The 66824-nt window shown below is 46.5% G+C and overlaps 4 protein-coding genes across 10 annotated transcripts in view; 2 read left to right on the top strand and 2 right to left on the bottom strand.

Moving 5' to 3' along the window:
* Positions 1-4118, top strand: part of ucmaa (upper zone of growth plate and cartilage matrix associated a) — a 6411-nt gene extending 2293 nt beyond the window's left edge. The window contains exons 4-6 of one of the 2 annotated variants that reach the window (XM_079494280.1): positions 1696-1794; positions 3763-3876; positions 3993-4118. In XM_079494280.1, the coding sequence (XP_079350406.1) occupies positions 1696-1794; positions 3763-3851 (188 nt within the window). In that variant the 3' untranslated portion in view covers positions 3852-3876; positions 3993-4118. Of the gene's footprint in view, positions 1-1695; positions 1795-3762; positions 3901-3992 lie in introns of those variants that run through there. The other variant, XM_079494279.1, reaches the window with a different exon arrangement.
* A 2214-nt stretch (positions 4119-6332) lies between these two features.
* mcm10 (minichromosome maintenance 10 replication initiation factor) lies at positions 6333-35405 on the bottom strand. 2 transcript variants are annotated; one of them, XM_079494348.1, is made up of 18 exons: positions 35209-35405; positions 33357-33428; positions 31805-32086; positions 30976-31443; positions 30669-30803; positions 29398-29563; positions 26821-26986; positions 26155-26322; positions 25903-26019; positions 22995-23191; positions 21386-21465; positions 20293-20406; positions 12076-12516; positions 10859-10989; positions 10206-10319; positions 9784-9929; positions 8515-8557; positions 6333-7199 (listed from the first exon to the last, which is right to left on the bottom strand). In XM_079494348.1, the coding sequence occupies exons 2-18, from the start codon at positions 33361-33363 to the stop codon at positions 7125-7127; spliced, it is 2850 nt and encodes a 949-aa protein (XP_079350474.1). In that variant the 5' UTR covers positions 33364-33428; positions 35209-35405; the 3' UTR covers positions 6333-7124. The 2 variants fall into 2 exon arrangements, with proteins under 2 accessions (XP_079350474.1, XP_079350475.1); XM_079494349.1 differs by having other exon boundaries at positions 12076-12520; positions 20300-20406.
* Positions 35406-35945: 540 nt separating this feature from the next.
* optn (optineurin) lies at positions 35946-62755 on the bottom strand. 5 transcript variants are annotated; one of them, XR_013788979.1, is made up of 14 exons: positions 62620-62755; positions 61011-61173; positions 57018-57223; positions 50088-50243; positions 48899-49086; positions 46717-46834; positions 45626-45741; positions 44732-44881; positions 43344-43428; positions 42597-42755; positions 40494-40636; positions 38394-38476; positions 36800-38184; positions 35946-36761 (listed from the first exon to the last, which is right to left on the bottom strand). XR_013788979.1 is itself a non-coding variant. In XM_079494351.1 (14 exons), the coding sequence occupies exons 2-13, from the start codon at positions 61141-61143 to the stop codon at positions 38063-38065; spliced, it is 1659 nt and encodes a 552-aa protein (XP_079350477.1). In that variant the 5' UTR covers positions 61144-61173; positions 62620-62755; the 3' UTR covers positions 35946-37983; positions 38020-38062. The 5 variants fall into 5 exon arrangements, 4 of the variants coding, with proteins under 4 accessions (XP_079350477.1, XP_079350476.1, XP_079350479.1 ...); XM_079494351.1 differs by having other exon boundaries at positions 35946-37983; positions 38020-38184; XM_079494350.1 differs by having other exon boundaries at positions 35946-38184.
* A 2101-nt stretch (positions 62756-64856) lies between these two features.
* The window catches only part of ccdc3a (coiled-coil domain containing 3a), a gene marked incomplete at its 3' end in the record, with an annotated part of 20082 nt that continues 18114 nt past the window's right edge, over positions 64857-66824 (top strand). Inside the window, exon 1 of the mRNA XM_079494794.1 lies at positions 64857-65381. Within this exon, the coding sequence (XP_079350920.1) occupies positions 64942-65381 (440 nt within the window). The 5' untranslated portion in view covers positions 64857-64941. The remainder of the gene's footprint in view (positions 65382-66824) is intronic.

The following is a 66824-nucleotide window of genomic DNA, read 5'->3' as shown; positions in this document are numbered from 1 at the left end:
GAGAGAGAGAGAGGGGGGGGGGACGACAAGGAATGAGAGAGAGAGGTCAATGGGAAAAAGGTGCAGAGAAATAGATTGGAAACAGAAAGTCCTCCATAATTTATTTATGTGAGCAGTGACTGTTCAGTAACAGTTACTAATTATTTTGGGGTACTTTTACTTTACTCAAGCGTTTCCATTTTTCGGTGCTTTATATACTTCTATTCCACTATTTTACCAGAGGCAGATATTTTACTTTTTAACTACACTACAATTATTTAAAAAGATAAACTTGTAGTTACCCTCAGAAGCAAAAACGTTTGCTCTGAAAGAATATTTATATTCAAACTTTTGCGACACATTTTTACGATCTTTCAAAAATAGCAGATCTACAGGCTTGTCGATCTGCTATTTTTCAATAGCTAAAGTATGACATAATGTTTAAAACACCAAAAGGGCTTCCCGGCCTGAACGAGTTAAGTAAGTACTTGTTCCACCACTGCTAAATGGGAGAGGAGAGTTTCCTAACCTGCAGCTAAACCCCAAAACATTACAGTACTTGGTAGGAAAACAAGTGTGCGTACATGCGTGCGTGCATGTGTGTGCGCGCGTGTGTGTGTCTCTATGTTGACTGAAAATATTGTGATGAACACTTTGGATTTTTGGGGATAATGTCTGCTGTACACAGTAACTGCTCTGTAATGCCCTCCCTGTACACAGTAACTGCTCTGTAATGCCCTCCCTGTACACAGTAACTGCTCTGTAATGCTCTTCCTGTGCACGTGTCTATGTTTGCATGCGTGCGAGAGCTCATACATCCATCCATCTTCAACCGCTTATCCGTAGTCGGGTCGCGGGGGCAACAGCTCCACCAGAGAGCTCCCAGACTTCCCTCTCCAGAGCAACATTAGTGACTTTCTCCTGGGGGGATCCCGAGGCATTCCAAGGCCAGTGAGTCGATGCGTTTCCTCCAACTGCGCCTTGGTCTGCCCCGGGGTCTCCTCCCAGTGGGACGTGCCTTGAGGACCTCCCTAGGGAGACGCCCGAGAGGCATCCTAACCAGATGCCTCGAGGACATCCCCTAGGGAGACTCCCGAGAGGCATCCTAACCAGATGCCTCGAGGACCTCCCTAGGGAGACTCCCGAGAGGCATCCTAACCAGATGCCCCGAACCACCTAAGCAAGAGCTCATACATACAAGTGTAATTTACTAGTAGTAGCACTACCACTAGCATTACATCACAGGTTTACAAAATGGGGGCTGCCAGGGGGTGCATTTGGAAAGGAGAAGAAATAGGGAATAAAATAATAATAAATAAAACAAATCATATACAGTAAAGTAGAAATATTTCTTTCAATTCATACGATTATTGTGCCAGTTTAGTTTAACTACTTTCAAGCTGACATCCATGCCTACAGTACTTCGGGCACGTCATTGTCTAAATAAAAAAAACAAAAGTTATTAAAAATAGCACATCTACAAGCTCACAACACAACACAAGCTTGTAGATCTGCCATTTTTATGGGGTGAAGCCATTTCACGGTGGGTGGCCCGCGACCAGAGGCTAGCTGGCTATTTCGGCGTTCAGAAGTCCAGAATTACATTGCTTAAAAATGTAAAACGCCTCCATCCTCCTCCTTCCCACAACACCGCTAATGTGTCTTCATTGTGCACTCCCCATCCCCCCGCCTCCCCCCACCTCTCCCCCTCCACAGCTGAGCAGAGGGTGACGATGTCGACGAACGAGAGGAGACGCGAATACAACGAGGAGCAACGGAACGAGTTTGAAAACTACGTGGAAGAGGAGCGTGACGGTAAGAAGACACAATCCCCACGAGCCGCGCAGCCGCAGATTGACAGCCTGAGGTCTCGGATGAGAGCCTGAGGTCTCGGATGAGAGCCTGAGGTCTCAGAATGACAGCCTGAGGTCTCAGACCAAACACCAGGGTGTCCATTTGCGTCGCTCCGCAAGATGACTCTGAATGTTCTGTGGTCAGACCGGCCAGTTGTTAAAAACAGCAGCTTCTAAATTGAGGCCCTTGAGAGGATAAAGATGCAATCGGCATGCTAAATATACATCCAGAAAGTGTCCAAATGCCAGAAAACCGCCAGACACGTTGGAAGAGAGAGAGAGAGAGGAGTTACAACGCTCTTTGATCTCGCCGTGGCGCGCTCATGTGGTGCATGTATGATGTATCACATCATGTGCTTCAGCAACACCCACTGTCTGTGACCAATCAATGTTTGGAACTATTGAGTAGTCGTAGTGTTTGGAACTATACAGTAATGATTGGAACTATTCCGCCGTAGTCTGAAAACCCACCTCTTCAGACTCCATCTTAGCCCATAGCACTTGCCCTAGACCATACAGGCTGTATGCAAAGGCCCAACTTAGGTAACTTAGAGAGCATTTTATGTAGACATAGCACTATTAAGTATACATGCATAGTTTCATTATAGATATTCCACTGTTACGTTCTTACCTTACGCATGTTTCATGATAACTACTTTTTATGTATGTGATGTATTGTATTGCCATGCTTTTTGTTCTTGCTGAATCTAAGTCGCTCTGTATTACGAGTGTCTGCTAAATGCCTAAATTGATACAGTAGTGTTTGGAGTTATATACTGTATATTATTAGTATATAACTAATAAGTATTATTAGTATTACTTACACGTTCTTATTTTTCTTGGTATAACTGAGCAAACCTAAACAAATTCCAAATGAACTTCTAGTTGGTTTCGACTATAAATCATTACATTTTTAATATGATTATTGCCGAACAAATAATTACAACAACAAACAACAAAAAATGTGTTTTTCTAATTATTTGTTGAGCCCCCAAAAAAATATATGTATTTGTTGTCATGATTTGTCACGATCCGAGTTGGCTTTGTTCGAGGCTTACAGGTCTTTAAATAAATACTTTTTTAAATGTTATTATGGGGGGAAAAAATTAAGTCATGAAAGGGGGCGGGACTGCGACGCTCTATAGTCTATGAGATAAGTCGTAAATAACGTCTCTCGGTAACTCTGCCAGTAACAACCCAACTCTCCACCTCCACAGAGCATACTATACATAATGTCTCTCGGTAAGGCCTCGATCACACCTAAAAAACATGTGTCTTGTCTGTGTTTAATGGCCGCCCCAATGCATTTCCAATGGAAGTCACATATGGTTTGACCAAACATTTGTTTGATGCGGGGGAGGGGGGGCACAACACAGCCATCAAACACAAATGTTTGGTCAGACCATGTGACTTCCATTGGAAATGCATTGGGGCGGCCATTAAACACGGACAAGACACAAGACGGGTGTTTTTTTATGTGTGATTGAGGCCTTCCTCTGCCAGTAACAACCCACATCTCCACAGACATACATTATGTCTCTCTGTAACTCTGCCAGTAACAACCCACATTCTCCACCTCCTCCACAGAGCATACATACATTATGTCTCTCTGTAACTCTGCCAGTAACAACCCACATTCTCCACCTCCTCCACAGAGCATACATACATTATGTCTCTCTGTAACTCTGCCAGTATCAACCCACATTCTCCACCTCCTCCACAGAGCATACATGACATTATGTCTCTCTGTAACTCTGCCAGTATCAACCCACATTCTCCACCTCCTCCACAGAGCATACATGACATTATGTCTCTCGGTAACCCTGCCAGTAACAACCCACATTCTCCACCTCCTCCACAGAGCATACATGACATTATGTCTCTCTGTAACCCTGCCAGTAACAACCCACATTCTCCACCTCCTCCACAGAGCAACACGAGAGAACGCGGGAGAAGCACGAGCAGGTGCGCGAGTATCACTACGACGGACAATACCCGCGCTACCACTGGAGCCACTGAGCATGCTCAGTAACCACCAGGACGTGAGGAGCCACTGAGCATGCTCAGTAACCACCAGGACGTGAGGAGCCACACTGAGCATGCTCAGTAACCACCAGGACGTGAGGAGCCACTGAGCATGCTCAGTAACCACCAGGACGTTAAGTCCTTGGAAACAGACCAGCAGTTGTAGTCAATCTGCAGACCTCTCACGATTCATCTTCCTCGAAAGACCCCCCCCTCCCCTGGCCCCCACCAACAACAGTCCACTATTCACCTCATAAAGCTTTGTCTATGAAATCCTAAATGGTGCAATATGTTATACCAAATAAAATTGCATTTTTTTTAAAGAATGCAATCTAGAATTTCTGAAGCTTAAGCAACTTAAAATCTGTCTGCTAAACTTAAAGCATGCATGCATTCTATACTTTCCTGTACATTAACACCATAATATCGTTTTCCATTTGAAAACTACACCATATATTAAGAATATACTTCTCAGGCTGGATCTCCAGAGACAGTGTTGCTTTTTTGTCAGCAAACTGAGCAAAGATCACTACTGTAATACAACTACAAATAAAGGCGTGGTTTCAATACCAAATACTGTTAGCTCTGGTTGTGTCATAATTCATACGAGCATTAGGTATAGAGCGTCGCAGTCCCGCCCCCTACCATGGACCAGGAAATGAATCCCAATGCATTTTTCCCATAGACATTTCAAAAAGTATTTATTTAAAGACGGTTACGCCGCGGACAAAGCCAACTCGAGTCGTGACAACTCATGACAACACAAACAATATTTTGGACCAAACAAATAATTACAAAGAAGAAAAACAACAAAAAAAGTGTTGTAACCTGCCGTTTTTTTCTTCTTTCTAATTATTTGTTCGGCCCAAAAAATTGTGTTTGTTGTCATGATTTGTCACGACTCGAGTTGGCTTTGTCCGCGGCGTAAACGTCTTTAAATAAATACTTTCTGAAATGTCTGAGGAAAATGAACGGAGAATCATTTCCTGGTCCATGGTAGGGGGCGGGACTGGGCCCTGGTAGGGGGCGGGACTGCGACGCTCTATTTGTATTCAATTTAAGGGCCTTTCTCAGCCCCACCTCTCTCCCTTTGTTTATATTGTGTTTAGGATCCAAGATGGCCGCAGCACCAGGAGGGGGTGGGGCAGAGGTGAGTGGGCGGGGTCAACATATGACCTTACTGGGCTGCATTCAAGACACTTGCCTTGTGTCTGACACCTGACTTGTGTCTGAACACAGCTTTGATGGATGTGCCCTTATTGGTTTATATTCAACCACCCTAGGGGAATTTTTGACAGCTGCTGAAAGTTGGGGAACCATCAACAGCCACTATAGCAAAATGTTCCAAATTTCATTATGCTTTAAATAGCATGTGACGTGTCAAACTAGGGGGTTTTCATCATTCTGAATCCATTCCAAGCATTCATTTTGCACGAAAAACACTCCTTGGGCCAAAAACGGCCATAGACACTTTCCCAAATGTGCCCAAATGTGCTGACCAGCCTGACCTCATCACATTTGTGATGACGGCTATGGCCTTTTTAAGCCCAAGGAGTGTTTTTTTGTGCAAAACTAATGCTGGTGTGTGTCATAAATAATTCCTACCAGCATTATTACCAGGTATTTGCTGTATGTGGAGATGAAATAAAAAGAGCAGAAGATGTAGTGCCCTGGAGAACTCATCAGCAACGGGACGAGGGAGGATGTCTGGACTCCACGTGAGGCGTTCCACATTCCAGTGGAAATATTACACAAGGGCTTCTGGCAGGAGAGAAGAGGAGATGGAGGAGAAATGCAGAAAACAGAATACGAGCAGAAAGAATCCCTCTCGAGTCATTTTGACTTGACGTTCATTCCTCGCTGATCAACTGATATTCTCACAACTAGAACGATGTGTTTCACGCAGTGTTGATTTCGTCGACTAAAACTAAGACGAAAAATGTTCCGTCGACTACCTTTTTTCACTGACGAAAACTAAATGGAAACTAAATGAAAACTAAGCTATGATGACTAAGACTAAGTAAACTGACAATATCGTCAACAAATAAAAACTAGACTAAAATGTTAGGAAGGGACTAGTGGACAAGAGATCCAGTATGTCATTTTACATTTGTTTACACTTGCTGAAAATAGCAGACCTACAAGCTCACAACACGTCGCACTGCGACACGTTGTGGGCTTGTAGATCGGCTATTTTCAGCAAGTGTAAAATCAACCATTTTGACGGCATCAAGGCCCGACAAAATACATTTTAGTCGACTAAATCACCTGTAGATTTAGTCGACTAAAATCTCATGACATTTAGTCGACTAAAACTAAACTAACTAACTAAGTGAAAACTATTCAAGAGACTAATGACTAAAACAGAAATTTGCTGCCAAAACAAACACTGGTTTCACGAACCAAAGACTTGTAGCCAAACACAACCAAAGAAACACAAATAAACCGCAACAAAATCCAAATTTCCAATTTCTTTTAAAATTACTCTGCACGATTTAATAAGTTCATGTCCAGCAAATACAGCAGGAGATCAGAACAAATTGTTTAATTTAGAAGGGGAAAAAAAAGCACACATAAAAAGATCCAACATATAAAACGATAACAAGTAGTACATTATTCAAGGAAATGTAACATTAACAATATCAACAAACGTAATCACGTGAAACCCTAGTGTCCGTATTCATACCAGGTGGACATTTAGGCCAACACGGTCTTCATTATTATATTTTTGCAAAAAGATATATGTTAATGATGTTTAGAAGATTTAGAACACTTTCCTAGGGGTCTTTATGTGTGTAATATGTGGTTTTAGATATTGTAGATGTTAGCAGTGAGCCCATGAGTGTCTCTGATGTCATGGACACTGGGCTCACTTACTTCCTGGACTACATGTTGTCTCAGTAAGACAGCCCTCCCCCCTATCCACAAGGAGGAGCAGTGCACCAAAGCATTATGGGAATTGTAGTCCAGGAAGTAAGTGAGCCCAGTGTCCATGACATCAGAGGACACTGGGCTCACTGCTACAATCTAAAATATCTAAAACCACATATTACACACATAAAGACCCCCAGGAAAGTGTTCTAAAGCTTCTAAACGTCATTAACATATATTCTTTTGCAAAAAGGGTGAAGTGTCCCATTAAGTGGTTTAAAAATACCCCACGTTCCTCAACACACACACAGCTGTGAGTGCCTTCTGAGTAAAGTAGCGAGGAAGTTGAGGAGATGATGGTAGTCATTATTTGGGGAGGAGGCGTGGGGGTTGTCGTCAGTTCAGGAATCTGCCGTGTTCCTCTCCCCGAGTCAGCAGCAGCTCGCCACCTAGCTTAGGTCCTTTCTTCTCCTGGGAGTCAGAAACGTGTTACGTTAGGATTAGGGGTGTGCACCATTATGAAATTATTACCCATATCCGATTATTCTCAGGGTCATATCTGCCGATACCGATTCTGACCGATTATACAGAGGACCACAATGGAAACAAGCAGGCTTGGCCCAAAGCCTGTTGATAAAGTATTCAATCAATCAATAAATAGCATATACTCTTTTCCAAGTGTCTGTTTTCACAACTGAATGACTAAAGAATGAGATGAGTACACAAATTAAATATAGATTTATTTTTATTTTTTCATTGTTTTTGCTGGTGAAAACCGATTCAATAATCTGTATTATTTGAGACCGTTCCGATACCGATATGGCATTTTTTTTATGGCCGATATGACCGATTTCTGATTATGCTACCGATTAATGGTGCATCACTATTTAGGACTCATTGAGGGTGTTTTACACCAGTGGTTCTCAACGTTGTGTCCGGGCGGGGAGTGGACCACCATGGCTCCAGAAGATGGACCCTTATGGGGCAGGGGTGTACTGGAGGTGGGGGCCAGTCCCCACACCTGATGTTGCGTTGACCCTTATGGGGCAGGGGTGTACTGGAGGTGGGGGCCAGTCCCCACACCTGATGTTGCGTTGACCCTTATGGGGCAGGGGTGTACTGGAGGTGGGGGCCAGTCCCCACACCTGATGTTGCGTTGACCCTTATGGGGCAGGGGTGTACTGGAGGTGGGGGCCAGTCCCCACACCTGATGTTGCGTTGACTCTTATGGGGCAGGGGTGTACTGGAGGTGGGGGCCAGTCCCCACACCTGATGTTGAGAACCAGTGTTTTACATGGAAGAACTGTACTCGCACGCCTGGCTTGTGACATAAATTATGTATGTACTTAATGATCTTGAAGAGGTTGTTAAAGTCACTTATTATGTGGCTTTTTAAAAAATCAACTATTCTTCAGTGCGTTCTTTCGACCACTGTTCCGCTGAAGTTCTGCAGAAATGTGTTAGCTATAAATACAATACAATAACCCCATACAGCAGGCTATCAATTCCTTTTCACAAGTCAGATTAAAAGTGTTTGAACTAAAGCTGCAAAACAGAAATAAAGATGCAGAATCAGAGGTTTTCCAGCATACTGTAGCTTCCGTAGGGCACCGTCCAATTTAAAGAAAACACCACCCTTTACATCATACGTTTTCTGTTCCGTTCATGACCTCACGCCACAACTATTATAATTACATAGAAAAATGCAGTACTTTGTTCAAAATATAAGTGTAACTAAGGGTGAGCGCCATAACTTCTGACAAATGATTGTGTAAATGTCATTTACCTTCAGCATGCCATCTCTTTCCCACTTGAACAGCCCACAGTTACTGAAACAGACACAGAGATTACAGTTACTGAAACACACACAGACAGAGAGATTACAGTTACTGAAACACACACAGACACAGAGAGATTACAGTTACTGAAACACACACAGACACAGAGAGATTACAGTTACTGAAACACACACAGACACAGAGAGATTACAGTTACTGAAACACACACAGACACAGAGATTACAGTTACTGAAACACACACAGACACAGAGAGATTACAGTTACTGAAACACACACAGACACAGAGAGATTACAGTTACTGAAACACACAGACAGACACAGAGAGATTACAGTTACTGAAACACACACAGACACAGAGAGATTACAGTTACTGAAACACACACAGACACAGAGATTACAGTTACTGAAACACACACAGACACAGAGATTACAGTTACTGAAACACACACAGACACAGAGAGATTACAGTTACTGAAACACACACAGACACAGAGAGATTACAGTTACTGAAAAACACACAGACACAGAGAGATTACAGTTACTGAAACACACACAGACACAGAGAGATTACAGTTACTGAAACACACACAGACAGAGATTACAGTTACTGAAACACACACAGACACAGAGAGATTACAGTTACTGAAACACACACAGACACAGAGAGATTACAGTTACTGAAACACACACAGACACAGAGAGATTACAGTTACTGAAACACACACAGACAGAGAGATTACAGTTACTGAAACACACACAGACACAGAGAGATTACAGTTACTGAAACACACACAGACACAGAGAGATTACAGTTACTGAAACACACACAGACACAGAGAGATTACAGTTACTGAAACACACACAGACAGAGATTACAGTTACTGAAACACAAACAGACAGAGATTACAGTTACTGAAACACACACAGACACAGAGAGATTATGCATCCCAAAACGCAGTTTATAGTTAAGGGACGCAATAAAATAATGCACTTTAGTTTATTTTGCTAGCTTTAGTTATACTAATCATTTCTTTTTCTGTTTTCCACATGAATATAACCACATTATAACCATATAAAAGGGAATGGGAGTTAAATGCTGCAACTTGTAAAAAAAAGAAAAGAAAAATATGACTCCTAACGACTCATTTCTAAAAGACCATCCCTGCATCCTGGGACTCATTTCATTGAAAACCTGTTTACATCACTGTGTAAGGAAGGACCCCTGGGGGTCCCCGCCTGGACCTCTGGTGTCTCACCTGCAGTGTTTATGAGGCAGTCTGTCCAGAGCGATGGCCCGCTGCCCACAGGGACACTTGAAGAAGCGCTTGGTGGAATCGTGCCAGTGTAAGGCATGGTTCTGCTCCACGCAGCGGTCCGCGGGCTTGAAATACGTGTAGTTACACTGGAGAGAGACGGAGGAACACCAGACATCGTCACGTTGAAATGCATATTCATTTATCCAGCATATTATTAACGCACGTAGACCTGAGGCCGATTCTACAAAATGAAGATTTTGCGCAAGAGCCGTAATGCGCAAAAAAACGGCTTAATGGAAACACACCTAATGTCTGTTTCCTGTTCTATCACAGTGAAATCAGAAATGCGTGGAGTTTCTATCGCTGTCCATCTCGTTCTTATATACTTCTCTTTAAGTCAATAGAAATAACTCATCTAGTACCTTCTTACAGGAGACAGCTCGACACTTCATCTCTGTGGTTCCTCTCATCTTCTCCTCCATCTGCTCCTTCTGGACCAGCACGTCAAAGTAGCGTTCCTGCAGCTGGTACTCAGCCTGGGAGAGAAGAGAAGGACCTTTAAGCTTTATTCATACTTCCATCGCATCATGTTCACGTCAGTTGATAAGATGACAGCGATTGTATTAACCCATTCTGACCTGAGATCAGATTCTAAAAATGTCTTCTACATCCTGACAGTTTTCTGAAAAAGCTATGTTTCTATGTCAGTCGTTCTTTGATTTTTCAAAAATAGCAGACCTACAAGCTCATAGCGCGCCACCGAGTGGCGCGCTATGAGCTTGTAGGTCTGCTATCTTTGAGTGGTGGAAACCACTCCAACAACTGGCTTTGTACCCGTGTTTGTTCGTACCAAAAAAACGAGCATGGTTGCTATGGTTAGCAACCAAAAAAACGAGCATGGTTGCTATGGTTAGTATGTGACGTCAGACCACAGCTGATCAGGCTATATAAGACCTTGCACCACTCAGTTCACACAGGTGTGATTTTTCAATAGCTAAAGCACAACATAATGCTAACACCAAAAGGGGTTCCCGCCCAAAATGGGTTAAGCGATTGTATATGAAATACATCTTACCGCCTTCAGTACGAGTCCGTGGCGAGATTTGGCATTGAGGATCTTCTGAAACTCCTCGGACTCGACATATTCTAGCTGTTCCCGTCTCCTCTTCTGCGCTGGCATGTCCCCCTCGGCCCCAGACGACTCCCCTGCATGGGCGAGTGAAAAGGAATAGGTGAGGAGAGGACTTCACATTGACCAGGACCTAAACTCCTTGACCAGGACCTGGACTTCACATTGACCAGGACCTAAACTCCTTGACCAGGACCTAAACTCCAGAGGACTTCACATTGACCAGGAGGACCTAAACTCCTTGACCAGGACCTGGACTTCACATTGACCTGGACCTAAACTCCTTGACCAGGACCTAAACTCCTTGACCAGGACCTAAACTCCTTGACCAGGACCTAAACTCCAGAGGACTTCACATTGACCAGGACCTAAACTCCTTGACCAGGAACTAAACTCCAGAGGACTTCACATTGACCAGGACCTAAACTCCAGAGGACTTCACATTGACCAGGACCTAAACTCCAGAGGACTTCACATTGACCAGGACCTAAACTCCAGAGGACTTCACATTGACCAGGACCTAAACTCCAGAGGACTTCACATTGACCAGGACCTAAACTCCAGATGACTTCACATTGACCAGGACCTAAACTCCAGAGGACTTCACATTGACCAGGACCTAAACTCCAGTGGACTTCACATTGACCAGGACCTAAACTCCAGATGACTTCACATTGACCAGGAGGACCTAAACTCCAGATGACTTCACATTGACCAGGACCTAAACTCCAGATGACTTCACATTGACCAGGACCTAAACTCCAGATGACTTCACATTGACCAGGACCTAAACTCCAGATGACTTCACATTGACCAGGACCTAAACTCCAGAGGACTTCACATTGACCAGGACCTAAACTCCAGAGGACTTCACATTGACCAGGACCTAAACTCCAGATGACTTCACATTGACCAGGACCACATTGACCAGGACCACATTGACCAGGACCACATTGACCAGGACCACATTGACCAGGACCACATTGACCAGGATGTGTCCTTGGTTTGATTCCGGCAGACCTGTGTTGTACATGATCCCCCCCCCACCCACCCACCCCCCCTACCTACCTCAATAAAGACAAAATATCTATGCATATTTAGAAAAGATATCTATAATGTATATAGACTGGGACTGGAATGTGTGTGTGAGTTCTGTTGCGTACCGTCGGGTGATTCCAGGTTCTTCTCCACGCGGGCAGAGATGATGTCACCGTCGTCACTTCTCTTCCTCTTCACGGCGTTGGGGTCTTCCCTCGCCAGCGGTGCCCCGCCCCCTTTAGCTCGCAGCTTCCTGAGGGCCGCCCGCTTAGCGGTCGACAGACTCGGCGACGAGCTCGCCGCGGCTGGTGGAGGAGGAGGAGGGCTACCGTGGTCAAAGAATAGGATGTCCTCTCCCTCCGAGAAACCTTGTCCGAGGGTGGGGGTGGCGCGGGGGGCTCTCGTAGCCCCCCCGGTGGTTCCGTGCTGTGAAACCCGGTTCTGGATCTCCTCCGCCCGGCGTCGCCGGGTCTCCAGCAGCTCCTGCTGCTTCTGTTTCTGCTGCTTGATCAACTCGGAGGCCGTGATGGACTGGACCTCCCCTGGTCCGCCCGCGTCCTTGGAGCCTGGAGGAGAAGATTGGTGTCTGTGAGACAGGGTTGTTTTCGTCGACTAAAACTAAGATGAACAAATGTTCGTCGACCACCTTTTTTCACTGACGAAAACTAAATGGAAACTAAATGAAAACTAAGCTATGATGACTAAAAGATTAAATATATTGTCAATGTCGTCAACAAATAAAAACTAGACTAAAATGTTAGGAAGGGACTAGTGGACAAGAGATCCAGTATAAGTCATTTTACAATTAGTTGCATGCTGAAAATAGCAGATCTACAAGCGCACAACGCGTCGCAACGCATTGTGAGCTTGTAGATCTGCCATTTTCAGCAAGTGTAAAATCAGCCATTACGACGGCATCAAGGCCCGCCAGAATACATTTTAGTCGACTAAATCAACTGTAGATTTAGTCGACTAAAATCTTATAATATTTAGTCGACTAAAACGTAAGTTACGTATGTAACTATGGTTCTATGAGTCCCGAATGACCGCCAGAGGCGGTGCTTAAGCACTGAATACGTCCCTTCGCGCATGCGCCGTCGAGTATTTTATACCAACAATGTCAATTTTGACCCCATGATGACCCGGAGTCGTCTATATCTTCCGGCAGTCTACAGGGGTTCAGTCCCTACAGAATCTTCTCGCGAGACCACGAGGATTCTGAGTGACAAGAGTGCTCTGGCGGTCATTCGGGACTCATAGAACCATAGTTACATACGTAACTTACGTTCTATTTCGTCCCTGCTGACCGCCAGAGGCGGTGCTTAAGCACTGAATGACTTATACCAGCAAAGTCACGAGGAATCCTGATCCCAAGCCATAAGGAGTAGAATCGGAGGACTCTCGTAAGAGGACCACGTCCAGCGGGTGGGGAGTGGCAACACTCACAGTGGAACATAGAAAACTCGCTGACAACTCGCTGTCATCAACTCGCTGCCCATGAGGCAGCGGCACAGATATATTCCAGGGGTACTTCCCTCGGGGCAGCCCATGATGTGGGGACGCTCCCGTTAGAGTGGCACCTCACGCCAAATGGTAGGGTACGATTACTCGCCCCATAAGCGTGGTTAATGGCATCCACAATAGTGTGGGGCGGGCGCTGTCTGGAGAGAGCACCGCCTTTGAAAGGGCCATCGTCACAATGGAACAGCCATTCTGACCGCCGAATGCATGCGGCAGGTCTAACAAGCGGCTCTCAGGGCCCACGTTGGGCGCAATAGTTCCCGCTTGTCAATCCACTCTCCTGGTGGAGGGCAAGACTGTGCTAGCCGTATAGGCTGGTTGAGGTGTGTATGTGACAGCACCCTCAGGAGGAACACTGTGTTCGGCCACAGAGACACTCAGGCCGTCTGAGCTTTGCTTCAGACGCAAGTCACTGACAAACAGGGCGTGCCGCTCACTGACACGCTACGTTGAGGTAATGGCCAGGAAGAATTCCGTCTTCCATGACACTCTAAACTCCGCCCGTGCCAAGGGCTCAAAGGGAGGCCTGCATAGACCATGCCGCACTAGGGAAGAGCCTGTGCCGGAGTTCTCAGGGCTCGTAGAGGATGCAACCTCAGAGCCCCCATCAGGAAGAGGGACACCAGACTGTGGCTCCCCACTGTGGCTGTGCGATATTGATTCTACCATATCGACATGATATTTCCCCTACTTATGCTTTTAGAGTAGGAGATCGGCCCTCGTCTAGGAGGGACTGCGGAACTCCAGAAAGGTAGGCAGAGCAGCGCACTAGGTCTTTGCTCTGACCCTCACGTCAGTTGGAAATAGATTCCATCGGTTATCGTACCGTAGTCTGATGGATGTCATGGCACCCTTGAATTCAGGGTGGCATGCCTGGCTGGTTCCACACAGCTGCTCGGCAGCGGTTCAGGGCTGCCAGCGGCCAAACGCACAGTTGGGGCGTCGAGCATTTGAATGCCATATCCGACCGCCTCCCAGTTGAGGAGACCTCTGTCGGGGAGACGCCATGGCGTCCTCCGACTGGGTCTGTTCAGCAGAGGAAACCAAGTACTTCTTGGCTGGAGGGGGGCAACCAGAAGTATGGTGTGACCCTCCTAAAGAACTCTCTGAAGCGCTGGTCGTATCAGAGAGGCAGTGGCAAGGCATATGCAGTGCCTCTGGCCAGTGCGCATTTAAAAGGATAGTGCCCTGTGGGCGGTGGCCTACTTAGGGCCATGTGTGTCAGGAACGATGCAGGTTGTTCTGTTCATACTGGCATGTGGCCTGAAGGCCTGCGGGCTGACAGCCATTTGTGGCGTTCAGGTTCTATGAAACCATCGGACCATTGCGTCCTGGGCCGGAGGGCTGGATGTCTCCGTTAGGGAGAACCAGAGAGGTTAGTGAGTCAGCGACTCTAGGGTGAGGAGATCCACCTCCGCTCTGCCGAGGTAGCCTCTGATTAGTGTTCACCACCATTGGATGGGGTACCGCTCCCCTCATGGAAGCGTTTGATGGGAGAGAGCCTACCATGTAGTCCCGCTCTCCACTTAGATAACTTGCCCGTAGGCTGCACAAGTCAGGGGGTCCATAGACACCTACGGCAGCCAAGCAAACGTGGCCCCGCCCTATGACTTACATGATACACGGTCGAGGTGTTGCCCGAACGTATGAGAATGTGCTTGCCTCTCGGGTACGGCAGGGAGTGCTGTAGAGCAGAGCATGAACTTCATAACCCTTCATAGGAAGTATGTAGATCGGACTTCCCTTGGTGTGACTGAGGATCTACGGCCTCTGTTGCGCCCTTGGGCAGGAGGACACATCACTCCTGGTCTGATACTAGGGCTCTCGTCATGTTGCTGATAACGGCCATTTTGACCCCGCCGGATATGGGGGGCTGGCGTCAGAAGGCACTGCACAGCCCGGAGAGTCACAGGCAGGTCCCTGCGTGGGACGCCAAGGAACACACTGGCCTAGTGTGGGCCGGCGGTGATACGCGAGCTCAGAGGACAGTGATTTCGTCTCTGTTGGAGCTCGTTGGGAGGCGTGATGTGTCATAGGCCTGCATGCTGCAGCCTGGCTTCCCCACCTGGATGGTTCGCTCCAGCGATTCTTGCACAGCTGAACCACCTAGTGCTCCTGGCTCCTCAGGGAGACTACGGAGAGTTGGCCTAGGCTCCTCAGTCAGGCTTGACTGTGAAAGCCCGACTTGGCGGGTGGCACCGGTTCCTCTGGACGGGCCAGTGCCAGTCACTGGCCCGTCATACCAGCTAGCCCAGGGCGCGGACGCTACTGGTTGCTAGGTGTTGGCCATATGCTGAAGGAAGGGAGCGTGTACGCTGCCTGTACCAGCAGAGGCTTTAATCTAGATCGGCATAGTGCACACCGGTGCACACCAGTCCCAACTAGCCCAGGGCGCGGACGCTACTGGTTGCTAGGTGTTGGCCATATGCTGAAGGAAGAGAGGCTCCTCAGTCAGGCTTGACTGTGAAAGCCCGACTTGGCGATGGGCTAGAGCTAGGATGGACATCAGCCGTCCTCTCTCTGAGGACATGACACCAAATGCCTCCAGTGACGGTGAGGGCTGACCCGCGTCTGAAGAAGGCGCTTGGAGGATCCAACTGCCTACTGTGGTATGACTAACAATTAGCATTCCGCGGCTATGCGCATGAAGGTGCGCATGGAGCCCTCTCGGCCAGTGGGTCCTGAGCTGAGAAGTGGGAGGCTGGCTCTGATGCCTGGGAGGCACCGTCTTCTGCATCTTCCTCATAGTCATGGAAGTGCATAGCTTAAGCTGTCGGGGAGAGTACATCGTCCTCGAGTCAGCTGTGGCATCGGAGGGGGAGGCACTCGAACCCTCCGAGGTGCCTAGGTGTTATGTTAGGTGAGCATGGACCTCATGTGGGCCAGCTCCGCAGATAGCTGAGTCCTCTCAGATCTGCTGTGGCCGGCGGTCAGACCTTTTCCTCCTGGCACACGGGGCAGGACCAAGGTCGGCTCACGGCTGAAGGGGAGCTTCACACGAGGTACAAAAGTGGGAGCTCTCCATTGTGGTGGCACCGGTTCCTCTGGACGGGCCAGTGCACACCAGTCACACCAGCTAGCCCAGGGCGCGGACGCTACTGGTTGCTAGGTGTTGGCCATATGCTGAAGGAAGGGAGCGTGTACGCTGCCTGTACCAGCAGAGGCTTTAATCTAGATCGGCATCGTGCACACCGGTGCACACCAGTCCCAACTAGCCCAGGGCGCGGACGCTACTGGTTGCTAGGTGTTGGCCATATGCTGAAGGAAGAGAGCGTGTACGCTGCCTGTACCAGCAGAGGCTTTAATTTAGATCGGCATAGTGCACACCAGTCCCAACTAGCCCAGGGCGCGGACGCTACTGGTTGCTAGGTGTTGGCCATATGCTGGAGGGAGTGCGTACGCCGTCTGTACCAGCAGAGGCTTTCGAGGTACAAAAGTGGGAGCTCTCTGTTGTGGTGGCACCGGTTCCTCTGGACCGGCCGGTGCACACCAGTCCCAACTAGCCCAGGGCGCGGACGCTACTGGTTGCTAGGTGTTGGCCATATGCTGGGGGGAGGAGGAGCGTACGCCGCCTGTACCAGCAGAGGCTTTAACTTAGATCGGCATATAATGACTTAATCAAACAGCTGAATGCTGCTATACCTGCCGCAGCATGTGAATATGCATTTACGTTTTATGCAAATGCTCATTGTAGCACTTTGAGATTTAACCAGATGTAAAGTGCGTCATAGGAACAGCGCACAAACGCTGCTGTTAGCTAGACTGTGCGACCTGCATGGTCGCGGTGGGGGAGGAGAGCTTGCACGCTACCTGTACCCCCAGCTGAGGCTTACTTATAATAAAGTAGCCTTCAGTCGAGGCTTGGACGCTGCTATGTAGCAGCTGTAGTGTTTCCTATGCGAACGTTTATCACAGCACTATGACGTTTATCCAAACTCCAAGTGCATTATTATTTATGTTTGCTAGTCCAGAGCGAAACAAAAGACACTTCCAATGCGTAGTCAAGGCACTACTACGCATTCATGCTGGGAGGAGGGAGCACTAACGCTGCCTACACCAGCCCAAAGTTTGGTTAAATAAACCAACAAACAAGTTTTGGAGAAAAGGCTACAACCGATAGCTCCACCGATAGGGGCCGCCTGCTGAAGGAAGGGAGCGCGTACGCTGCCTGTATCAGCTGCAGCTAATAAACAGAACAAGCTATACACCAATAGCTGTTAATAAATGCTTGAGCTAACAAACGATAGTAGCAAGTAACATCAAACTAGAGGCCGTATGCTGGAGGAGCGGAGCGCATACGCTGCCTGCCCTGTACCAGCTGGGCCAATAAACAGTAAGGCAAGCTATACACAGATAGCTGTTATAATAAATAGTATAATAAGCGCTTGGGCTACAACTACGGGTAGCAGCGCCAGTCAGAGACCCAATGCTGGAGACCAGCTGGGCTACTAACAACAAGACAAGCTATAGCCTACACGAATAGCTGTTAACGCCTTTAGCTTTAAGCTACTGGTAGCAGCTGTGAGCTACGCTGGCAGCAGCGCCAGATGCCCTGTGCTGGGGACCAGCTGGGCTAATAGGACCTAGAGGTACCAAGAGGTACCCAGGGGCACCTGTGGGGAAAAAACAAAGTTGTACCCACTGTATACACAAAAAACTGTTAATAGAGCTTTGAGCTGAGTCCAGACATACTGGTAGCAGCATCAGTATCGAGGCCCACTGCTGGGGGCCAGCTGGGTTAATAACCAGACAAGCTATGTACACCAATAGCTGTTGATACTATTGAGCTACAAACTACTGGTAGCAACATCAATACCCTGGGAGGACGCAGGTAGCTGCTCCTGTACCGGGCTAATAACAACAACAAGAAGACAAGCTATCCGCGAAAGCAGTTAAGCTTGAACGCTGCCAATATTATCGGCATTATGGCTTTGGCCAGCAAGGCTTGCCAAACAGAAAATGACACTTAGCCTTAACTAACTTAACTTATCATAAGTTATATGCTGACTGCTGAGAGAATGGAGCGCCAACGCTTGCCATCAACAGCAGGGGCTAACCAAAGCTTGCAAGTAGCGTGTTTATCAAACGAAGGCAATATGACAGTGTTCTTATCCTTCGGCAAATCTTATAGTCGCTTATAATAAGCGCTAGCGTTCACAGTCGAGCAAACCTCGTATGCGGAGCAGGGAGGCGGCGCGAACGCAGACTCTACTCACAAGAGGTTATGCCATGATACAATACATCATATAATTTGAACGTCTGTTAGCGTTCACCGTCAAACAAACCTCGTATGCGGAGCAGGGAGGTGGCGCAAACGCAGCCTTTACTCACAAGAGGTTATGCCATGATGCAATATATCATAATTTGAACGTCTGTTTAGCGGGGATAGCACCGCTTTAGACGATAACGTACCTTTTGTCCAGGGAGGTTTTGTTCGCCTTCATTACCGGCGAGAGAGATTGGACGCTGCCGCGTCCACGCGAATCCAAATAAACTCCACTCATAGAGGAGTAAAACAAAATCCATAGTCGCAGTTCCTGGAGGGCGAACAGCCGCTACTCCGACCGATGCGGTCACGGAACTACCAGCGACTCGGCAGGCACCATAGGCTACATCTTGCATTGCATAGCAACACATCGCAGCTCGGTGCAAACTTGGTTCTCACAGGCGAGCGAGAAGAAATTAGGGACTGAACCCCTGTAGACTGCCGGAAGATATAGACGACTCCGGGTCATCATGGGGTCAAAATTGACATTGTTGGTATAAAATACTCGACGGCGCATGCGCGAAGGGACGTATTCAGTGCTTAAGCACCGCCTCTGGCGGTCAGCAGGGACGAAATAGAACTAGACTAACACTAAGACATTCCAGGTAACAAAAATGTGATGTCAGTGGATATTGCATTGGTTTAAACCCTGTCTCTCTGTCAGCAGTACCTGAAGGTTTGGCCTGTTTCAGGGGCTTCTTTACCTGAAGGTTTGGCCTGTATCAGGTGCTTCTTTACCTGAAGGTTTGGCCTGTATCAGGGGCTTCTTTACCTGAAGGTTTGGCCTGTATCAGGTGTTCTTTACCTGAAGGTTTGGCCTGTATCAGGTGCTTCTTTACCTGAAGGTTTGGCCTGGATCAGGGGCTTCTTTACCTGAAGGTTTGGCCTGGATCAGGTGTTCTATACCTGAAGGTTTGGCCTGTATCAGGGGCTTCTTTACCTGAAGGTTTGGCCTGTATCAGGTGCTTCTTTACCTGAAGGTTTGGCCTGTATCAGGTGCTTCTTTACCTGAAGGTTTGGCCTGTATCTTTACCTGAAGGTTTGGCCTGTATCAGGGGCTTCTTTACCTGAAGGTTTGGCCTGTATCAGGGGCTTCTTTACCTGAAGGTTTGGCCTGTATCAGGGGCTTCTTTACCTGAAGGTTTGGCCTGTATCAGGTGTTCTTTACCTGAATGTTTGGCCTGTATCAGGTGCTGCTTTACCTGAAGGTTTGGCCTGTATCAGGTGCTGCTTTACCTGAAGGTTTGGCCTGTATCAGGGGCTTCTTTACCTGAAGGTTTGGCCTGTATCAGGTGTTCTTTACCTGGAGGTTTGGCCTGTATCAGGGGCTTCTTTACCTGAAGGTTTGGCCTGTATCAGGGGCTTCTTTACCTGGAGGTTTGGCCTGTATCAGGTGTTCTTTACCTGGAGGTTTGGCCTGTATCAGGGGCTTCTTTACCTGAAGGTTTGGCCTGTATCAGGTGCTGCTTTACCTGAAGGTTTGGCCTGTATCAGGTGTTCTTTACCTGAAGGTTTGGCCTGTATCTTTACCTGAAGGTTTGGCCTGTATCTTTACCTGAAGGTTTGGCCTGTATCAGGTGCTTCTTCAGCTGGAGAGCACCAGGAGTCTGCACGGCCATCAGCGTCTTGAAGTCATCCGTGCAGCCAGAGACCTCGCCAGACTTTAGGGCTGAACACAGTAACACACAAGTCAGTTCATACAAGCAAATCAATTCAAACGCTTGTTTCCACCTGCCATCCGTATTTTGGGCATGACATTATATAGGTGACATTATATAGGTGACATTATATAGGTGACATTATATAGGTGACACTATATAGGTGACATTATATAGGTGACATTTGCAAAGAAATGTCAAAATATTTTAAAAATTACAAGTTCAGAATGCACCACAGTGATGCGTTGTCAGTTTGTAGGCCGGCTATAGAGCTTCGCAGTCCCGCCCCCTTTCATGACAACGCCATGTGGCAGCGGTGGCCGAACGGATTGCGGAGCGGTCTTGATACCGGAAGGTCGCCAGTTCGAATCAGCGGTCCGACACGTTAAAATTACCACCGCTGAAGTGCCCTTGAGCAAGGCCTTGAACCACTACCATGAAATGTTCTATGAGCAGGGCCTGGCTGGAAACAAGTTCTTGAGCTTAGCCCAGATACCCTGGGTAAATATATTTGCTTTGCTTTTGCCAGGCCCAGTAAATAATTCCCAATGCATTTTTCCTCATAGACATTTCAAAATGTTTATTTATTTAAAGACCAAACAAATAATTACAAAGAAGAAAAACAACAACAAAAAAGTGTTGTAACCTGCCGTTTTTTTATTTTTATTTGTTCAGCCCAAAACATTGTGTTTGTCACAACAAGAGTTGTCTTTGTCCGCGCCGTAAACGTCTTTAAATAAATACTTTTTGAAAAGTCTATGAGGAAAATGAACGGGGAATTATTTTCCGGGTCTCTCAAGGGGGCGGGACTGTGACGCTCTATAGTCGTTGTATGGCAAACTATATACAGGTAGTGGTTAAGTACAGAAGTAAATTCATACAAATAAGCTAATTCAAGTACACAAAAAATACACGTCAATTCAAGTACACAGTAAGAGCATGCAGTTTTTCTTTACATTCATATTCCACTCCTCTCTTCCACGTCCTTACCCAGAGTCTTAGCTTTGTTAGCCGAGCCCTTCACAAACAGCTTGTCCAGAGTGCCCTGGGTGGACTTGTTTGGCTTGGATCTTTAAAATACAACCATATTGGGTCAGTGCATTTACACAGAACCTGTTCACAGAAGATGTAGCCATTTGACTTATACTTCACACAGTGTTGTTTTTGGCAGCACATTTCTATTTTAGTTTTAGTCATAGTCTCTTGAATAGTTTTCATTTAGTTATAGTCACCCACAATGTGTTGGTGTTAGTCTAGTTTTAGTTGACTAAAAATCATAAGATTTTAGTCGACTAAATCTACAGTTGATTTAGTCGACTAAAATGTATTTAGGCGAGGCTTGACGCCGTCGTAATTTTACACTTGCTGAAAATAGCCGATCTACAAGCTCACAACGCGTCGCAGCGCATGCAACCAAGTGTAAAATGAGTTATAGTGGATCTCTTGTCCACTAGTCCCTTCCTAACATTTTAGTCTAGTTTTTATCTGTTGACGAAATTGTCAGTATATTTAGTCTTAGTTTTAGTCGTCATAGCTTAGTTTTCATTTAGTTTCCATTTAGTTTTTGTCAGTGGAAAAAGGTAGTCGACGAACATTTTTCGTCTTAGTTGACGAAAACAACACTGTCTGCTCATTCAAGTTTCAACTGGCGCTACTTGGTGGAAATAAGCAATTTTCTTGGAGCATCGAAGCATTAACTGTATACGGTAAATAAACACTCACAGAGCCGTGGCGCAGGCGGACGAGCATCGAGGCATACTGTATACGGTAAATAAACACTCACAGAGCCGTGGCACAGGTGGACGAGGACACCCCGCTGTAGTAGAAGCCCTCGTTACAGAGTAAATAAACACTCACAGGGCCGTGGCGCAGGCGGACGAGGACACGCCGCCGTAGTAGAAGCCCTCGTTACAGAGTAAATAAACACTCACAGAGCTGTGGCGCAGGCGGACGAGGACACCCCACCGTAGTAGAAGCATTAACTGTATACGGTAAATAAACACTCACAGGGCCGTGGCGGACGAGGACACCCCGCCGTAGTAGAAGCCCTCGTTACAGAGTAAATAAACACTCACAGAGCCGTGGCGCAGGCGGACGAGGACACCCCGCCGTAGTAGAAGCCCTCGTTACAGAGTCTCTAAATAAACACACAGGGCCGTGGCGCAGGCGGACGAGGACACCCCGCCGTAGTAGAAGCCCTCGTTACAAAGTCTCTAAATAAACACTCACAGAGCCGTGGCGCAGGCAGACGAGGACACCCCGCCGTAGTAGAAGCCCTCGTTACAGAGTAAATAAACACTCACAGAGCCGTGGCGCAGGCGGACGAGGACACCCCGCCGTAGTAGAAGCCCTCGTTACAGAGTAAATAAACACTCACAGGGCCGTGGCGCAGGCAGACGAGGACACCCCGCCGTAGTAGAAGCCCTCGTTACAGAGTAAATAAACACTCACAGAGCCGTGGCGCAGGTGGACGAGGACACCCCGCCGTAGTGGAAGCCCTCGTTACAGAGTAAATAAACACTCACAGGGCCGTGGCGCAGGCGGACGAGGACACCCCGCCGTAGTAGAAGCCCTCGTTACAGAGTAAATAAACACTCACAGAGCCGTGGCGCAGGTGGACGAGGACACCCCGCCGTAGTGGAAGCCCTTGTTACAGAGACGTTCCTTCAGGCTGTCTCCCTTCCCCTTCACCTTGCCCGTGGCCTTCCCAGAGAAGGAGGACTGGAGCTCAGCTCGCTTGGCGCTCATCTTCTTGTACTGGGCTTTGACGTGGTACTGGCAGTACTGGCATTCATACTGGGACCATGATGGAGCACACAGATAAGACAATAAGGTACTGGCAGTACTGGCATTCATACTGGGACCATGATGGAGCAGACGGATAAGACAATAAGGTACTGGCATTCATACTGGGACCATGATGGAGCAGACGGTTAAGACAATAAGGTACTGGCAGTACTAGAGCTGCCGGAATTGTCCAAAAATTACATTCGGATATTCGTTTTAAAAACCCACGTGGATTCGAGCAATTCGACCCATTCGGATTTCGATTCCGATTCGGGGCCATTCGGATTTTTTAATAATTATATTTACACCAATACAACCTGAGACATAACATTTAAGATCGCATTGCTGGCGCAACTCTCTCTCTCCGCGCATTGACGCTGCTGAAAACCGAGTTGGAACACAACGCATGCATTCTCCCTTCTCCCATAAAACTTCTCCCGTAAAACTTCACCGACATTTTTCTTAAATGAGCAATCCTACCACACAGCCTTATCAAAACGAGGCACGGAGGCAGTATTAATTCACAGAACAGAACACTGCATTGCTGCTGCTGCCGGACCGGCACCGCAGTTCATCCTTACGCATTTTATTTATCTTTTTATAATTTCCTGAAGGATAAAGTCGCTTCATGATTGAAGATTGATGAGTGATAGATATGTGTGTTGTCTAAAAATATACTCTCCCGTCCGTCCGAAACAACACCGAAGCAAAATAAGTTTCGGCGTAGGCCAGGCCTGTCCCCGATCGATTCTGATCACTAGGTACGCTGTTGACGGAAGATTTCACCCTTCTGAGCAGCGTACACTCACTGCGCAAATAACGTAAAAGGCCACCGCGGCCCCGCCCGCCCTGTGCTCACCGTTGTTTGCGCACCGTCCGTGCGCAAATGACTAGCTCATTGCCGACTTTGCACAGGGCGGGCGGGGGCCTTTTGTGAATCGGGGAACCTACACAGCCTGCGTAGTCTGCGTTTAGGAAGAGTGCGAGGCAGCTGATTTATTCTTCAATGTATGCCGGTGTTGGCGTGGCAAATATAACTAATCTACAAGCTCACAACGCTTACCCACGGCACCGTCTCGCGAAAACTTGCACAGCATTTTTTTTTTAAATTCGAACCTTAATTTTATATATTCAGTTATTCATTTATTTTTTTTATTCGAAAATTCGTTCGAATATGGAATATTCGTTGGCAGCTCTAGGCAGTACTGGCATTCATACTGGGACCATGATGGAGCAGACGGATAAGACAATAAGGTACTAGCATTCATACTGGGACCATGGAGCAGAAGGATAAGACAATAAGGTACTAGCATTCATACTGGGACCATGGAGCAGAGGGATAAGACAATAAGGTACTGGCATTCATACTGGGACCATGGAGCAGAGGGATAAGACAATAAGGTACTGGCATTCATACTGGGACCATGGAGCAGAGGGATAAGACAATAAGGTACTGGCATTCATACTGGGACCATGGAGCACACAGATAAGACAATAAGGTACTAGCATTCATACTGGGACCATGGAGCAGAGGGATAAGACAATAAGGTACTAGCATTCATACTGGGACCATGGAGCAGAGGGATAAGACAATAAGGTACTAGCATTCATACTGGGACCATGGAGCAGAGGGATAAGACAATAAGGTACTAGCATTCATACTGGGACCATGATGGAGCAGAGGGATAAGACAATAAGGTACTGGCATTCATACTGGGACCATGGAGCACACAGATAAGACAATAAGGTACTAGCATTCATACTGGGACCATGGAGCAGAGGGATAAGACAATAAGGTACTGGCATTCATACTGGGACCATGATGGAGCAGAGGGATAAGACAATAAGGTACTGGCATTCATACTGGGACCATGATGGAGCAGAAGGATAAGACAATAAGGTACTAGCATTCATACTGGGACCATGGAGCAGAGGGATAAGACAATAAGGTACTAGCATTCATACTGGGACCATGATGGAGCAGAGGGATAAGACAATAAGGTACTGGCATTCATACTGGGACCATGGAGCACACAGATAAGACAATAAGGTACTGGCATTCATACTGGGACCATGGAGCACACAGATAAGACAATAAGGTACTGGCATTCATACTGGGACCATGATGGAGCAGACGGATAAGACAATAAGGTACTGGCAGTACTGGCATTCATACTGGGACCATGATGGAGCAGAGGGATAAGACAATAAGGTACTGGCATTCATACTGGGACCATGATGGAGCAGAGGGATAAGACAATAAGGTACTGGCATTCATACTGGGACCATGATGGAGCAGAGGGATAAGACAATAAGGTACTGGCATTCATACTGGGACCATGATGGAGCAGACGGATAAGACAATAAGGTACTAGCAGTACTGGCATTCATACTGGGACCATGATGGAGCAGACGGATAAGACAATAAGGTACTGGCAGTACTGGCATTCATACTGGGACCATGGAGCAGAAGGATAAGACAATAAGGTACTGGCATTCATACTGGGACCATGGAGCAGAAGGATAAGACAATAAGGTACTAGCATTCATACTGGGACCATGGAGCAGAGGGATAAGACAATAAGGTACTGGCATTCATACTGGGACCATGGAGCAGAGGGATAAGACAATAAGGTAGCAGAGGGATAAGACAATATAAGACACAGTTTGTACTTTCTGCCTAAACCTGTGGAAGGTGCGGTGCGGTGTGATTAACTCACCAGGTTGACCAGCTGCGAGCAGGGCTCTCCGTTCTTCTTTGCCGCCTTGCAGGTGCCGTAGTCCTGGGCCTCGCCCATCAGCAGCACCTTCTGGGGGTGGTCCACGGACAGGCTGACCTGACAGAGGGAAACCACGTTCATTCAAATGCATTATGAGTAGGGTGGTCCACAGGCTGACCTGACCAAGGGAAACCACGTCAGACTGTTGCGTTCATTCAAATGCATTAATGGCCGAGTTCTCGCGTGACTCACTCCGTCGTAGCCGTCTTTGGGCTTCATGGGGTTTGGGTTGAGGACTCCGATCACGGTGCCCGGCTCCGTCTTCCAGTGTTCCTTGTGCACCTCCCCGAACAGCAGGAGTGACACGTACACCTCCAGGTTATGGAGGTCGTTCAGCTTCCAGATGCTGAAGGTCTTGCCCTGGAGAAAAAGAAGACCATGATGATGATTTTTCAGCAACGACATGAGAGACAGAATGTTTTATTTTATGGAGAAGTCACCTGACAGAAAGGAAGTTAACCCATTTAGACGTTAAGTTCGATTCTACAACTGTCTTCTAAATCATGACAGTTTTCTATGTCAGTGGTTCTCAAACTATTTCATGTCAAGGATCCCAGAAATTATATGTATTTGGCCGCCGACCCCCATCCGATAATATGTTGTTCCAGGGACCCCCAGAAGCAAAGATTTGAGTTAAAAACGTTTGATCTGACAGAATATATATTCAAAGATTTGCAACACATTTTCACGATTTTTCAAAAGAAATATCAGATCTACAAGCTCGTAGCGCGGCACTTGGTGCCGCGCTATGAGCTTGTAGATCTGCTATTTTTCCAATAGCTAAAGTATAACATATTGCTTTAAAACACCAAAAGGGGTTCCCGCCCAGGATGTGTTAATATAGTTTATAGACATTACACTGCTATTGCTCTGAGGGGTGGCCTTGCTGACCAGCACAGCAAAGGTCACCCAGTCGCTGTCCTCTAGCTTCTCCTTGGCCAAACGTTCGGGCAGCTGGGAGAGCCGGATCATCCTGCGGTTAGCCATCTTGTTGTCCATCTCGGTGGACGACACGCGAGGTCTCCTAAAAACACAAACGGTAACAAGTTACACCTCGGCCTGGAGTGCTCGGATTACTCAAACACACACACTGCGCAAAAAGCATGGAATACGGATGTGTATATTACAGGAAACTCCCGTTAAACTTTCCAAAAAACCCTGGTAAACTCCCGAATTGTACCATCACACCTGTATATTACCGTATATTACTGTATATGCTGCTAAACTTGAGGTTTACGGGCAAATCTAGCGCCCATAATTGCCCGTTAACTCCTCTTTTCACGCATTGACATAGGGTAAAATGTCTCTTATTATTAGGGCTGTCCCGGAAATCGGGGCCGATCATGTAATTTTTAAATGATGATCGGAATTGGATCGGGGGGCAATAGAAATGTGTATCAATATCATATCATGATATTATTTAGACTCACTGGATATTGTCTGTGATTTTGGATATTGTACTATTGTGATATGGCATAAACGTGTTCTATAAAAAATATAAATATCGGATCGGGAAAAATCGGTATCGGCAGATACTTCAAATCAAATGATCGGAATCTCATCGGGAGCAAAAAAATACGTGATCGGGACATCCCTACATATTATCAAATCAAATCTAACTTTATTTAAATAGCACATATTCACATATTTTGTTACCAAAGTACATTTTTGTTAAAAAGAACATTTAAGTCAGTCATTTAAGTCCGGGGACCACCTGTGGTCCTTGAGGAGGTTCCAGGTGGTCCCCAGCTAAGTGAGGGGAGAGTTGGTAACCACCATCAAATGGTGGTCCGTGGCTCAAATGGGTCTGAGAGGCCCAGGCGGTGGCGTAACCGTCTGGGCACCCGACTGGTAATCCAGTCGCAGTGTGCCGCGGGTTCGACTCCCGAGCCCGACACGGCCTTTACTGCATGTCTTCCCCCATCTCTCTCCCGTTTCCTGTCAGCCTACTGTCTGTCCCTTCAAAAACCAATAAAAGGCGTAAGCCGCAAAAAAAATATCTTAAAAAAAAAAAAAAAAATGGGTCTGAGAGGCTAAATGTCATCAAATGGTGGTCCGTGGCTCAAATGGGTCTGAGAGGCTAAATGTCATCAAATGGTGGTCCGTGGCTCAAATGGGTCTGAGAGGCTAAATGTCATCAAATGGTGGTCCGTGGCTCAAATGGGTCTGAGAGGCTAAATGTCATCAAATGGTGGTTCCGTGGCTCAAATGGGTCTGAGAGGCTTAATGTCATCAAATGGTGTTCCGTGGCTCAAATGGGTCTGAGAGGCTAAATGTCATCAAATGGTGTTCCGTGGCTCAAAGGGGTCTGAGAGGCTAAATGTCATCAAATGGTGGTCCGTGGCTCAAATGGGTCTGAGAGGCTAAATGTCATCAAATGGTGGTCCGTGGCTCAAATAGGTCCGACTCTGAGAGGCTAAATGTCATCAAATGGTGGTTCCGTGGCTCAAATGGGTCTGAGAGGCTAAATGTCATCAAACGGTGGTCCGTGGCTCAAATGGGTCTGAGAGGCTAAATGTCATCAAACGGTGGTTCGTGGCTCAAATGGGTCTGAGAGGCTAAATGTCATCAAACGGTGGTCCGTGGCTCAAATGGGTCTGAGAGGCTAAATGTCATCAAACGGTGGTCTGTGGCTCAAATGGGTCTGAGAGGCTAAATGTCATCAAACGGTGGTCCGTGGCTCAAATGGGTCTGAGAGGCTAAATGTCATCAAATGGTGGTCCGTGGCTCAAATGGGTCTGAGAGGCTAAATGTCATCAAATGGTGGTCCGTGGCTCAAATGGGTCTGAGAGGCTAAATGTCATCAAATGGTGGTCCGTGGCTCAAATGGGTCTGAGAGGCTAAAGGTCATCAAATGGTGGTTCCGTGGCTCAAATGGGTCTGAGAGGCTAAATGTCATCAAACGGTGGTCCGTGGCTCAAATGGGTCTGAGAGGCTAAATGTCATCAAATGGTGGTCCGTGGCTCAAATGGGTCCGAGAGGCTAAATGTCATCAAACGGTGGTCCGTGGCTCAAATGGGTCTGAGAGGCTAAATGTCATCAAATGGTGGTTCCGTGGCTCAAATGGGTCTGAGAGGCTAAATGTCATCAAACGGCGGTCCGTGGCTCAAATGGGTCTGAGAGGCTAAATGTCATCAGATGGTGGTCCGTGGCTCAGATGGGTCTGAGAGGCTAAATGTCATCAAACGGTGGTTCCGTGGCTCAAATGGGTCTGAGAGGCTAAATGTCATCAAATGGTGGTTCTGTGGCTCAAATGGGTCTGAGATGCTAAATGTCATCAAATGGTGGTTCTGTGGCTCAAATGCCGAATAAATCATGGGTCTCGATATGGAAAGGGTTGAAGAATGAATACCACTGATTTAAGTGCTGATTTAGATATTTTCTCCATATTGCTTTAGAGTTGGACATTATTATTATTAGGGATGTGGGCCAAACCTTAGCCGCAATCCAGAGAACTTCTCGACAGCCACGTCTTTCGGAGCAGGAGGATGACCGGGGGGTTTTGCTCTGTTTTTGGGAGCTGGACTGCTGCTGCTGCTCGCGGTTTCTACGGGAAGGAAGGTGCTGCCCATCTTTATCTCCACCAGAGGGCATCTCTCTTCTGAAGAGGGTGGAAAAACAGGCAATGTCATTTAACCCGTGTAGGCCTGACGTCGAAATTTAAAATAGAGTCTTCTAAATCCACAGTTTTATGAAAGAAAAACATGTTTCTATGTCAGTCGTTCTCAAACATATTCATGTCAAGGACCCCAAATATATGTAATTGGCCGCCGACCCCTATCTGAAAATATGTTGTTCCAGGGACCTCCCAGAAGCAAAGATTTGAGTTAAAAACTCGCTCTGAAAGATTTTCACGATTTTTCAAAAATAGCAGACCTACACGCTCGTAGCGCGGCACTCAGTGCCGCGCTACGAGCTTGTAGATCTGCTATTTTTCAATAGCTAAAGTATAACATAATGCTTAAAACACCAAAAGGGGTTCCCCATTTTGGACTGAGGTCGATTCTAAAAAAAAAATAAGAGTTGTTCCGGTACCGATACTGGTATCTGGTACTCGGGCCGATACCACCCTCAAGTACTTGGACTCGGTACTCGGAACCGGCCCCGATACTCTGACCCGAGTACCAAAACATCCAGTTGACACTATAGGCTGAAGGAATGCAACAGGAGCAAATCTGACCCAACACGGCAGCACATCACCAAAAACAGCCGATCTACAAGAATACATGACAACTGACAAGTTGTAGATCGGAGATCCATCTGCATCGATGAGGAAAAGGGGCTAAAATAAGTGCTTACTTATCGTACGTATCGGTACTCGGTATCGGCGAGTACTAAATATTAAGTACTTGTACTCGTACTCTGTCTGAAAAAAATGGTATCGGGACAACTCTAAAAATATATGTCTTTTAAATCCTTTCAGTTTTCTGAAAAACATGTTTATGTCAGTGGAGCAGAACCTTTTTCATGTCAAGGACATGACATTATATTCAAAGATTTGCTCCACACTTCCACATCTACAAGCTCGTAGAGCGGCACTCGGTGCCTCGCTACGAGCTTGTAGATCTGCTATTTTTCTAATAGATAAAGTATAACATAATGCATAAAACACCAAAAGGGGTTCCCCCGTCCTGAATGTGGTTAAGTCTCCTTTTCCACAAAATGAATGTTAACCATACATGTCCAGTGTCTACTGGGGGTTTTACCTGGAGAAGATGAAGTCTGGTGGGCTACTCTGGGTTTGCGTTTGAACGTGTCAGCATTGATCAACTGTGCAGAGAAGTCTGACGAATCGTTCAGCTTCTGGTCTTCTCGTCTCTCTGGGGTGGCCGGTGGGATTACTGCGGTCAAAGAGATATATACTGAATTTGCACCATACTGTTCTGCTTGCTAGTGAAGGTATATACATATATATACACTTTGCAAATAGATTTTCACACCGTACAGAAAGGAATGGGATAAAATGGTCTGCAAAAAAAAATAGAAATCTGGATAAAATGGTGAAAATCATACCCGTTTGGGTCTTGGTCTTGTGTGTGGAATCCGGGGTCGGTTTGGAGGTGAGAATCTGTCTGGATGCTCCCTGTGGAGCTGGAGGTGTCCTGGGTTTAGGGCCAGGCGGACTCGCTGTGCTCCTGCCTGGAGTGGAGGTCTTCTGGGAGGCTGCAGTGGAAGGCTTCCGGGAGGCTGCAATGGAAGGCTTCCGGGAGGCTGCAGTGGAGGCTGCAGCCTTCTGAGAGGCTGCAGTGGAAGGTTTCCGAGAGGCTGCAGTGGAGGCTGCAGTGGAAGGCTTCTGGGAGGCTGCAGTGGAAGGTTTCCAAGAGGCTGCAGTGGAAGGCTTCTGGGAGGCTGCAGTGGAAGGTTTCCAAGAGGCTGCAGTGGAAGGCTTCTGGGAGGCTGCAGTGGAGGCTGCAGCCTTCTGAGATGCTGCCAACTGCTGCTGGAGTTTCTGCATCTTCTCCTGCATACGCCTCATTTCCTCTAACACCCAGAAACAGATACACACACACACACACACACAGTACTAATTCGCATTTTCAAACACCACAGTTTGTTTCTCCGCTATTCTGTTGGCATCCAGGGAGTGTGCGTGCAAAATTTGGCATCGACCGGGTGAACGGTGCCAGAGATTAGCTGGTAACAGACAGACGGACGGACGGACACACACACGGACGAAGTGCAAAACATGGTGGAGACAAAACTGTTTTGTTGAGTTGCGACTAGTTGCATTGATGTGGTTTGGGCCTTACTAGTAACACCGTAATGCAGTGTATAATGTATGTTACTAGTAACACAGTTGAGTTATACACCAACATAATATGATAAAACAAGTTGCACAAACCTTCTAAGTCTTCCCTGGACTTATCTAGGCTCCCAGTGGCTTCTCCTTCAGCTTCCACCTTCTCGTCTTCAATGTCATCAACATCTCCAAAAACATCAGTTGCTCCGTCCCCGCTCTTCACGTCTTCCTCCGTCCCGTCCCTGTATTCGCCCTCATCCTCGTCGTCTTTGTCAAACAGGTCGTCCAAGTCGTCTTCCGTCTCTTGAGCGGCGGGACGGCGCTCCTCTCCAGCACCCTCAGACTCCGTTAGCAGTGCGGTCAATATGTCCAGGTCGTCCTCACCTGGAGACACACGTCACATGCTCTGAATCACTGCTCCGTACAATGGTACACCACTAATCATCAATATTAGATAACAACTTAAAAACAAAAGTGCTGAATTGAACAGATGACTAGCAGCAATTTGCAACACTAGATTATTTTTAATAATGGGATGAATCTAGAGTTGCAATACCATTCAGTGACTCCCCATTCATCCAAATTGCATTTGCGATCTGCCTGTATTAAACAACGTTAAACTCACCAACATAGAGGGTATGCGTGTGACATCATCATCATACCCGGAAGTTATGCAGGAATGCCTACTGAGTGGCAAAAACTACTTTCTGGCCTTGACAGCCCAGCCATCCACACAGAAAAGTCCTATTTGATTGCATTCAATGACTTTAAACAACATTACATTTACTTTGTCACTCACTTTGCCACTCGATCTGCCATTCACATTATGCATGCGCATACCCTCTATTGCAGCTGTAGGGAATTATCCTCTTTCAAACTGCAAAGCGTTAACTTTGTTTCATAAAAATCCACCGTAGACATGTTATGAGCTACTTTCTGCCAAGAAATTCTGTGCAGGTGATTCTTTTTCTAAGTGTTGTTTAAATGATAAATGGTGCATTTATATATAGCGCCTTTATCCAAGGCGCTTCACATTCACCCATTCACACACACATTCATACACCGATTGCGGCGGAGGCCATGCAAGGTACCAACCAGCACATCGGGAGCAATTTGGGGTTCAGTGTCTTGCCCAAGGACACTTTGACATGTAGCCAGGAGGAGCCGGGATTCGAACCGCCGACCCATGGATCATTGGACGAACTGCTCTACCTCTTGAGCCACAGTCACCCTGTTTAGAGTTTGGAAGCGCTTGTTCAAGTCACTGAACGGCCCTGCGTACCACCTGTTTCGAATTTGCACATAATGCAGGAGGCAGCAGCACGACCCGTTAATAAAAACGAGTGCTTCCAAACTCCAACACTTATCTTAATACTTAATATCACAGCACAGTATTTCTCGACGTCTACGGTGGATTTTTATGAAACAAACACTTTGCAGTTTGAAAGAGGATAATTCAAGCTTTCCCTACAGCTGCAATGTTGGTGAGTTTAACATCGTTTAATACAAGCAGATCGCAAAAGCAATTTGGATGAGTGGGGAGTCAATGGAGGGTATTGCAACTCTAGATTCATCCCATTATAAAAAGAAATCTATTGTTGCAAATTGACAAATCATATCAACAATTGACACAAATTATATACGTCCTACTTACTTTCCATGATTGTTTAAATCCCTCGGAGATAAAATTAGATTACACAGTTACGGTAGTTTAGAATAGATGGCTCTGTGAAATACAGACATGAAAGGAAATCAGTTCAACAGTGGATTAGATAGATCAGATGTTAAGGAAATCAGTTCAACAGTAGGTTAGATAGATCGATTGGTTGTTCGGTCACTAGTCTTTATATCACATCTAGACTATTGCCCTGTCATTTGGTCAAGTGCTGCTGAGAAACATTTAAAACAAAAACTTCAAATTGCTCAGAACAGAGCAGCCCGATTCTTAATTGTTCTTTCCGTACCAATGTGAGTGAGATGCATAGACAATTATTTATCATGGTTAACCGTAGAGGTGAAATTACAATACTGTCTTTTGATGTTAATGCATAAACGTTATTTGGAACAACACACCGCAATTCTTTCATGAACAGATATTATATACAGGTTTCTGTCATGAACATTACAGAAACCTATGAAATGTGACATATGAAACTAGGGGGGTTTCATGATTCGGAATCCATTCTAAGCATTAGTTATTTAGTTTTGCACAAAAAACACTCCTTGGGAGGAGAACAGCCATAGCCGTCATCACAAATGTGATGAGTTCATGGAACAACACACCGCCTAGAGCTGCAATGTTGGTGAGTTTAACGTTGTTTACTACAAGCAGATCGCAAACGCAAATTGGATGAGTGGGGAGTCAATGGAGGGTATTGCAACTCTAGATTCATCCCATAATAAACAAATCTAGAGTTGCAAATTGCGACTAATGAGTTCAGTACATTTGGGCAAGTGGATATGGGCCGAATTTAGTCCAATGAGTGTTTTTTGTGCACAAATAATGCTTGGAATGGATTCAGAATTATATGTCACATGCTACTTAAAGAAAGAATGATGTTTTTTTTTTTTGCTTCATATAGGATGTTAATGTTATGGTCACATGTGCTAATAAAATAACTCAAATTTCCCACAGGAGTTGAATTTCAATCTTTTAGCACATGTTATTAGACACCTTTAGAAACACATTGGTGAAGAAATTTCTTGGTAACGATTTAAATGGTGCATTTAGTTCCCAGATTGGTCAAATACCTGATAAAATGCCCTTACTAACTTGTCCAGTGAGCTCAGGTCATCTGGTGGTGCCAAACCACAACCAAAACAATATGAAGAGAACTGTTCTACATGGAGCTTTTTCAGCTTGGAATATGCTCCCTTTAAATCTGAGACAAACCAGAAGCAGACTTTCGTTAAAAAAAATGTACTTAAACATAAAGTCCTTTATAGTTTTTTTCCCCCTATTTGTTGTACCATATTCTTATTGTATTTTTTTTGGTGAACACTGTCGTTGTTGTCTCTGTTAAATGCAGTGACTTCAGTGTTTTAGCTGATGACTAGATCTATAGATCTTATAGCTGATGACTAGATCTATAGATCTTATAGCTGATGACTAGATCTATAGATCTTATAGCTGATAACTAGATCTATAGATCTTATAGCTGATGACTAGATCTATAGATCTTATAGCTGATGACTAGATCTTGTCTGTTTTAAATGTCAAGTATCTGTTTTTAATGTGTAGATTTTTGTGTGGACCCCAGGGCGACTATAGCGACCACTTTGTGGAAGCGAATGGGGGTCCGAATACAGAATACAAAACTGTTAACTGTGGTCGACAGACACCATGCAGCATTACAGGTTACAACACTTGTAAGAGGGTCCACCATGTTCAATTCATCATAACATTTAGAGACGTACATAATATAAAAACAGGAAAATCATCATAGAGGAGGTAAAAAGGGAAGAGGGAAAAGAAAGTGCCCAAGGGGGAAACACTTTTAACTTACATGGTGACGTCAGCCTCTCGTGTCTGTCAGTTTACATCAGCTTGTTGACAGAATAGTTATTGATATTTCTATTCTATTGACCAACCTAACACGTTATTATGTGTAAATACAGTCAGTGTGTTTGTTATGAACTGAAGAGGCTACTCTACTTCCATCAGCTGCTGCCGCGAGAGTCTAAAACTGGCGCTAAACGAAGGACCCCGTTGTTGTTTCTCATTTGTAGGTCGTTTTCGATATGCCTGATTAAAAGTCCTGCATGTTGTGTCCGGTGTCCGCTTTTCTTTGCCTCCATTTTTTTTATACCAATAACAATCAAACTCGATCGATACATTAATTAACTATCAGGAAAACATATTTAAAATAACTTAATACGTTTTGATTATTTTTGTTTTAACTGTCAGGCACATGTCAGACCACCACACTACTGACAGTAAAATTAATGTAAAAATGAATTATGAATATAGTATTTGCTATATTAAATAATGTAACACAAGTGTATTGCAAATGGCAATGAATAAATATAACTTTGTATTCGACATACAATTTGTCCAGTAGCCTTAGCCTAAGATTTAGACTCGATGTATTTATCGATTCTGACATTTCAAATCGATAAATACATCAATGAGTCTAAATCTTAGGCTACAGTAGCCTAACATTACCGTGCATTTTATTGACACAATAATTAATGTAGACATCGTGTCGTGTGCCGTTTGTCAGACAGAGACGGAAGATATTTGAAAACTTTTATTATATCCATAAAACTAAAAGCACAGAATTGAAGGGCAGAGATCTTATCGATAATCACAGCAGTCAGCAAAAGTTTGGTAAAGAAGTGCCAGTTAACACAATAGATTAACATAGCATAGGTGATGTAATACACACAAGTACACATTGTATAGGTTAACAGAATTAGCTTCATGTGCTCATATTATTTTATTTATGTTGCTAGGTACGTAGGAGTTGAAAGACATAACTCGTACATTAAAGTGCCTATATGAGCTGTTTGCCACCCTTTTCCACTGAGATAGACCTGAATATTGGAAATATTTAACACAATATTCCTTTTTGCCACAGAAAATAAAATAGAATGCAATTTCTTACAATAATAATCATCACACCTCCAATGATCTCAGGAGTCCCAGCTAAATAATGATTAAATATTTAGCCTGTAAACGGATGAACTTTGGCTATAATCTGTATGTATAAGTGCAGGCTACATAGAAATGAAAATCACACGTACACACTTGTCAGTGTTTCCACCCATATTTCTATCCTTCAATCAATACCAGAGCACATTTTAATGTATGTATTGTATTTTACTGTCTACCAAGCATTTAGAGATGGACCCTTTGATTGCCCCGTTCCATTATCAAATGATTGGGGAATGAAAAGAGCTACAGTTCAAAGGCGAGGAGGAAGACTTACTATATGAAAGGAATGGTAAAAACCAAAAATGAAAAATATTGTCATCATCTACTTACATATGCTTAAGGGTCAAACACATATGCATTTTAATGCTGTAATTTCCTACTTATTTGCACATTTGACAGACTCTGACAGACTTTGAAAATGTACATTTCCATGCTGACACCAACAATGGTTCATCTCAAGGACCCCCACATTATGCATTAGGTCAGGGAGACCCCATAAGAGATTTGTGTTTAATACGTTTTTAAAGGTGTTCCCAATTTCTCCCAATTCAAGACCTTTCAAAAAAAAATTAAAAAAAAAAATATATATATATATATATATATAAAGAAAGAAAGAAAAAAAAAGTTGAACTGATTTTGATACTGCATTAAGGAAATTTAGCAGGGGCCCCCCTATGGAACCCCTCCAAGGAAACCCTGGGGATCCCCGCCCCCCCATGTTGAAAAATAACCGTCACCTGTTTCAACAGGCATGAGGTTGAGTAGATGATGACATAATCTTCATTTCTGGATGACCCATTATTACTTTAAGCTGCTACTTCAAGCATTGCACAAGTTGTTGTAGTTCAGATACTCTATACTAAAGCAGTGGTTTTCAACCGTTTTCATATCAAGGTCCATTTTCTTTATTCTGCTTTTGAGCCACGGAACCCCCATCGATGAGATTTAGCCTCTCAGACTCAAGACTTAGAATATTTTGTCGTCGTTGGATAAGATTTTGTCTGCGATTTGGCAAACGTTGACCAAAATTACAATTCTTCTACATTCTCTAATTGTGTAGACTTCTTGTTAATGAAGTAATGCAGATGCTTAACAATAGTTAAGAGCGTAGGGTCCATTTGGTTTCATTTTTACGCTCTCAAGAGTTAAATAATACACCTGGAACCCTCTCAAGGACCACTGGTTGAAAACCACTGCTCGATAGGTCGAGGAACAGAATATAACATGGCACCACTTCTCTACTGAACTCAGTGGACGAGGCAGCCGTGTTCTATTATATAATATAATATAACATCATGGCACCACTTCTCTACTGAACTCAGTGGACGAGGCAGCCATGTTCTATTATATAATATAACATCATGGCACCACTTCTCTACTGAACTCAGTGGACGAGGCAGCCATGTTCTATTATATAATATAACATCATGGCACCACTTCTCTACTGAACTCAGTGGACGAGGCAGCCATGTTCTATTATATAATATAATATAACATCATGGCACCACTTCTCTACTGAACTCAGTGGACGAGGCAGCCATGTTCTATTATATAATATAACATCATGGCACCACTTCTCTACTGAACTCAGTGGACGAGGCAGCCATGTTCTATTCGGGTTTTGTTTTTTTCAATTTACATTTTATTGATTCGGGTTTTGAATGGTGTTCTCGTGGGCTTGACGGAGACGCAGTACAGTAGTTTCAGATGATGCAGTCCATGATGTGGATCTGCAGGCTGTCCAGGTCTGGTAGAATCTCGTTACATTTGGGACAGGCGTGCTCTGGGATGTTCACCTGCTGCTGCCATGATTCTCTACCGTCGCCTGCGAAGAGTCAGAGATGCTCATGATTAGGACCTGTATCTGCTGTCTGTCTGGCCTAGCAAAGACACAGATCATCTGCTGTCTGTCTGGCCTAGCAAAGACACAGATCTGCTGTCTGTCTGGCCTAGCAAAGAACAGATCATCTGCTGTCTGTCTGGCCTAGCAAAGACACAGACCATGTTGATGAAAACACACAAAATGATTATTACCTCTTCCACCCTGTGCACCGGCGCCCCCATGTGGATTGCCTCCGCGCGGCACGTGTCTCCTTTGCATCTCGTTCAGGGATTGCCTATATGCAGAACAGGAAAATGGCTGAATTGTGTTCATATATCATTGGTTCCATAAACATGTATGGACTTGAAGGCTGTTCTATATTTTATCAAGACAGACAGCAGGAAAGATGAGAGGAGGTGCCAGTGTTTTTAAGTGGGTCTATCCAATATTTCATGTCAAGGACCCCACAAATTATATGTAATTGGCCGCCGACCCCCATTTGAAAATGTGTTGTTCCAGGGACCTGGTCGGCTGACCAGGGACCTGGTCGGCTGACATTAGGGTTAATGTATTGTTGCAGGACCTGGTCGGCTGACATTAGGGTTAATGTATTGTTGCAGGACCTGGTCGGCTGACATTAGGGTTATGTATTGTTGCAGGACCTGGTCGGCTGACATTAGGGTTATGTATTGTTCCAGGGACCTGGTCGGCTGACATTAGGGTTATGTATTGTTCCAGGGACCTGGTCGGCTGACCAGGGACCTGGTCGGCTGACATTAGGGTTAATGTATTGTTGCAGGACCTGGTCGGCTGACATTAGGGTTATGTATTGTTGCAGGACCTGGTCGGCTGACATTAGGGTTATGTGTTGTTCCAGGGACCTGGTCGGCTGACATTAGGGTTATGTATTGTTCCAGGGACCTGGTCGGCTGACATTAGGGTTAATGTATTGTTGCAGGACCTGGCCGGCTGACATTAGGGTTAATGTATTGTTGCAGGACCTGGTCGGCTGACATTAGGGTTATGTGTTGTTCCAGGGACCTGGTCGGCTGACATTAGGGTTATGTATTGTTCCAGGTCCCTGGTCCAGGTCCCTGGTCCAGGGACCTGGTCGGCTGACATTAGGGTTAATGTATTGTTCCAGGGACCTGTTCCAGGGACCTGGTCCAGGGACCTGGTCGGCTGACATTAGGGTTAATGTATTGTTCCAGGGACTGGTCGGCTGACATTAGGGTCAGCATGCAGAGTCCAGACATACTGTAGAAGCCACTGTTCCTGCCTACCAATGATGTCACTCGTAAGGCAGGTTTCTGAACGGTCTCTAAGCCAACCTCTGAGACGCAGAGCAAGTAGACAGAAATAATAATGGTGAAGACAAATTATATCAAGGTGGGTTGAAAATGGGCAAAGTGCTCCCTCAAGCGTAATTTATGTTTCCGATGACAAGGTGTGTGCACATGACATATTACATAATATTTTGCCACTAGACAAAATAAAATGTATTATGAAATGTATTTTCTTGTGAATCACTGACCTACATTGTATAGTAATCCTGATGTCCATTTTGCTTACTCCACTGTTGTGGATTTGAGAAATGTGTAACACTGTATATAATGACATTTCATTAATTGATTTGATGACCATGTTGTGTTGGTTCCACCCACTGACTGGTAACGTGACCCGTGGGTGTCTATTTAAATGGGTGGATCACTCGCATCTTGAGTTTGACCAGATGAAGAGCCTTGGCTCGAAACGTCGTCAATAAATAAACCTTTTGGAGCATACGAGTGTGGGGGTTCCCTTCTCTTTTCCGATGTCACTTGTGACCACATTTGACTGAGGGACTGCCATTGGATTTTTTTGAATTTTTGTTTTTTCATGTCATATGAAAGCAGGGAATCATAGCTTCAAATTGACATATTGGTTGTTCAGTTTGACCCACCAGTTTTGGAGATATGGCTTATAGAGTAATGTCTTGCAGAAAACAGCGAGTTGAGAAAACAGGCTTGAAAGGTTCACTTCTGTGGTCTCTAACATTACACCTAGCTACATGTTTAAGCATTTATTTCATATTTACGTGTCGATTTCAGCTCTGACACTTATTTCAGACATGCTCTAGTATGTGAAGAGTCTGCCTGTGCTATTAACTCATTTTCTCCTCTGGTGAAAAGCTGGAATGTGCGCGATGGCAGGCTCTCAGTCAAATCTGGTCACACTTTTTGAACCCAGCACCTCCACGAAGTGATGTGCGTATTTTATTATAGTTCTTGCCAAAACATAACAAACGATTAGGTTTAGGTATTGAGCCACACCTGCCCAGTGAGTCCATTTCCTCCTGGAGTTGGGAGTTCTGCTTCTTGATGAAGTCCAACTGAGCAGCCAGACGTTCCTTCTCTTCGTGGATCTTCTCTCTGGCGGCACGCTCAGCATAGAAGTCTGATGAATACACCTCTGCCTGAACACACACACACACACACACACACACACACACACACACACACACACACACACACACACACACACACACACACACACACACACACACACACACACACACACACACACACACACACACACACACACACACACACACACACACACACACACACACACACACACACACACACACACACACACACACACACACACACACACACACACACACACACACACACACGATCGGCTGTTTTTGGCGATTGTGTTGGGTCAGACTTGCTCCCGTTGCATTCGTTCAGCCAAGTGTCAATTGGATGTTTGGGTACTCGGGTCAGAGTACCGGGGCCGGTTCCGAGTACCGGCCTGAGTACCCGATACCAGTATCGGTATCGGTACAACTCTAAATATGACCAAATCCCTCATGCTGTCCAAGTGCCACAGCAAGTTATTTATTAGAAGTTATTTATTCTTCTAAAACAGATAGTTCTAGTCCTTGATTCTGATTGGCTGAGTCCCGTGTTGTAAAATAATCACCTACAGTTGGAGGCCATCGATATTGTCCTTTTCTTTTTGCTGAGGTTTGCGTGATCTGCGCAAAAGGACAGTTAACCCATTTTGGGCGGGAACCCCTTTTGGTGTTTTAAACATTATGTTATAATTTAGCTATTGAAAAATAGCAGATCTACAAGCTCATAGCGCGCCACCGAGTGGCGCGCTACGAGCTTGTAGGTCTGCTATTTTTGAAATATCGTGAAAATATTTATTTCAGAAAACTGGAGGATTTAGAAGGACTTTTTTTAAATTTTGAGGTCAGGCCTAAATGGGTCAAATGATAAGGGACAATATCGGTGGCACCCAACTGTACATCAGCAACGTCTTGTTTACAATGTTCAACCGTAACATGATATGGATGCGCTATCGTTTCAGTTCATACACCAGCATGGGAAATAGTCCAGTAAATGAAGGAAAATAATCCACTCAGTTTGGACAAAATTGGATTCTTTTGTTTCTCAACTGATTCTGACAGGACATTACGTCTACAAGCCAGGATACAAAATCTACCCTAATCTGCTCATCTGCTAATACCCTACATTTGCCTTAATCCAAGATGGCCCTATTGACAACCTATTATAAGCCAATATTTTCTAAATTTCATTATGCTTTTTAGGGTAGATTTTAGATTTTTTTTTATCCTGGCTAGTAGACCTAATGTCCTAATGTCAGTTTAGAAACTCTAAACCTAAACGCGTAATGCTAAACCCCCCAATTTAATCTTTCCCCAATTGTAAAACTAACCAACTCTTTTCTTAAAGACAACGGTCTCTCTTGTGAGGACCAGGGAAATGGTACATCACAATGTCCATTTCTCAACTATACTAATAGTTGTGGGGACATCTGTCACACTTTGCTCAGTGCGAGGTAGTATGGGCCCAAAAAGGCATTAGATTCCAGACTCAAAAAGGTTAAAATTTACCCCAAGATAGCAAGTCAGAGTCCTTGTTAGCAAAATCAAACAGTTTTTATTCACCTTGTGTCCAAATAAATGGTGCAAAAATGGTGTTTTAACAAAACACAGCAAAACTATATACATGGCTGAATAGGTTGGCCCTCCTGGTCTACAGCCCTACATCGACTGATCCACAGTGGCAGGTGGCTCCCCGTCGGGGAATCGAACCCCGGTCTCCCGCGTGACAGGCGGGGATACTCACCACTATACTAAAGTCAAAATAACAAATATCACTCTGCAACACAAATAATACCTCAAACTTTAACCCTGTGTTGAATTCAGTCTCAGTGGCAGGCTGACAGCCCTGACAATATAGTAATACAACTGTACACACCAGTGATGTGTTCGTCGACTAAAACATTCCAGGTGACTAAAATGTGACTAAAACTAAGTGATAACTATTCAAGAGACAATGACAAAAACTAAAATCAAACTTTGCTGCCCAAAAACAACACTTGTACTGTACACACACCTGGGCTTGGAAGACAGAGATGGTCTCCAGCTCCTTCTCCTTCTGGAACATTTCCTGCTTCATGAGGTCGATCTTGTCTTGTTTGGTCGCCAGGGCCTGTTCTGCTGCAGCCAGCCGGGCCTGCAGGTCATCCAACGCCTCCTTGGGCGCCATCTGAGTCTACAAGGGATGGTCAGAGTCAACTTTGTTTCATTTTTAAGTCTCAGTAGGGCTGGTTAATTCACAGAAAGGAGGGTAGAGGCAGGCCGCTTTTTGGGTAGTGCGAATGGTGATGCCGCACAGGGCCTCGCGCATGTTTTTTTTTTTTTTTTTAAGAGACAATAATCGCATCGCAGCCCGTTCCGTTGCAGTTGATTTTTCACCTATTTAAGCCTAAACTGCAGTCGGTTTGGAGCCGCAGTTCCATCTAGTTATTTATTTCAAATAACTAGTCACACGCATGGACCGACGACCTCTCTCTCTCTCTCTGTCAGTCCAGTCAGTCAGTGTCATGATTTCACAATTTTCTAATTGAATTTTGATCGATCACAAACTGTCTGCAGGCATTGGCAATCAAGCAAATGTGATACTTAATATGTATAACAAATAGGAAAGTGAAGGCAAAAGTAAGTGCGCGCGCTGACGCGCGCGCACATTGTCCCCACCGACATATCGCACAGGGCCTCGCATTTCTCCCAGACGCCTCTGGGTAGAGGATATGTACATTATGACAGATGTGGTGTAGATGTTGGTTGTGGACAAAGTCACCTCTCTCTTTTTCTTCTCCTCTTTGAGCTCGTTGTAGTCTTCAAAGAGCTTGGTGTAGGCGTCCTTCAGCTGGGCCAGGTTGTTCCTGAGATGCAGAATGGAACGGATCGTCAATTTAACCCATTTAGACCTGAGGACGATTCTACAAATGGCTTCTAAATACTGACAGTTTTCTGATATGTTTCTATGTCAGTGGTTCTCAAACATTTCCATGTCAAGGACCCCCAGAAATATATGCATTTGGCCGCCGACCCCCATCTGAAAATATGTTGTTCCATGGACACCCCAGAAGCAAAGATTTGAATTAAAAACGTTCACTGTGAATGATTATATATATATATATATATATATATATATATATATATATATATATATATATATATATATATTCAAATATTTGCACCACATTTTTACGATTTTTCAAAAATAGCAGATCTATAAGCTCGTAGCGCTTTTAAGCATTGTATGTATAACACAATGCTTAAAACACCAAAAGGTGTTCCCGCCCTGAATGGGCGGTGGCAGGTGAGGCAGGTGGCATTCTGGGAACTGGCTTACTCTGACACCACGCAAGTCAGAAACGATGCAAGTTGGGAATGAATGCTGTTATACATGTTGACAGAGTAAGTACCTGCTGTATGCATTGTTGTAGAATACCCACCCAGTGTGGTACCCATTACCACAGTACTGATAATGTTAGATATTACAATAAACTTTATTTATTAAAAAACACCACTGGCCTCAGGAACAATGCATGTTGGGAATGCATACCCGTTGTCAGTACCCATGTGTGTGTGTGTGTGTGACTGTGTGTGTGTGTGTGTGTGTGTGTGTGTGTGTGTGTGTGTGGTCCAGGTACAGCATAGAGCACAAGAAGTGGACACTCTAAAGGAACATGGGTGGGTTACTAACGGCCAATACTTTTAAATAGCCAGCGACCTACAGTACAAATGTCAGAAGGTGGATGCCTGTGTGTGTGTTCTCTCTCTCTCTCTCTCTCTCTCTCTCTCTCTCTCTCTCTCCCACCTCTCCTTGCCGGTCTTCCTCTGCTCCAGCTGTGTGTGTGTGTGTGTGTGTGCGTGTGTGTTCTCTCTCTCTCCCACCTCTCCTCGCCGGTCTTCCTCTGCTCCAGCTGTGTGTGTGCGTGCGTGCATGCGTGCGTGTGTGTGTGTGTTCTCTCTCTCTCCCACCTCTCCTCGCTGGTCTTCCTCTGCTCCAGCTGTGTGTGTGCGTGCATGCGTGCGTGCGTGCGTGTGTGTTCTCTCTCTCTCCCACCTCTCCTCGCTGGTCTTCCTCTGCTCCAGCTGTGTGTGTGTGTGTGTGTGTGTGTGTGTGTGTGTGTGTGTGTGTGTGTGTGTGTGTGTGTGTGTGTTCTCTCTCTCTCCCACCTCTCCTCGCTGGTCTTCCTCTGCTCCAGCTGGCTCTGGGACTGCATGCTGTCCAGCTGCAGCTTCAGCCTGTCGTTCTCCGTCTGCACCGCCTGCTTGTCCACCAGCTGGGCGCGGAGGGTCACCACGTCCTGCTCCACCTCTCGACATCTACAGGGAGCAAGGAGAACGTCAACACCTGCTCCACCTCTACAGGGAGCAAGGAGAACGTCAACACCTGCTCCACCTCTCGACATCTACAGGGAGCAAGGAGAACGTCAACACCTGCTCCACCTCTCCACATCTACAGGGAGCAAGGAGAACGTCAACACCTGCTCCACCTCTCCACATCTACAGGGAGCAAGGAGAAAACGTCAACGTGATTATTGCCACGACAGTGATGCGGTCAGGAACGAGACGTAGTCGAGTTCCACAAGCATCACTTAAGTTATCTTTACCACCTAGTTTCAACGTCGCCCTGACTCTTTTTTTCTCTCTTCTTCTTCCCCCTTCATGGGCCCCTTGGGGGCGCTGTGCCCCGGGGGCCCCTAGGGGGGCGCTGGGCTCCTAGGGGGCGCTGGGCCCCGGGGGCCCCTAGGGGGGCGCTGGGCCTCGGTGCATTGCACCGGTTGCAGTCGATATTTACGCCCCTGGTCGTACCTGTCCTGGAGGTTCTTCTTCATGGCCTCGGCCTCTCCCAGTTTACTCTACCTGTCCTGGAGGTTCTTCTTCATGGCCTCGGCCTCTCCCAGTTTACTCTACCTGTCCTGGAGGTTCTTCTTCATGGCCTCGGCCTCTCCCAGTTTACTCTACCTGTCCTGGAGGTTCTTCTTCATGGCCTCGGCCTCTCCCAGTTTACTCTACCTGTCCTGGAGGTTCTTCTTCATGGCCTCGGCCTCTCCCAGTTTACTCTACCTGTCCTGGAGGTTCTTCTTCATGGCCTCGGCCTCTCCCAGTTTACTCTGAGCCTGCTGCAGCTCTTTGAACAGCGTCCTCATCTGAGACTTCAGATCCTCCACCTCGGACGCGGCCTGAAGCACAAGACGTGAGTCGTCGTGTCAGAAGAACAAGTCATCCATTTATATAGGACAGTCAGGGTTCCTCCGGGGTTTGCCTTCGCAGCTTTATTTCTTGTCTAAATTTGATAGCAGTTTACTGCCTTATTTGATAGCCCCAACAATACATTAAAAATAAATAAAAAATACAATTAATATATTATATTTCACATTAGGGCTAGGCAATTATTTGAAATTATAACAAAATCGTTGTTTTATCATTTGTTTTATTTCTTATATCAACACTACTCAGCCCCATTTCCCGTGCTGAAGTGCCCTTTCTTTCAATATATATCAAATCAAAATCAATGAATGTTTCCCAATTATGTAATCATGAGACTTCAGACATTACAACTTATTTGGTCAGCTGTGGCGAGGTGCTGACCCTTGAGAGCGTAAAATGAAACGAAATGGACCCGTACGGGTCCATTTGGTTTCATTTTACGCTCTCAAGGGTCAGCACCTCGGGTCCATTTGGTTTCATTTTACGCTCTCAAGGGTCAGCACCTCGGGTCCATTTGGTTTCATTTTACGCGCTCAAGGGTCAGCACCTCGGGTCCATTTGGTTTCATTTTACGCTCTCAAGGGTCAGCACCTCGGGTCCATTTGGTTTCATTTTACGCTCTCAAGGGTCAGCACCTCGCCATCGTCACAATTACACAAACTTGATATAATGAGAACATTGTATACTTTGAATACTATCAGTACCACCACCACATTATCACAACTGTCACTACAATGTACCATTACTGCCACTACAATGTACCATTACTGCTACTACAAGGTACCATTACTGCCACTACAATGTACCATTACTGCCACTACAATGTACCATTACTGCCACTACAATGTACCATTACTGCCACTACAATGTACCATTACTGCCACTACAATGTACCATTACTGCTACTACAAGGTACCATTACTGCTACTACACACTGTATATTATACCTTTTCCTCCTTCCCAGTTTCTCCTTGTTGGGTTTTCCCCTCCGTCCCCTTCTGTGGCTGCAGGGAGGTTTGTGTCGAGCTCTCCATGACCGCAGTCTTCTCTTCCAACTCCACCATCCTACAGTAGAAGAACAGGTGCATGAGGCGGTGTTCCAGTCCTATACACTAAGGCCTGCTTTACACTGGCAGACAAATCTAGCCTGAATCAGATCTGTGTCACTTCAAGATAGAAATCCGATTTGCTTAAATAAGTCTAAATGCAGACAGGTCACATGGAATCCGATTTTTTCAAATGTGACTTGAGTCACATCCAGAGGTGGTTTCAAATCCGATTTATATCCGATCTGAGGAGATCTGTCTCAGTCTGAATGCAACGACCACATGAAGTGACCTGAGTCACATATCAAGCTGTCCAAACGTCACCCGCAGCGCGACCCGAGCGCTACTAACATGACGTCATTACAGAGCGCGAGTATTTTTATTTAAGTAAACAAACAAGAGAGAGAGAAAAACAACCAAACGAGAGCAAAAGAAAACAAGCGAGAGGACAGAAAAGAGAGGAAAACAATATTGCAACACACGTTTGTTTTATAGGAATAATATCACTTCATTATGTAAGCACTACAGCGGAGCGGACAGACGATGACATCTGTACCAAAGTCCTGACGTCACTCGCTCATCCCTTGGTCAAAACGATATGTCGGGGAGGTGTCTCTGTATCGTTACAACAGTCAGTCACTCATATTTGATACAGTCTCTTTCTAGCGAAAATGTTAATAATTCGGCGGCAGTAACATTAGAGTTTTCTCTCAGTCAGTTGATTCTTTATATCCATTTGAGTCAAACCGCTGTGGTCATTTGTTTATCTTTGGAACACAGTTCTTATTTGACGCGATATGAAGAAGTTATTGGAATTCCGAAGGGGGGGGTGCGGTTAAATGCAAAACGGGGTAGGATGAAATGACGCTCCTCGGGGAGGAGACACTGGAGGATGCCTCCGTTACTCGGATATATACAATATTCTAAACCTCTCTAAATGTACAGAAACAAGGCCGTTTATGAGGATATATGAGGAGAACGGCTACACGCGGTCCTATCTGCAATGTCAGATAGTTGTTGGTTCAAATAGAAAGGAGAGCTCGTAGTCCCGATGCCAAAAATACTTTTTAATGTATTGTTTAATGACTCTCGTCAGAGGTAAATAAAATCATGCAAAGGACATACAATGAATGCTGGCATTTTCTTATATCTTTTTGAACCTAGAAGGATTTTGTTTTAACCTGGAGTGCTGCGCTGCGTGTTGTCTGCTACGGCAGTACTTGTTTCTCAATGTATTGTAAATAAAAAATATTTTTGGCATCGGGACTACGAGCACCTCCCTACCGTGTGCGCTCCTAATTTTTTTGTTAGATTGTTGTTGGTTACCACGGAAACCGAAGCAGATATGTCGATGCAGGGCGGCTTTGCGGTGAGTTGTTAAAATCAGTCTGAATGCACAGATCGGATCTAGTCACTTGCAAACGGTAGTGTGAATGACTGGGCCAAAAGATCGTATTTGAGAAAAAAATCTGTTTCTGTATCAGTGCTCAGTGGTGCTCAATATTTCATGTCAAGGACCCCAAAGATTATATGTAATATGCCTCCGCCCTCCCCCCCCCCCCTGAAAATATGTCGTTCCAGGGACCCTCTCCCAGAAGCAAAGATTTGACTTAAAATGTTCACTCTTTTCTCATTTTCACAATTTTTCAAAAATAGCAGACCTACAAGCTCGTAGCTGACTCGAGTCAGTTAGGTTAGGGTCAATTAGGTTAGTGTCATACCTGGCTTGGGTTAGGGTTAGGGTCATACCTGGCTTGGGTTAGGGTCATACCTGGCTTGGGTTAGGGTCATACCTGGCTTGGGTTAGGGTTAGGGTCATACCTGGCTTGGGTTAGGGTCATACCTGGCTTGGGTTAGGGTCATACCTGGCTTGGGGTTAGGGTCATACCTGGCTTGGGTTAGGGTCATACCTGGCTTGGGTTAGGGTTAGGGTCATACCTGGCTTGGGTTAGGGTTAGGGTCATACCTGGCTTGGGTTAGGGTTAGGGTCATACCTGGCTTGGGGTTAGGGTCATACCTGGCTTGGGTTAGGGTCATACCTGGCTTGGGTTAGGGTCATACCTGGCTTGGGTTAGGGTCATACCTGGCTTGAGATGCCCGGAGCTCCATTTCCAGCGTCTCCACCTTCTGCGTCTCCCTCCTGAGGGACTGCAGCAGCTGGCTCACGGTCACCTCCTCAGACTCCAGCCGAGAGGCGCTCATCATGCTCATGTCCAGCCGACCGCTCCGCTCACCTCCACACGCATCCCTCAGACCCTCCGCACCGCCGTCCTGAAAATAACAGGCAGGAACACATTATGTGTGTGTGTGTGTGTGTGTGTGTGTGTGTTTGTGAGAGAGAGAGAGAGAGAGAGAGAGAGAGAGAGAGTGCAGGGACGTGCAGAAAATGTTAGATAATATTATGGAAATTATGGATCTACAAGCTCACAACGCCATCGTGCTGCGATGCGCTTGTAGATCAGCTATTTTTGGGGGCTGCGACCGACACTCCTTAGCTACTGGAGATGCGGGCGTACGACATGGATTTCTACACGGAGGACTAATTATTTCGACGCAAAAATGCTGCGTTCAAGTTCAGTTCGGGAGAGTTCGTAAAATGTTGCAATTCTCCTGAATGCTGCCTTCGAGTATGGCATGGAAAGGGGGGAGGGGGGGGGGGCTTCTTTCACCATAGTAAATGCAGCATTCGTGGTCTGGAGAGGGCAGTTTTTTTTTTTTTTTTACAGATGGGTAAAAGAGCAGGGTCTGAAGCCATAGATATATATAAAGTCTACATGGCTCAAGGCAGAGTTTCAGACGTCGTTCACCCGGCAGCCATCTTACTTCGGGGCTACAGCACAGTATGTTCAATGGCAGCTCAAACAGTCATAACTCGCTCAAATCTTGACGGATTTACAAACAGGTTGGTTTATAACAAACGTTGTCAACGTGGCTATGATTCAGGATGCTTATCTGCTTTTTTTTATATATATATATGAACGTCGTATAAAAGCATGTAAGTATGCGGACGTCTCTGACGTTTATAACAAACCAAACCGTTTGAAAATCGGTTGAAAATTGAGCAAGTTATGGTCATTTAAGAGTACATGCCCCATAGACACAATGTTATGTGTCCCGAGGTAAGATGGCCGCCACGTAACGGCGTCGCTCTCCATTGGCCAACAGCGCGGGTGAGCTATCTAGAGTATATATATCTATGGCTGAAGCCCCCTTTGATGTATACGTGTGCACGTGCCTGTGTGTATGTGTGTGTGTGTGCGCGCCTCACTCACCTCCATGTGTATGATCTCTATGAAGGAGTCGTCCGGTGACCCCTGACCTGTCTTCAGCTGGAGTTCAGAGTTCATGGCCACCAGGTCGTTCTTCTCCGCCTGCAGTCGAGCCACCTGGACGAGCAGTGCGTCCAGCTCTGCGCTCTGATTGGCCGCCTGGGAAATAATGAAATCCCAGTTAAACCGAAAGAAATCGAGGAAAGAAAATACATGATTCTTTCCAACTAGGAGCAGATGGAAGGGAATCTTCACCACCACGCCTCGGCCAGGTAGAGGTAGGGCTCCCCCAGAGCCTTAGATATAGACAGGTAGAGGTAGGGCTCCCCCAGAGCCTTAGATATAGACAGAGTTACGCAAACTGCGTTCACTTCATGGGGCTTCAGTCCAATGGAGGCTCTCCTACATGGACTTCTATTGGGGGCTTCAGTCCAATGGAGGCTCTCCTACATAGACTTCTATTGGCTTCAGTCCAATGGAGGCTCTCCTACATAGACTTCTATTGGTCACTTCATGGGGCTTCAGTCCAACGGAGGCTCTCCTACATAGACTTCTATTGGTCACTTCATGGGGCTTCAGTCCAATGGAGGCTCTCCTACATAGACTTCTATTGGTCACTTCATGGGGCTTCAGTCCAACGGAGGCTCTCCTACATAGACTTCTATTGGTCACTTCATGGGGCTTCAGTCCAATGGCGGCTCTCCTACATAGACTTCTATTGGTCACTTCATGGGGCTTCAGTCCAACGGAGGCTCTCCTACATAGACTTCTATTGGTCACTTCATGGGGCTTCAGTCCAACGGAGGCTCTCCTACATAGACTTCTATTGGTCACTTCATGGGGCTTCAGTCCAATGGAGGCTCTCCTACATAGACTTCTATTGGTCACTTCATGGGGCTTCAGTCCAATGGAGGCTCTCCTACATAGACTTCTATTGGTCACTTCATGGGGCTTCAGTCCAATGGAGGCTCTCCTACATAGACTTCTATTGGTCACTTCATGGGGCTTCAGTCCAATGGAGGCTCTCCTACATAGACTTCTATTGGTCACTTCATGGGGCTTCAGTCCAATGGAGGCTCTCCTACATAGACTTCTATTGGTCACTTCATGGGGCTTCAGTCCAATGGAGGCTCTCCTACATAGACTTCTATTGGTCACTTCATGGGGCTTCAGTCCAACGGAGGCTCTCCTACATAGACTTCTATTGGTCACTTCATGGGGCTTCAGTCCAATGGAGGCTCTCCTACATAGACTTCTATTGGTCACTTCATGGGGCTTCAGTCCAATGGAGGCTCTCCTACATAGACTTCTATTGGTCACTTCATGGGGCTTCAGTCCAATGGAGGCTCTCCTACATAGACTTCTATTGGTCACTTCATGGGGCTTCAGTCCAATGGAGGCTCTCCTACATAGACTTCTATTGGTCACTTCATGGGGCTTCAGTCCAACGGAGGCTCTCCTACATAGACTTCTATTGGTCACTTCATGGGGCTTCAGTCCAATGGAGGCTCTCCTACATAGACTTCTATTGGTCACTTCATGGGGCTTCAGTCCAATGGAGGCTCTCCTACATAGACTTCTATTGGTCACTTCATGGGGCTTCAGTCCAACGGAGGCTCTCCTACATAGACTTCTATTGGTCACTTCATGGGGCTTCAGTCCAATGGAGGCTCTCCTACATAGACTTCTATTGGTCACTTCATGGGGCTTCAGTCCAACGGAGGCTCTCCTACATAGACTGCATGAACAACGCTCGAGCGCTTGGTTTCTGCCCCCTCTATATCATAACTCTTCTATTAGATGGCTCTGGGTCAGATGAAATTGAGTTTTCACAAGGCCTCGGCCAGGTAGAGGTAGGTCCGTCCGGCCAGGTAGAGGTAGGTCCGTCCGGTGTGTGACACAGGCAGCAATGAGCGTGAGGAGAACACCAGGGCAGCTCGGACAGGTCAAAGCCCCTTAACTGAAGGAACAATTTATACAGGACGACGACTAACGTTTCAATGTTGGCACAATAGAGCACCGAAGTCTGACGTCAATATCGGAAAAAACGCGTCCAGTGTGCAACCACCTTTAGGCCTGATTTACACTGGCAGACAAATCTAGCCTGAATCAGATCTGTGCCACATCAACATTGAAATCCGATTGGTTTAAATGGTCACATGACTCATTTAGACAAATCAGATTCCAATCTGGATGTGGCTCAGATCTGATTCAGGCTGGATTTGGCTGCCAGTGTAAATGGGGCCTTAGAGACAGGTGAGTAGCAGGGGGGCAGTCCTTTCAATTAGCCAATGTCAACGGGTGTACCGCATTGGCTAATTGGGAGGACTACTGCACCTGCTACTTGTACCCACCTGCTTTTAACGATTAGCCCAGCTTTTGTCGTCTTATGCATTGCCCGCTCAATAAAGAGACTTAAACTTGTCCGAGCTGCGCCAGTGTCTTCCTCATGTTTTCATTTATTTATTTATTTTTAAGTTCGTTAGACGGAGTGAATCAGTCTGGATTTCCAGGTTAGCAGTTATGGCAATTCAATTTGGGTTCACAAAATATTTTGTTCATTGTTCAGAATATAGCGCCCCCCTATGGTCTATGAAAGCAACATCATTTGGTGATAAGACTCTTCCCTCAAATGGTGTGGAGGGGAGAAGAGAGCAGGTCAGCTTAAAGGGGAAAACCACCCATTTTCAACATTTTACTATGTCATTAATATACCTTAGAGCTGTTGTGTGGACATAATAAAAAAGTCCCCCCATTCTGTGTTTCCTAGAACTGTAAGTATGAAAGAAATCATTAACATGGTGAAACGCATCTTGATGACATCATCAAGATGTGTTTCACCATGTTAATGATTTTTTTTCAGACCTCTAGTTCTAGGAAACACAGAATGGGGGGACTTTTTTATTATTTCCACACAACAGCTCTAAGGTATATTAATGACATAGTAAAATGTTGAAAATGGGTGGAATGCCCCTTTAACCAAGTGTGTTTAACCCATTTAGGCCTGACCTCGAAATTTAAAAAAAAATCTTCTAAATCCTCCAGTTTTCTGAAATAAATATTTTCGCGATTTTTCAAAAAATAGCAGACCTACAAGCTCGTGGCGCACTATGAGCTTGTAGATCTGCTATTTTTCAATAGCTAAATTATAACAATGTTTAAAACACCAAAAGGGGTTTCCCGCCCAAAATGGGTTAAAGGGATTGTGACATTAAAAAAAAGTTTTTGTAATTTTTCTTATATTTCATGCATATAGATGGGGGTCGGCAGCCAATTACATATATCTTTGGGGGTCCTTGACATGAACATGTTTCAGAACGACTGACATAGAATTAGAAACATAGGGTTTTTCAGAAAACTGTCAGGATTTAGAAGACATTTGTAGAATCGTCCTCAGGTCTAAAGTGGTTAAATTCTACTCTGCCATTTCCGGTCATTCCCTCTCACCGTTCCACTGCCCTGTGCTCCCCTCCTCCCTCTCACCGTTCCACTGCCCTCTGCTCCTCCCTCTCACCGTTCCACTCCCCTCTGCTCCTCCCTCTCACCGTTCCACTGCCCTGTGCTCCCCTCCTCCCTCTCACCGTTCCACTGCCCTGTGCTCCCCTCCTCCCTCTCACCGTTCCACTCCCCTGTGCTCCCCTCCTCCCTCTCACCGTTCCACTGCCCTGTGCTCCCCTCCTCCCTCTCACCGTTCCACTCCCCTGTGCTCCCCTCCTCCCTCTCACCGTTCCACTGCCCTCTGCTCCTCCCTCTCACCGTTCCACTGCCCTCTGCTCCTCCCTCTCACCGTTCCACTGCCCTCTGCTCCTCCCTCTCACCGTTCCACTGCCCTCTGCTCCTCCCTCTCACCGTTCCACTGCCCTCTGCTCCTCCCTCTCACCGTTCCACTGCCCTCTGCTCCTCCCTCTCACCGTTCCACTGCCCTCTGCTCCTCCCTCTCACCGTTCCACTGCCCTCTGCTCCTCCCTCTCACCGTTCCACTGCCCTCTGCTCCTCCCTCTCACCGTTCCACTGCCCTCTGCTCCTCCCTCTCACCGTTCCACTGCCCTCTGCTCCTCCCTCTAACCGTTCCACTCCCCTCTGCTCCTCCCTCTAACCGTTCCACTCCCCTCTGCTCCTCCCTCTAACCGTTCCACTGCCCTCTGCTCCTCCCTCTCACCGTTCCACTGCCCTCCCCTCCTCCCTCTCACCGTTCCACTCCCCTCTGCTCCTCCCTCTAACCGTTCCACTCCCCTCTGCTCCTCCCTCTCACCGTTCCACTCCCCTCTGCTCCTCCCTCTCACCGTTCCACTCCCCTCTGCTCCTCCCTCTCACCGTTCCACTCCCCTCTGCTCCTCCCTCTCACCGTTCCACTCCCCTCTGCTCCTCCCTCTCACCGTTCCACTGCCCTCCCCTCCTCCCTCTCACCGTTCCACTGCCCTCCCCTCCTCCCTCTCACCGTTCCACTGCCCTCCCCTCCTCCCTCTCACCGTTCCACTCCCCTCTGCTCCTCCCTCTCACCGTTCCACTGCCCTCTGCTCCTCCCTCTCACCGTTCCACTCCCCTCTGCTCCTCCTCCCTCTCACCGTTCCACTACCCTCTGCTCCTCCCTCTCACCGTTCCACTCCTCTGCTCCTCCCTCTCACCGTTCCACTGCCCTCTGCTCCTCCCTCTCACCGTTCCACTCCCCTCTGCTCCTCCCTCTCACCGTTCCACTGCCCTCTGCTCCTCTCTCTCACCGTTCCACTGCCCTCTGCTCCTCCCTCTCACCGTTCCACTCCCCTCTGCTCCTCCCTCTCACCGTTCCACTCCCCTCTGCTCCTCCCTCTCACCGTTCCACTCCCCTCTGCTCCTCCCTCTCACCGTTCCACTCCCCTCTGCTCCTGCCTCCCTCTCACCGTTCCACTCCGCTCTGCTCCTCCCTCTCACCGTTCCACTCCCCTCTGCTCCTGCCTCTCACCGTTCCACTCCCCTCTGCTCCTGCCTCCCTCTCACCGTTCCACTGCCCTCTGCTCCTCCCTCTCACCGTTCCACTGCCCTCTGCTCCTGCCTCCCTCTCACCGTTCCACTGCCCTCCCCTCCTCCCTCTCACCGTTCCACTGCCCTGTGCTCCCCTCCTCCCGCTCACCGTTCCACTGCCCTCTGCTCCTCCCTCTCACCGTTCCACTGCCCTCTGCTCCTCCCTCTCACCGTTCCACTCCTCTGCTCCTCCCTCTCACCGTTCCACTCCTCTGCTCCTCCCTCTCACCGTTCCACTCCTCTGCTCCTCCCTCTCACCGTTCCACTGCCCTCTGCTCCTCCCTCTCACCGTTCCACTGCCCTCTGCTCCTCCCTCTCACCGTTCCACTGCCCTCTGCTCCTCCCTCTCACCGTTCCACTGCCCTCTGCTCCTCCCTCTCACCGTTCCACTCCCCTCTGCTCCTCCCTCTCACCGTTCCACTGCCCTCTGCTCCTCCCTCCCTCTCACCGTTCCACTGCCCTCTGCTCCTCCCTCTCACCGTTCCACTGCCCTCTGCTCCTCCCTCTCACCGTTCCACTCCTCTGCTCCTCCCTCTCACCGTTCCACTCCTCTGCTCCTCCCTCTCACCGTTCCACTCCCCTCTGCTCCTCCCTCTCACCGTTCCACTGCCCTCTGCTCCTCCCTCTCACCGTTCCACTGCCCTCTGCTCCTCCCTCTCACCGTTCCACTGCCCTCTGCTCCTCCCTCTCACCGTTCCACTGCCCTCTGCTCCTCCCTCTCACCGTTCCACTGCCCTCTGCTCCTCCCTCCCTCTCACCGTTCCACTGCCCTCTGCTCCTCCCTCCCTCTCACCGTTCCACTCCCCTCTGCTCCTCCCTCTCACCGTTCCACTCCCCTCTGCTCCTCCCTCTCACCGTTCCACTCCCCTCTGCTCCTCCCTCTCACCGTTCCACTGCCCTCTCCTCCTCCCTCTCACCGTTCCACTGCCCTCTGCTCCTCCCTCCCTCTCACCGTTCCACTCCCCTCTGCTCCTCCCTCTCACCGTTCCACTCCCCTCTGCTCCTCCCTCTCACCGTTCCACTCCCCTCTGCTCCTCCCTCTCACCGTTCCACTCCCCTCTGCTCCTCCCTCTCACCGTTCCACTGCCCTCTGCTCCTCCCTCTCACCGTTCCACTGCCCTCTGCTCCTCCCTCCCTCTCACCGTTCCACTCCCCTCTGCTCCTCCCTCTCACCGTTCCACTCCTCTGCTCCTCCCTCTCACCGTTCCACTCCCCTCTGCTCCTCCCTCTCACCGTTCCACTCCCCTCTGCTCCTCCCTCTCACCGTTCCACTCCCCTCTGCTCCTGCCTCCCTCTCACCGTTCCACTCCCCTCTGCTCCTCCCTCCCTCTCACCGTTCCACTGCCCTCTGCTCCTCCCTCTCACCGTTCCACTCCCCTCTGCTCCTCTCTCTCACCGTTCCACTCCCCTCTGCTCCTCCCTCTCACCGTTCCACTCCCCTCTGCTCCTCCTCCCTCTCACCGTTCCACTGCCCTGTGCTCCTCCCTCTCACCGTTCCACTCCCCTCTGCTCCTCCCTCTCACCGTTCCACTGCCCTCTGCTCCTCCCTCTCACCGTTCCACTGCCCTCTGCTCCTCCCTCTCACCGTTCCACTCCCCTCTGCTCCTCCCTCTCACCGTTCCACTCCCCTCTGCTCCTCCTCCCTCTCACCGTTCCACTCCCCTCTGCTCCTCCCTCTCACCGTTCCACTGCCCTCTGCTCCTCCCTCTCACCGTTCCACTGCCCTCTGCTCCTCCCTCTCACCGTTCCACTGCCCTCTGCTCCTCCTTCTCACCGTTCCACTCCCCTCTGCTCCCCTCTCTCACCGTTCCACTGCCCTCTGCTCCTCCCTCTCACCGTTCCACTCCCCTCTGCTCCTCCCTCTCACCGTTCCACTGCCCTCTGCTCCTCCTCCCTCTCACCGTTCCACTGCCCTCTGCTCCTCCTGCCTCTCACCGTTCCACTGCCCTCTGCTCCTCCTCCCTCCAGCTCCTTCACCTTCTTGCTGAGCTCCTGGTTGTGCAGAGTGAGGGCCTCCATGCGGCCGCGCGCCTCCTCCAGCCTCCCCTCCAGGAAGTCCCTCTCCTCCCTCTGCTTCTCTCGCCAGGCCGACAGCCCTTCGAACCTCTCCTTCATGGACAGGTTGGTCTGTCTCAGGGCCTCTGCAGGGGGAACGCAGAGACGTCACAATATATACCAGGGTTCCCCAATAGGCGGCCCGCGGGCCGAGCGCCCCCTTGTGGCCCGTGGAAGAATTTTAAAAAAATGGGGTCCCAGAAAGATATAAATGGCATTAAATGGGGGTCAGTAGCCTATGCATGTCAAACTGGGCATCCTTTTCAAATGGGGTCTTGCCCTGAAAATGAATGAATTTTCAGGGCAACCCCTCGACCTCGTGCGTGCGGACTCGGCCCCCAGTCTGGTACCCTAGTCAAAATATGGCCCTTGAGGAAACTTAATTGGGGAACCCTGATATATACACTGCAGTGTGGTTCTCAAACCTTTTCATTTCAAGAATGGATTGCATTTTTATAGCGCTTTTCTATGCACTACGTGCCTACTCAAAGATAAGATCTTTATTGTCACTGTATGAGACATACAGTACAGTATGAGACAGTACTGTATGAGACATACAGTACTGTATGAGACATACAGTACTGTATGAGACAGTACTGTATGAGACATACAGTACTGTACGAGACATACAGTACTGTATGAGACATACAGTACTGTATGAGACATACAGTACTGTATGAGACATACAGTACTGTATGAGACAGTACTGTATGAGACATAAAGTACTGTATGAGACATACAGTACTGTATGAGACATACAGTACTGTATGAGACAGTACTGTATGAGACATACAGTACTGTATGAGACATACAGTACTGTATGAGACATACAGTACTGTATGAGACATACAGTACTGTATGAGACATACAGTACTGTATGAGACAGTACTGTATGAGACATACAGTACTGTACGAGACATACAGTACTGTCTCATACTGTACTGTATGAGACATACAGTACTGTATGAGACATACAGTACTGTACGAGACATACAGTACTGTCTCATACTGTACTGTATGAGACATACAGTACTGTATGAGACATACAGTACTGTATGAGACAGTACTGTATGAGACATACAGTACTGTATGAGACATACAGTACTGTATGAGACAGTACTGTATGAGACATACAGTACTGTACGAGACATACAGTACAACGAAATCCGTTTAGTGCATCCATAACACATAACAGTATCAACGGAGAGAACAAAAAGGACAAAAGAAAAAACACTGATGGGGATAAAACTTCATGGCATAAAACTGTTAGTCCGTCATAGTCTCATCTCAATCCATTAATAAGCATTATAATGCACCGTTAAAAATAGTAAAATACACCATAAAAAGATAGGTAGATAAAAGTCCATTCTTTCATACATTGGGAGGTGAAGCGGAGAACAGTCGACGCCAGCGTCCTCACTTCCCACGTTCACACACCGACGGTGGCGAGCACTGGACGCAACGTAGGGTTCAGTGTCTTGCCCAAGGACACTTCGACATGTGGACAGGAGGAGGAGCCGGGATTCGAACCGCCGACCCACGGATCATTGGACGACCTGCTCTACCTCCTGAGCCACAGCCGCCCCCGGTTCGGTATGCATTGGGACACACAGACCCCCATAACTCTAAAGAGTGTGCAGAAACTAGGGATGTCCCGATACACTTTGTTCGCTTCCGATACCGATACCGAATACAGATACCAGTGTCGTGATCTCGTGTTGTGTTTATAGCTATATCTCGTGTTGCGTTTATAGCAGACTCATCACTCAAATGTGCACTTGCAGTTTGGGGCAACTCAAAGCAAACTCCACATGTCCCAACATTTTTATTTACCTGCCATATTGTCAACTCCTTACCCCTGTGTCGGATCTGTGGTTAGACTGGCATATTCACAGATACCGATATGACCCGATATGACAAATAAGAGCCGATCCGATACTTTTCCCGATACCGATACAGTATCGGGACATCTCTAGCAGAAACCTATGCTGAGTTCCATACCATGCAAAGGCGAGAAGTTGCGCGAACGGGCCAACCGAGCGAATATATACAGTATATTCAGGTCTGAACACAGCTTAATGCCCATTTTGGTGTTTTAAACATTATGTTATAATTTAGCTATAGAGCACCGAAGTCCTGACGTCACTGCCCTCTACTACCAGTAGAGGGCAGTGAGCGCCATGGTTCATGTATGTTTTTATAAGCATTGTACTCTCCATAGGGGGATTTTAGATCGCCTCATATAAGAACTGTGTTTGAAAAATAAACCGATCACCCGGGCCTTTTCACTCATATGGATATGAAGCATCGACTGAAGGTGGAAATGTACAAATATACCCAAAGAGTAACAAAATAAGCGTTAGAAACGAGCCAAACAACCCAGAGACTACATTTCCGGGTAGGCTGCTTCTGCCCGCAGCCCGTCGCACAACAGAAACTGAACGTTAATTACATTTATTTTTATTTTTATTTTATTGATATATAATGTATCGTGGTTAGTACGAGTCGAGTCACCACCAGCTGAGCTTACGTCAACGAGGAATCTCAGGAACGCAATATGTTGACAGCTGGGCGTGACGTATATGCTCAGCGACATTGCATTCATATGTAGTTCCAAGGCTTTTGCGGTCACATTAATTCCATTTTCTCTAGAAACTGGCTGTATCAAATATGAATGGACATCATTAACGACGCACAGCCACTCCCCTGACAGAAACGCCGAGGTGGTCGGTTTATTTTTCAAACACAGTTCTTATATGAAGCGACCTAAAATCGCCGTTTGGGGATCTCAATGCAAAAAACAAATACATGAACCTGGAGATTGACACCCTCTACTGAAAGTGACGTCAGACTTCGGAGCTCTATTGAAAAATAGCAGATCTACAAGCTCATAGCGCGCCACTGAGTGGCGCGCTACGAGCTTGTAGGTCTGCTATTTTTTTAAATCGAAGAACGACTGACATAGAGACATAGCTTTTTCAGAAAACTGTCAGGATGTAGAAGACATTTTTAGAATCTGATCTCAGGTCAAAATGGGTTGATGCTTAACCCCCTGGAACCTTCTCAAGGATAGCCTGGAAACCAGAAGAATCTGCCACAGGGAAAAATAAAACCCCTGGGAGAATGGTCTGGCACTCCCCAGTTTGAAACTTTGAATTACATTTCACTCACCCCAGAGTTGTGGGTGACCAATCAGAGCCCACTGTTCAAAGTGAGACTTTCTTTTGCTGTGACGTTGGAAATCTGTTTATAACCGATTCCACACCGAAGTGCCAGACTAATATCTAGGCAGTGATGTCAGTCTGTCCAGGCCAGGCTATCTCAAGGACCCCTGAGGGGGGGGGGGGGTCCAGTGAACAGTCGTTCCCAAACTGAGGTCCGGGGAACCCTAGGGGCCTTTGAGGGAGTTCCAGGGGGTCCCCAGCTAAATGATAGTTTGGAACCAAAAGGACCCTTATGGGTCTGTACAAATGGAACCAAAAGGACCCTAATACGGGTCCGTTTGGTTCCATTTGTACACTCTCAAGAGTTAAATTAACATTGATTTTACAATATAAATTGGGGGTCCCAGAGATAGAAATGCCATTAAAAGAAAGTCTGTAGACTAATGCATGTCAAACTGGGGGTCCTTGAAATTAAACGGATTGAGAATCACTGCTAGGGTCGTAAAAAAAATCTTCTCTTATGGGGGGGGGGGGTCCCTGGCATTATCTCTTCAAATGGGGGTCCTTGACATGAAAAGGTTTGGGAACCGCACTGCCCTAGAGACCACACTTGACCACTGCAATACAACATCTCTCTCCGTGACACCATAGAATAGATCATGCAAAAATGTCGTCCTGCTTGTATTTCCCCGCCTCAGGCCTCACTCACCCTTGAGCTCCCTGTTCTCCTGGATGAGGCTGTTCATCTGGTGAAGGGTCTCCTCCAGGCCCACTGGGGGGGCTGAGGTAGGCCCTGGGCCCCGGGAAATGTCCCCGTTCATCAGGGGGGCGGCGGAGGACATGCTCCCGCTGAGAATACCACTTATACAGGCCTAGGGATGGGGAAGGAATGAAATGAAATGAAATGATTACTATATTTACCCAGGGTATCTGGGCTAAGCTCAAGAACTTGTTTCCAGCCAGGCCCTGCTCATAGAACACATTTCATCGTAGTGGTTCAATGCCTTGTTCAAGGGCACTTCAGCGGTGGTCATTTTAACGTGTCGGACCGCTGATTCGAACTGGCGACCTTCCGGTATCAAGACCGCTCCGCAATCCGTTCGGCCACCGCTGCCCATACCGGTCAAATTAACTAACAATAATAATAATAATGGAGTGCTACAGCAGACACAAATATAAAACAGTAGACAAAAGCAAAAAAAAGAACATTACAGGATTAAAAGCACACAATTTTAGCATCAAGGAAAACAGGATTATTATTAGGTTATTGAACATGAATTCCCGTTCTGTTCTTTGGCTATATCTATGTCTATCTATGTATATTTGTACGTCTCTAAATGTTTTGATGAATTGAACAAGGTGGACCCTCTTGTAAACAAGTGTAATGCTTTATTGGGTCGTCCACTCGATCACAGTTAACAGTCTTTGTATTGAGTTTGTGCTTGAATTGTACTGTAATTCTGCAAACTGTTAATAAATATTTCAATCAATCAATCAAAGGGCATGGGTCAAGGAAGCCTTATTATTAAAAAGGTAGGTCTTTAGTCCTCTCTTGAAGCAGTCGATTGACCGTGGCGCTCTCAAGTGTGCGGGGAGGGTAGCTCTGGCCCATAGCTCTAATGCGTACATGCAACGCATTAGAGCTATGGACCAGAGCTACGGGGAGGGTATTCCACAGTTAAGGTCAGGGGCAACTGTGCAGAAGGCCCTGTCAACAAATTATCTCATTGCTTTCAGTTGCAGCAGCCAGCCACGCCGCAATCACATCTAATTAAATTCAACCTTATCAACCGATCACGAGTCACAGTTATCAGGGCAGACAGTTGTGGTTTAATTAATGCCAATTAACTATAACTCTCAAAACAACCCATGAGTCACTGTGTTGCAGTCAGTCAGTCAGTCAGTCAGGGGAGGGGAGGGGATTTCCATCCGCACGTAAACAGTGAGGAATGCCAGACAATGACGGGACAAAAACATGCAACATTTCGACCTCCTTCTTGATTGATTGATTGATTGATTGATTGATTAACAGTTCAATATACAAAAACTGTTAACTGCGAGTGGACGACATAATCAAATAAAGCATTACACTGACTTGTTTACAAGAGGGCCCACCATTTTCAATTTATCTTCTACACATAACAGTTTCGTTTTCGTGTTCTTAACAGGTGGGCCTACTAGGACTAAGGTTACGTAGTTGGGACTTACCATACGGCAAAAACAAAACAGAAAACTTCATTAATATTTAGCTACACAAACATACATACATGTGGCTTAATTTATAAAACAGATCCAACGCTATAAAGCAGTTTACTCACGCCTGGTAAAGCTGTAATTTAAACGCTGTAAAGTCCCAGTGATCTAAGATGATCTTACAGTTCCAGATCTCTGGGATCTTCGTCTCACTTCAGACTAGAGATCAGAGTCGCTTTCTTTGGTGCTTGTTTATTTCCTCATAGTGTGACGTCACGGCCTCCACTGACTGCACCGCACCTGCGCACTAGCCGTCACAGATCTGACTCCCATGCGCGCCACGGAAGCCCGTGCTGACGCGCGGTCCCGCGGCCATCCACGTGTTTTGTAGATCTGGTGGTGCGCGACGCGCCCCATTTCCCAATAGTGTCAGCTGATAGGCGGTGACGTCAGGACTTCTCTCTGATCTTGTGTTGCACCTTAGAGTATATTTTTGCACATTGAAATCTTTATTATTTTCTACTCAAAGATTGTAGCTGGATTGATTGATTGATTGATTGATTGATTGATTGATTTGAAGTATGTATTAACAGTTTGCAGTACATTCCAGTACATTTCAAGCACAACTCAATACAAAAACTGTTAACTGTGACACCATAACGCATTACACTTGTTTACAATAGGGTCCACCTTGTTCAATTCATCAGCAAAGGCAAGGAATCTCATCTCTTTATAAGGAACAAATCAAATGTGTGTAATATATATAATATAAATATAGCCTAAATACATTGATGAATCCATTAAATACATTAAATAAACTGAACCCGAAGAGAGATGTGATGAATTTTTTAATTGGTATATAACTTCCATTCCACCTCCTCTATTGATTGATTGATTGATTGATGTATTGATTAACAGTTTGCAGAATTACAGTACATTTCAAGCGCAACTCAATACAAAAACTGTTAACTGTGAGTGGACACCATAAAGCATCACACTTGTTTACAATAGGGTCTACCATGTTCAATTCATCATAACATTTAGATACGTACAAATATACACTTCTATATAGCCAAAAAAACCAGGAAATCATCATAAAGGAGGTAAAAAGGGGGGAGACAACATATACATTCGGCATCACTCTGTCTAACTACAAATCAGGAGTCCGTACTACAACAACCATACATTATTAAAGCCCTATGGTAGCTTAGATAGTGGAATTTATTTATTCATTAGTCATCATTCCCAGAATTACTGTACTGTAGGCTAAATGTGCAGCTCTTAACAATGTTCGCTAGGTGGCACTGTTGTCTAACTTACTTGTCTTGGGCAAATCAATGTAATTCGGTCTGTAACTTATTACAGCAGATCACTGATAAGTTAATAAATGGTCATCAATCATCATGAATCGAATCGACTCATAATGAAATAATAAATTAATCGACTAATAATGTCGCGGCAATAAACTCCATCATTGCCAGATGTTGTGACATTAAACGTATTGCAATTGGCAATTATAGCCAAATGTTTAGTGTGTTTGTTTGATTGAAATATGTATTAACAGTTTGCAGAATTACAGTACATTTCAAGCACAACTCAATACAAAGACTGTTAACTGTGAGTGGACGACGCAATAAAGCATTACACTTGTTTACAAGAGGGTCCACCTTGTTCAATTCATCAAAGAGTGTTGTTGTTACTTAAATAGTTGCCATTATGTGCCTATAGCTATTTCCCCACGAAAAGAAGACACATAATTAGTAGCCTAAGGGGTACCTCAGAGGGGTAATGATGTTTTGTGTGGAAGACAGACACTGCGGTCAATGATTGGCTGCTCAGTGTTAAGTGTGAACTTTAGGGGCTGTCTGATTGGATGAGTCAACGTGTGAGATTGGCATCTTTTAGGAGTCCAGACCAGTGTGTGGATTGGAATGTCTTTGAATGGGAGCGGAACCAGTGGACGATGAGGACGAGCTGGGGCGCGCACTGTGCGCTGGAGGAGACGGACAACGTTATACTTTACGCACCGTTTAGGTTACGCCAGACTAGAGCCACCTAATAGACTCTGTACGTCTCTGTCTTCCTCTATGGCTCTGGGTAACTCCGTCTGTCCTCCAGACGTCTGTGGGAATGATATTAACAACACACCGCGAGTCCAACCCCATGCAGGGACCAGGCAGGAGAGAGAGAGAGAGCAGGTTGCCTTGGGGGGTTTTCTTAGCTGTTTTTGCAACTTCTTTCGTGCACTCTCATAGGCTAGTATTCACTTCATCTACGGTATAGTTGCTATTTTTTGGATAAATGGAAAGGTCTTCGCGTGTTTTAGCTCAAACTAAATCCTGGTATTTTGAATATAGGCTATAAACCTATATCAAAGGATTTGATTAAGAGGATTTTTCCCCCCTATACTCCCAGAGGTGGGCCTGTCTGTCTGTCTGTCTGTCAGGATGCTTTACGCACTCCTGACCGTGTCGCTGGGCATGCTCGCGTCATGCCCGTGGCGGAGCTTTACGCACGGCTGTCAGCTGCCCTCCTCGTGGCGGCCGCTGAGCGAGGGCTGCCGCGCCGAGCTGGCGGAGATCATCATCTACGCCAAGGTGCTCGCCATCCACCGGGAGTCGTTCGGCCACGGCGGCGACGCGGGGAGTCTGTACAACTCGCTGCCGTTCCCCTTCGGGGGACACGGGTACCACGACCACCACCACCAGCAGGGCGCCGAGGAAGCCGGGCTGCTGTACTCGGCGGAGGTGGAGCTGCAGTGTGACCAGGCGTGGGGCAGCATGCTGGAGGTACCGGCCGGATCCCGCCTCAACCTGACGGGCCTGGGCTACCTGTCCTGTCAGTCACACACCGTCATGGAGAACTACTCCTACATCTTTTTCCTCCGGTGAGTGATCTGAGTGAGTGAGTGGAGCACATTTACATTGTTTTGAATGGAGGGGTGGATGTAGGGTGACCAGATCCAAACTGTTCATTTGAGGGACAGAAGTATCACTTGTGTGGGACGGTCGGGGGAGGACGGGACAGGCTTAGCAACTTATTTGATATCATATTCGACCACAGGCCTAATATTGCTTATTGCCGACGTGGTACTGTAGCCTCCTAGGGGATATTTCTCATGTTATTTTAAAAGGCTTTAAAACACATCTTATAATGCAGGGAAAGAGAAAATGAGAAAGCTTTACAACAGAAAGCCAACTGTTAGGGCATGTGTGCCTGCCAGTTACAATGTGGGACAGGGTCTCAATTTGTGGGACACCTGAAAAGTCTTGGATATGAGGGACTGTCCCACGAAAAGGGGGACATCTGGTCACCCTAGGACTAGGTGGATGGATGGATGGTGCTGAGAACAGCTGTTGTGTCCCATCATCATATAGGACCAGAGGCTGGTTCTACAAATTCCTTCTAATCTAAATCAGTAGTAGTTCCAAAACTTTTTCATGCCAAGGACCCCCAAAATGTTATGGATTTGGCCTCGGACCCCCATCTGAAAATGGCAGGGACCCCCAGAGAGAGAGAGAGAGAGAAATTATTCAACACTTTTCAAACACTTTCAAATATGTTTTTATAACAAATGTTCAGAAATAGCAGATATATATATATATATATATATATATATATATATATATTATAGGCCTACGAGTTCACAGCGTGGCATCAAAGTGAACACACACTGTGAGCTTGTACATCTGCTATTTTCACCAGAACCACGCCAGCAGGCATTGTGGGTTAGGGTTAGGGTTAGGGAGACATAGAGTAAAACAGAGTTATGACAACTCCGTTCACTTCACGGGGCCAGCAGGCTCTTCTACATAGACTTCTATAGAAAAGGGACAACCGGAAGGTTTACGGAATGCATTGGAGTCTATGGGCTCGCGTGAGTCCATGAACCACGTGACCAGGCTGTTTTCTGCCCCCTCAATGTCGTCGTAACTCTGTCTTACTCAATGGCTCTGCCATTAGGCTTCACACATAGCAGGGCACTAAGCCACAAACATTTAGAATCGGCATCATCCTCAATGCTCATATTTCCTCATATTACCGGGGCGGCGGTGGCTCAGGGGTAGAGTGGCCGGATGTTAACCGCAAGGTTGCCAGTTCGAACCCTGTGGGCTCCCCCAGAGTTAGTGTCAAAGTGTCCTTGAGCAAGACACTGAACCGCTAACTGCTCCTGATGTGCTGGTTGGTGTATCTATGTAAAGGTGTATGAATGTGTGTGTGAATGGGTGAATGTAATGCACAATCTATGTAAAGGTGTATGAATGTGTGTGTGAATGGGTGAATGTAATGCACAATCTATGTAAAGGTGTATGAATGTGTGTGTGTGAAT

Source organism: Electrona antarctica (genome assembly GCF_951216825.1).
Source record: "Electrona antarctica genome assembly, chromosome: 23".
Taxonomy (NCBI): domain Eukaryota; kingdom Metazoa; phylum Chordata; class Actinopteri; order Myctophiformes; family Myctophidae; genus Electrona; species Electrona antarctica.
Note: the sequence above shows the minus strand (reverse complement) of the source record. Positions and strands in the feature narration are given on the sequence as shown.

What these genes read in the sequence shown, in the direction of transcription:
- optn (XM_079494350.1), bottom strand. Translation starts at nt 61,143, where the DNA reads ATGTCCTCCGCCGCCCCCCTGATGAACGGGGACATTTCCCGGGGCCCA. An exon ending in TAGAGATCATACACATGGAG is followed by an intron (nt 49,087 to 50,087) that starts GTGAGTGAGGCG and finishes TGTTATTTTCAG; the next exon opens with GACGGCGGTGCGGAGGGTCT. An exon ending in AGGAAGACCAGCGAGGAGAG is followed by an intron (nt 43,429 to 44,731) that starts GTGGGAGAGAGA and finishes TCTGCATCTCAG; the next exon opens with GAACAACCTGGCCCAGCTGA.
- mcm10 (XM_079494348.1), bottom strand. An exon ending in GCTCGCAGCTGGTCAACCTG is followed by an intron (nt 23,192 to 25,902) that starts GTGAGTTAATCA and finishes TCATGGTCCCAG; the next exon opens with TATGAATGCCAGTACTGCCA. An exon ending in GAGCTGTCTCCTGTAAGAAG is followed by an intron (nt 9,930 to 10,205) that starts GTACTAGATGAG and finishes GTCTCTCTCCAG; the next exon opens with TGTAACTACACGTATTTCAA.